Consider the following 72,089-nt stretch of genomic DNA (forward strand, 5'->3'; position numbering starts at 1 on the left):
GTGGTTCACGAAGAAAGCTTCCATAGTTGGTGATTCGATCATTCCAATCCTGGCAACCTACTTGAAATGGAAAACAAAAGGCTTAGGGTATAACATCATTTCCCATTGTATTTGTTGGAGCTTTTGCAAGCAAAATTCTGTTGCCCGCATTTCTGTTTTATTTTGAGCCGTGATTTATGTGACTTGTTAATTACTATGAGAGAAAAATAATATCCACTTTTACGTTTACAACACGTTACTTTATTTCTTTCATTGCGACAACCCTAATTGCGTAACGTTTCCAATCTACTCATTGGTTCTTTAAGAATGGTCCAAAAAGTTAAAGATATATTGTTATCCCTTACTATCTTAATTTATTGGCATTTTTTTTTACCTCAACAAGAAAGACAGAATCAGTCATGTTCAGGCTTCACATTTAAATTTTGAGTTTGGTGTTTCACATTGATTAAGTAAACAAATTATAAGTAAAATATTTGTTATATATTTATCTCAAGTTCAATTTTGTTATTTTTTCGTAACTGGCGACGGTGGGCTTTTGTAACGGCCGAAAGATGATGCAATTTTCTTCAAATGATTTAATTGCCTCCACATCTGGGAACACGTACTACCATCAGTGATATGTGAACCTGGTGAGATACATTTCAGCTGGCAAACTGCTCAAAGCAATGGTATTTTCCTATTTCATCAAAAGATTAAAACTACAAAAGCTGAAAGACAACACTGCGACTATATTCCAAGTGGGCTTTGGTACATCGTTATATAAACAATAGCCTCCATTTGGCGCGAGAATATGCTCAGATATTTGTCCGCGGACATTATCTGTTCCGAGAAGCGAACAGTTTTCCGAGAGCGAAGCTCGAGGAAAACTGTGAGCTTCGAGGAGCAGATAATGTCCAAGGACAAATATCTGTGCATATTTGTAAAGCCAAATGGAGGCTATTGTGGTTATTATCCTTCAAATATTTTTCGCAACATGTAGCAACGAGCTTGAGTATTTCAACATTTCGTTTAAGAACAGTTTACCGTCAAAACCGTTTAGAGCGTATGTTGTTTTCTGATACTGCTTTATCGACCAGCAGGTTTATCTTTCCTTCTGTCACAAAAGCAAACCGTTCCCCCATCTTGACATTAATTTTAATTGCAAACTTGATGCGCCTTGAAGTTTTTGAAATTGGGGAATATCACTTAGGGAATTTCATCGGATATTCCCCAGTTTTAGCTGGGGTATATTCGGTCACGTGAGGCGTTTAGACCAATCGCGTGCGAGCGAAAATATTTGATGGATTATAAACCATGATATTCTTTGCAGGTGAAAGTGTAAGCGCTTGGTTAGCCTCAAACTCAAGGTACCGGAAACAAAAACTATTTTGTTGTTGCTTTAGCTATTTCCATAGCAATCTTTTACCCACATTGTTTTACTGAAGAAATCCTTTGGTAATAAAACCCCAGTCCGGCCCCCACAAACTCTCCTGGCGACTAACCGCTGACCAAAGAGCCTCAGGACTCTGGGTACGAGATTGGTTCCATAGTAGTTTCTTACTTGAAAACTGGCCTTAATGCAAATATACCTATAGCACAAGCAAATTATTTTCAATCAAAATTCCAGTATTAGATTTTCTTGGCTCTCGGCTCTCTTGGAAGTGGAAGCATTATAGTTAAAGTAACTGATTAACACAACGTTTTCATACTCTTAAACACAACTAAACTCGAATTTAAGATAAGTAAAATAAGAGATCGCCTTCTAAATAACCGAAAACATTTCTCTAAGTATTTCAGACCAGAATAATTTTCCGATAACTAAATAATTAAATTGGAAAATGTTATTGTACTGATCAGTCCCAAGATAAGAAAAAAAAAACAATTATACTTATAGTCTTGATTAGTTGAAAAAATCATCATATATTAAAAAAAAAAAAAACCCGTAAACTGTACGGTTTGTTGAAAACAGAACACTCTCAGTTCTTCTCTAGTCACTACCACAGAAGCGGAGTCTACAGTCAGGTGTGCCAGTAAGGTAATACACGTAGAAAGAACCGCAGTTCCTCACTTGGATGTTAGTTGACCACTGGCAGCAATTACTAGACCAATGAAAACACACCGTTCTGCTAACTTGACCATCAGCAACATTAGGGTGCCCTCCTGTTAACCATCCTGTTGCGTCCGTGTTACACCTATTAATGGGCGGGCATGAAGAAGCCATTCGTTTCCCTGCAGCTCTCTCAAACCGATACCATCCATGCGTTATTCCACTGTCACAATAATCGCGATAATTGGGGTAAGCTATCTTTCTGTCACCATTGTTCAGACTGTAATAGTTTTGGCATTCTGAAGAGAAACAGTAATAAAAGTAACACGGTGATAATCATCGTAAATCAGACTAAAGCAGGTTTCAATTTGCCGTCTTATCCCAGATCCTTATTACCAGTGGATAATGTTTCTAAGCATTAAAAATATAATCATAATTTAAAATAATTTCAGCAACTCCATTCCAGCTCGTAATGCATTGCGCTACTAGGAAATACAGGGACGTAGCGACACAGCAGCAAAATGAGTGCGCATGCTCGTCAAGCGTGAGTAATCTTACGGCGAAATGGCTGCATTTTTAAAATTCTGTAAATCATGCAATCTGATTGGTTCCGGCAGCGGGCGGAATTTTTCGATCTTGTCCACGAACCCGGGAGAATTTTCACCCAAATAGCTGCTATAAATATAGGCCAACATTTGCTGAAAACGGCCCCAGCTCACGAATTGTCTTCTCAAGTTAAACATTGAACATAAATGTCACAGGAAGGGATGGCATCCCCTTTTCCTCTCTTATCCGCCCGAGTATTAAAATTAAGGCGCACTATTGACAGCAATTTAGTGTTCAATTGGCGTGATGAGTTGCCATGGTAGTGTAAGAAGTCTGAACAGAAATTGTGGAGAAATAAGAAGAGCGTGTGAGAGGGGGATAATATCCTTACAATTCCACGTAACCAACGTCCGGTCTATCAACTCCTCACGCTCCAGTATATCCGTAGGTTTGTTTATACGTTGGCCAACTCTTAAGCATTTCTCATTTAAGCGACGCTAGCACGGGCGCAAGTACAAGCGCAAGCATAAGAGCTTTATGTCTAGTGAAAACGAACGCAACGCAAGCACAGGTACAAGCACAAGAAAATAAACGTTCCTTGTTTTGGTGCTTGCGCTTGCGCTTATGCTTGCGTCGAGGCCGTTTTCAAGGTAAAACGAGTTTTCTTATGCTTACGCTTGTGCTTGCGTCGCTAGTGAAAACCAGGATTTAGAAAAAAAAGAACTTACGCGACTTTATCTTTAAATTGAATTTGGCATAGGACATCCAATTTCAACAGGTAATGTCATCGTCAGTTAAGAGGACATCGAAGACATTGAACTTACCGAGAGCAATCCTCACGTGCACATGCATTTGTGGGCTGCGTACGATAATGATGACAACAAATATAATAAGAACAAGTTTGCTCTGATTTCCTCTCATTTTATTAAAACAAGGAAATCTCTGATGATCCGCTGTTTTCAAAATTCAAACCAGTGGCGATGCAATGTAATCCAAATATTAATAAATAAGTGGATACGATGTTTTCAAATTACAGTCGAACCTGTATATAACGGCCACCCTCGGGACTTGAGTAACTGGCCGCTTAATACAGGTGGCCGCTTAAGAGTCATTGTCAGAGAAAACCGGGCGGTGCCAAAAGATTGGGGTCAGCCGATTTCCTTTATTTTTTCAGCATTAAGAACCAAGCTGATAAGATTAACTTTGGTGACATTAACAAGATTTCCCGGCTTTTCACTATCGAGATTGACCACCCCCCTTGTTTTCGGCCAAGGGAAGCCCTAAAAGCCACCAAAAACAATGGCAATTTCTCGGGTCTAAAACAATTTTTTCTTAAGGAATTAGTGCACAGATTTTTTTCTGAAGCTAAAGTACCTTAAAATAAACGTTTTGGATGCATAAAATCAAGTTTTTAGTGCAACGGTAATTTTGCCCAAGGGTTTTAATCCGGGTATGTTGCGTGACTGTAACAGGACAGCGAATTTCGGCGATTTTCTAAGCCCATTTTCTTGAAAGTGCGGCGGTTTATTTGTTAAATAATTCCATTTTACAATAGTCTATACCCTTCTTAGTCAAACGAAAAAAAGTATTGATTGGTACAAGAAACTCTTTTCAGAGGAAGCCTATTTTCGCGAACGTGATTTTGCGGTATTTTGCATAAAACATGTAACCTTGCTTTTTGCTAATGGCCTTTAAATTGTAACTTTAGACGGCTGAAAACTTCATCACCTCTATAAGAAAAAAATAATTTGGAAAGGATACTGCGATGAAAAGAAATCAACCTTACTTTGGAACAGCGGAAACCGTTGCAGTCGTACACGTATGACACAAATTATAAAGCAGACATATCAATTAGAATTAATTATAAAGAAATAAATGGACGATTTTTAAATTGTCTGTGCGACGAATTTTCAGTCACATAAAGTTTCAGGAGAATACTTTTTACTTGGATTTTGCAGAAAATGTTTGTTGGCCAAAATATGAAATTAAGAAAGGAATAAACGACTTACACGTATTCACTATTGGTGGTTTTCACCTCACACATCGTCACGCAAGTAAAAAAATTGAATCCTCAACCATTCAGTAGATAAAGTCAAGAAATTGATATTTTGGAGAAGAGTGATACGTTAACAACGTGTGAAAGCCACGGGGCTGTGCGATCTCTCATAATCGAGTTAGTCGAGAAAATGTACCACGGAAAATTACAGCGTTTCGTATGGGACGCCATGTTGGTGGACACCAACATGGCGGCCGGAAACCAGCAAAAACATCTGGAGTTCACTTTGGCTATTTCAAAGCCTTTCTTCTCCCTGCTGAACTTTCACACATTGACATAGACGTTTCTATTACATGTTAGCTGATCAGACCTAAAAAATCACGAGGCAAATCGATGTTTTCATGTACGTGACATGTTCAGAGCAGCTGAATCCTTCTGTCACGCAGTACGCAAAAATCTAAAATTCAAACTGCTCTATTTTCAAAACGAAGAATGCTATCCTGCTGAAAACAAGCAAGCCGATTGAAATTTATATTTTCTTTTATGCGATGAAGATAAAAACCCAAAATTGCGTTTTGTTATGAATTTCAGTTTTTTTATGACGTCACGTGAAAACCAAGAATATAGCTGCGTAATTTGAGTTCGAGCAACATCTATAAATTTGTATGTCTCGCGCGCCGCTGGGTTATCAAGTTTCATTTACAACTCGCCGAAATTTGCGTACTTTCGTTGTACCAGACTTGCTTTAAAATATGAACTGTTCGTTCGCTTCACAAGAGTCACCTTGTAGTTCTTACGGATCTAGTACAAATGTTCTGCCGCTGGATGCTTGTAAAGAAGACATAACACCACAGTTACTGGGACTTGGTGTGAGTAGCAAGCGAGGATGGCGATCCGAAGGAATAGAAATCACTGAGAAGGAGCTCATCTTGAACAGAGCAGGACACTTCGATTTATCTCAAGACAGAGTAGCAGCCATGACCATCTGTCCTAAACACAGAAGAGACCTGACAGTCGACTGGAGAGGTCGTAAAAGTTCGACATGTTGCTATCCATCGCACGAAGGTCAACGCAAGCAGGTCAAGGACCCACGCCGTGTCAATTACGCAACGTCCAAGGAAATCTTCGCTTTACACAATGCTGCTGTCCCAGTTGGGTCCGGTGAGTGTCTCTTATTACTTTAAAATCCTTTTGTCGATCTTACCTGGTAAATTACGTTTCCCATAAATATCACGAAAGGCTCTAGGCTCTAGGCGTATCGAGTATGACTATTGTATTGAAAGCGCTGGTATCAAGTTGCAAATTTTAAGGGGCCGCTATGGGCCTCTTCATATGATCCCGGTTGACCGGGCTAGCCCGCTTACCGAGATCTCGCCTCATTCCTATTTCTTTTGTTAAAAATTCGATGTGTTCATATGAGAAGGCGGGCCAACCCGGTTACCGAGATCTCGGTTTCAGCGACCGAGATCTCGGGAGTCCGGGACGAAAATTTTCTCATGTGAACACGGTATTCCGGTTACCGGGATGAAGTCTATAACCAAACATTCGCGTCTTAGAACGGATAAATTTGATTATTACAGCTCATTTCTGAGATGTTCTAGTTCAAAATAATTCCTTTTCGTAGTAGAGATAAAGATATAATAGTTTTGAGGTTTGTAGAACCGATAAAAATAAAAAATTCTTGCCGGGCTTGTTCGGTAAATGTCACGCTCGATTGACCGCGTCACCACTTTTCATCTCGGTAACCGGGATGAAATTTCCCATATGAACGGACTGCAAAATTCATCCCGCTTACCGAGCCATCCCGGTAACCGGGATCATATGAAGAGGCCCATAGCCCGGTTGACCGGGCTGACTCGGTTTCCGAGATCTCGCCTCACCTCTAAATCCTTTGTAAAAGTTTTCAATGTGTTCATATGAGAGGGCGGGCTGGCTCGGTTTCCGAGATCTCGGTAAGCGGGCTGGAAATTTTGTCATATGAACACATCATCCCGGTTACCGGGATGAATGGCGGGATGAGTTCTGGCGGTCCGGATGGCATCGTCTTGCATTGCCTGCTGTATTTTCCACATCATAAGCATCCCATTTAACTGCAGTGATACAGCTTTAAGAGTTACCGATGCCAAGATAGGCCCGAAAGTTAAAATGTTTGTGTTTCGCTATGTTGCTTTGTTTCCCAAATTTGGCTCCAGAACTCGTACCCAGGATCTTTGACCTTTTATCATCTCGGACGGGCTGAAATTTCTCATATGAACCTAAGGCAACATTCATCCCGGCAACCGAGCCAGCCGGTCAACCGGGCTCATATGAAGAGGCCCTATATCAACAGAAGCGCGGGGGGTGGGATAAGTTTCTTTGGATGTGCCATAAATCAAACAAGGGTTAGCCATCCTTGGAGACCCAGGGGCAGTCAGTCGGGTCGGGAGAAAAGGCGCGAAGAAAGTCGGTTTTCAAGCACAGACTGACTGCCCCTTCAGGGCGGAAAAACGTAATGAGCATGCGCGAACTTTTTTGCCCAGATCCCCTGGCCGGGTTTGAAAAAATGGCGGGATTTCAAATAATTTATTGCCTAAAAATAGAATATTTCCACTCATAACCTGGAAAGAACGGGCTATTTGTCTTCAAACGTTGCAAGCTGTGGTTATGACCTTGTCTCGGCCTTTTCTCGAAGAATACCTCAGTCATAGTAAAACGGACTTTAACGACATTGATTTCCTTGCGTTGTACTGGAATTGTGCATGCGTAGGTCCGATTTTTTTCGAGATGCATTCACAAAATGTGCTCATATAAGGAAGTTCCTGGATATATAAGGTCCAGAGCTCCACTGTGGACACAAAAACAACATATCTTTGAACAGTGATTTGCCCAAAAAAATTAACGCTTGCCCACAATGTGTTTGAAGTCACTGAGCTTTGTCGCACTCGAGCTGATATTTTAAAACCCTCGCTCGATCGAACACTTGTAGTTTCGCAGATCACTAAAATTAATATAAACAAAATCGTCAATGTAGAAGTTATTGTGTTGCCTTTATGTGGGCAGAAAAAGGTCAATATTTATCTAGTAAAATCTTCCCAAAAATCGGTTTCAAAGCAACTATAGTTTTTTAAACTTGCTCATTTCACGCAGATATATAAATTTCGCTTTGTATTGTCAAGTTGAACACGCATAACACCTGTCAAAAACCTACGCGTAAGTAGGATTTTCTTCAAACAAAGTTAAAGTTACATTATTTCAAAAACTTCTTGCTGACAATGAAGAAATGAATTTTCTGTACGAAAACAACGTACCTAAAGACCTTAAAACCAAAAGATCAGTTGCAACTTGGAAGCCAAGCCATGATTCACCATTTACCTATTTTAACCTTAACTGGTCCGTGCAAAGGTCTTCGTTTAAGCAAATTAAACTCAGCCGATCATTAGAAAATACAGAAAATTGCATATAAGGGTTTGTTTTGGTCGCCTCAGTCAAATCCAGCTGTAGCCGTTGTTTACGGGAAAAGAGTCAATTGTTTTGAAGTCACTGCCGGCAGTTGTCGTTCTCTACTTCACAGCGAGTGGAAAGGACAATTTGCGTACAGAAAGTTATTCTTATAAAGAACAGAAACTTTTACAGTGCACTGGAAAACAAAACAATGTAATGAAAATGAAAAAAACTCCGACTACTATTACTTGAGCAACAGAAAAATGATCCTGAGTAAGCTTGCTGGCCTTCTATTTCCGAGAAAGTTTAGTAAGCGCACAAGTTTGTTCACTCTGATGCGTTATAACAGCAATATGGTTCTTTGACTGACGACAAAGATAAAGCTGGTTCTGCAAAGGTAATAAATCTGGGTGTGTAAAAAAAGTAACCGTAACTACTAATAACAGAATACAAGCGGATTTTAATTCAACCCGGAGAAATCAACTCATAAATTAATCGGATGCACAATTAGAAAAAATACTCGCCTCTTTAAAAATGTTCAAAACCTTTTATTCCACTTCAGACTGACGGAATGATCTATTTTTCCTTTAACATTGATTGTTCTGAATCCAAAGTAATTTTCAAAAAGCAAGCATGTCAAATAAAAATGCTTTCCAGGGAGCAAACGTTCGAACCTCGTGCATTTCACTCAGAACTCCAGCAACAAACAAACACAGTCAACACGATCAGTCAACACACAGAAAAGCCCGCCTTGAGCCTGCGGTAAGGGATGCGCAGAAGCTTGCGCAGAACGTTTTTCCGCCCTGAAGACTGTCCCTCGGTCTCCGAGGATGGGGTGAGCAAGCAAGATACTTTTATTCAGAACGGAGGCTAGCCTGCGAAGCGCAGACGTATTTCCGGTCGTCGCTTCTCTCCCTCCGAAAAATAAGGGAGGGAGAGAAGCGACCACCGGAAATACGTCTGCGCTTCGCAGGCTAAACGGAACCCTTTTTTGCCACAAAACGTCTTTTCAAGTGTTGTCGTGACAGAAGCTACAGCGTGACACGCCTACTTGAACAGGAACTATAAACTACAACTGTAAACGTTTTTCAGATTATTTTAGAACAGGAAAAATTTTTCAAATAAAAATAATCATTCATCTCGCGCTATTTTCTTAAAATGTTTTAAGTGCTCGTACTTTTCCACTTTCACTGATGACAAGATTGAAACTCAATGTCTAAATTTTAGCTGTCCCTCAAACTATGTATAAATTTCGATTTTTGGGGTTTGAATTAAGAGTGACATTTTTAATCTTTATCTATTTCATTTGTATTAGCTATTTGTGTAAAGTGTCGCACAGAGCATTACAGACTACGCCATGAAGAAGACTCTGAAAGAGGAAGGGGCGATCAGCAGGTTGTGTATTTGCTTTCTTTAGTCACGCAATTTAAGCTAGGCATCTGAAACACTTAACAACAGGTTTAAATATTTAGAAACCAATCCAAGACTGTAAAAGAAAACAAAAGAAGAACAACAGAAAAATCGTGAAAGAAACGTGGATGGGAAACTCGGGGGAGGGAAGGGAATTTGGGACAAAAATATCATTTGCTGGGAAGCTAGGAACTGAGAACGGAAAAGCGATATATAGCATTGCCAACGTTAATGTCTCTTTTTTCAGTTTGAAAATAGATGAAGTTAGATGGACTAGCTATCCCCACCCTAACGTTTTTTAGCGACCTGCAAGCTTGATGCAGTCCGACCAGTACCACTCTACGACGGCCACTTTCTGAGGGGGGGTTGTAGAGAGTGTCCATTATGGGGGATGGGGGAAGGGTGTAAATGTGACAAAGATTTTTATTTTGGAGAAAGGGAAGAACATTTTTACTTTCATAAATGCTTGCTCTAACATATTATTACGTAACAAATCTATCAATTAAAAAAATTATTAAAACAAAAATTATAACAAAATAAAGCGACTAAGGTATAGTGAGTACATCGCTTCCGCTTTCAGTTGCAACTTCTATTTGTGTAGATATCATGACTAGTAAACTACAATAAAAGAGACGCGGCAAATCGACGTTTGCTGTTTGCCGTGATTCTAAATCTCTCTAATGTAAGGACGAGGGGTAGGCTCTAGTACCGGGAATGCAATAGAGAGAAGAAGTCGTTACGTCACGTCATGTTGCCATGGTCGCAACATTTTTGGATGACAACAAATCAAAAATTCGGTTTCAGGTTTAATTTTTAGTCTGTTTGCAACTTTTAGTGGTTTTTACTCGTTAAGGAGTCCTGTAACTCCCTTTTCTGTGGCTCCATTCTCGGTAACAACGTAACAGAAAAATTATGGAAATGTAGTTAATATCCCTTTTATTGCACTGACAGTCTCAAGTGGCTGGTGATGAAGATGTATTTGAACTGCCGCAGCAGAATGAAGATCAGGGGGTTCTGGTAACGTCCAATGCAGAACAAGAGATGGTTTCATCATCATCACAATCATCCCAACAAAGTATCCCAGAAGAAGAAATCAGTATCTGGTCTGACGAAGTAGAGGAACAGCAACAGAGAAGGCAGCTACTGAACAATACCATTAGCAGTTTATCTGGAGGAAGAATTTCACCTATTCTGTCAACTTTGAATACGTCTTGGGATGATATATCGACAACACAGCAAAATTACTATCTGCGGAAGGCCAAAGAAAGCATCTGCACAGCACTTTCGGTCCTTAGCCCTGGACAGGAAGAGGAATTATGGACCACTCTTCGACAGGAAAGATTAGTAAATAAGGATTCTGCTGGTGCCACTAGACGTAGAAGTTTTGATCCGAAATCTGGGCTAATCGACGTTCTGATCAAGTCATATAACCATGCCGAGTCGTGGCAAACGAAACGACAGATACTCTCTCTCTTTGCCAATGATTTTAGCAGGTCCCAGTTGATGAGCATGATACCAACACTTTCAAAATGGCGAATAGATGAAGCTCGACAGCATGCTACCAAAGTTGGTGAAGGTCTGCCTGTTCCGCAAGAGCCGATTTTCCGTTCCCGAATCTCACCCGTTCAAATTGATCATTTTATCGATTACATCGCAAGACCTGAGATGCTGCAGGACGTAGCATTTGGCACAAAAGTGCTTAAGCTCGATACGGGAGGAAGCATTATCATTCCGGCAGTTATAAGGACTATGATACCGTCAAGAATAATTGAGCAATACTCAGTTTACTGCAAAGAGCAGAATTTTGAACCAGCAGGACAGCGTTCACTCTACAGAATAGTAGAGGTGTGTGGTGCCTCAACGCAAAAATCTTTGCAGGGACTCGACAACACTACAGCAGAAGGGACGGAGGCCATAGACAATGTCACTGACGTGCTTAAGACGCTTGGAGACTATGGATCGGAGGCTACCTGGGTAAAGGATGCAGAACAAAAAATCAAGGAGACAAAGAGATACCTCAAGACTGAATTTAAGTCCCATGTTGGCAGAGAGGAAACTTGTGCTGATCACTGCACTGCACATGCCCTAGGTGATACAAGTGACTCCAACCTGCAAAGCATATGTCAGCACGAACATGAAACTGACTGCGAGCAATGCGAATCATTAGAGACAGTTTTGAAGGAAATTGAATCCGAGATCAACCGTGTTGAGATGCCGGAGGAGCACAGATGGCGGTTAAGCCACGACTACAAACTCTGTTTGGCATCTATCCAGGAGTGGAAGGCGCATTTGCTCCGCACAGTAAATCAAGAAGAAGGAAAGCAATTTGCTCTTGTACATGTTGATTCAGCTTCATGTTTAATCGTTATGGATTGGGCCATGAAATACCTCCCACAACGTTATCGGGAACGAATGAGTGATTTCTTCGGAAAACGAGGACGAAGCTGGCATGTGAGTGCTGTTATCACTAAGCATACTGAAAACTTCCAAGTGGAATGTTTTGTCCATCTGTTCGATAACTGCACGCAGAACAGCTTTGCTGTAGCCTCTATAATAGAGCATCTTTTAAATACCATCAAGAAAGAATCACCGCAGATTGAAAATGTTTTCCTGAGATCCGATAACGCAGGTTGCTACCATAGTGGACCTCTTTTGCTCAGTCTTCCGTTTATTGGTCAACGAACCAGCATGACAATTCTGCGTTACGACTTTTCAGAGCCACAGTCCGGAAAAGACATCTGTGACCGAAAGACCGCTCCTATGAAGGCACACCTACGACGATGGGTCAATGAAAAACACAATGTCATCACTGCGGAAGACATGAAGACAGCACTAGAGTCGCATGGAGGAGTAAAAGGAGTCAGGGCGGCAGTTGTCAAAGTGGACAGTAATAAAGAAATCACCGCCAACAAGATACCAGGTATCAGCCTTCTTAACAACTTTTCGTTTGAGGAAAACGGAATACGCGCTTGGCGTGCATTCAACGTTGGACCCGGCAGATTCTTATCATACAGTCAGCTTGAAGTTGTACCACAGGAAGAAACTGGATTGAAAGTCCTAAAGGAGTGGGGTCCACGTAGCAACAATCTTGGCTCAGTTAGCCATGCTTCCAGTCCACGAGGAGAAATATTCTCATGTAGTGAAAGTACATGCGTGCTAACGTTCAAGACTCGAGAAGAAGCGGAAGCTCACATGGACGCAGGGAAGCATGTACGTGCGTCAGATCTAGATTGTGAGTCTGTGTACGATGCGGCACGAAAGAAGTGGGCTGACCGAGTCGGAGAGATGCATGTGGCTAGCGGAGATAGACAGCGAATTGCATTTGAAGAAGCCGGGCCTTCCAGTGCTAGAGAACGCCGTAATAAAGGGTGGGCGCTTAAATCAACTAAGCGGACCAACAGGATGGAAGAGAAAGTAAAAGCCTTTCTTGTTCAGAAATTTAACCAAGGAGTAGCGGGAGGGCAAAAGGCTGATCCAATTCACGTGGCTAGAGAGATGAAGAATATTAGAGATAGCAGTGGAACGTTACAATTTAAACCAGACGAATGGAGAACCGCTCAACAAATTAGTAGCTTTTTCGCAAGGATGTCAGCGTTGCAGCGCCAAAGACAAGCTGATGAAATAGAGAGCCAGGAGGAGGAACAAGAAGTAACAGACGAAGACCTCATAGCCCTTGAATCAGAAGACTACATTCAAGCCATACGCCAGGAGGTTTACAGAGACATTGAACAAAATATCAGTCACCCTATTAAAGTAGAAGCAGTAAACGTTTGTGAACTTTCGCGTGCTGGAAAGCTCAGTTCGCTGAAGTTAGCACAGTTGAGAGAAGTATGCAGAGCATTAAGTCTGCGAACAAATGGTAGCAACTCAAGAAAACGTACTTTTACAGAACCACTTGATGCCTACGCTAAGTTGTGCTCATGTCGGAAATAACTGAATTTTGCACTACGTATTCTTTCGCATTTTATAAAATACATTGTTGGGCTTTGTCAGTAGTGATCTATGTAACAAATATCCTGCGAGCAGAGGCTACATTTTCGTTGTGGGAGCTGTCGTGCTAAAAGTAGCCTCTGCCGACAACCGTTCAATTTTCTATCGTACATGCGCGAAATTCGTCACGCCATTCGCAAGCAAAATTAATTGTCACGTCTGTCGTCAAATGGCGCGAGTTTCGTGGGAATAAAAATAATTGCGACAACTCTGATCTGCCAAGCAAGACTCACGCAATGCTCGAAACCTGTCAAGAAAAGGAAAAAACCCGTTTTTTAAAATTTATTCGTCCAGATTTCTGGACGGATTTGAACGGTTGTCGGTAGAGGCTACTTTTCGCACGACAGGTCACACAGACAATGTAGCATCTCCTCGCAGGGTATGTAACAAACTTTGCATACAAAGCGAAAACTTTGAGAATTTCTGTTGGATGATGTGATACAAAAGTCGTGATGATTTTATCACTAGATAGGACAGCACATACATCGTCCTGTTGGCTAACTCGCATAGGCCAGACAGTAATCATCGAAGCACCAAGTAATTGAGACCTTTGCGTGCATGATGACAGTCTTGTATAACCCTTACGTCGTATCAAGAAAAGCTGATCAAATTTAAAGACAATGCTCTTTGTTTAGCGTCGCAAATACGGCCATAAAAGGAGATTTTGAAACAATAGCTTTAGCGCCAAACAAAGGCTTATTAATTCAGGAGGGAAATTCAAACTCGTTGTTATTACAATAGCGAAATTCACGAGGGAAATTCAAAAATAGTCGGTTGGAAATTTACATATTTGGCGAAAGCGTCGCGTCGCGAGTGAAAGCGTGATGGTTTTAAACTAACACCTCTTTTTTAAGAGCCACGATCCTTTTCAATCAAACGGTCTAATCGGGCGATTTTTCAAATCCAAAGCGCGAGTTTTCATAAACGAAGCCTTTTCTTTCCTTTCCTTTTTTTTTACGAGTAACAAGTTAGTTTTGAAATTCACAACTCTTGACCTGAAGTGAAACCATCGATAAAAGCTTCACTGTTTTGCGGCGTTGTGCTGCCCGCTATTATCAACTGATCCAAAATTGTATAAAATATTGTAGCATTTCCAGGTTTCTTGCTTGGGGTCAATAACAATAATAGTAAACCTTCCGCAACTTTCCAAACCCCTCTCCCCTAGTGTCGCTAATTTGACACGCCGACAATTTTGTGACGATTTGAAATTCATCTTCGCCGAGTCTCGGAACAATTCCCAAAGCGCAATAAACAACAAAAGGCTTTTGACTCACTACAATGGACCATTTCTTGATACGTTAAAGCAATAGTATTTTATAGTTATTTTCCCTTTATTCAAACCTAAGTGAAATATAAAATACTCATTTAACATGGATTAGTATCTTTATAATGCAGTGTTGCAGCCATTTAAACTTCAGCGAGCAGTTAGCCGTAAGAGCGATCTTTGACATTTTCCAACAAAATTCGCGTGAAAAGAGTTTCTTGTGCCGATCAATAAACTTTTGTTTTTGATTTAGGAGGGTAAAGACTGTTTAAATCTGTAATTAAATAAAAAATAAACCGCCGCACTTCCAAGAAAATGGGTTTAGAAAATCGCCGAAATTCGCTGTCCTGTTACAGTCACGCAACATACCCGGAATAAAACCCTTGGGCAAAATTACCGTTACACTAAAAACTTGATTGTATGCATCCAAAACGTTTATTTTAAGGTACTTTAGCTTCAGAAAAAAATCTGTGCACTAATTCCTTAAGGAAAAATTGTTTTAGACCCGAGAAATTGCCATTGTTTTTGGTGGTTTTTAGGGCTTCCCTTGGCCAAAAACAAGGGGGGTGGTCAATCTCGATAGTGAAAAGCCGGGAAATCTTGTTAATGTCACCAAAGTTAATCTTATCAGCTTGGTTCTTAATGCTGAAAAAATAAAGGAAATCGGCTGACCCCAATCTTTTGGCACCGCCCGGTTTTCTCTGACAATGGCTCTTAATACAGGATCACTAAAAATACTCACTGGGCGTGGTCTAATGTCAATTTTAATGGCGTATCATACAAAAACACTTCATGCAAGGAAACAATAGAACAATCAACACTCTTTCAAGTAATTAATACTTTAAACAAAGTTCAGTGCCAACTTGTACCTTAACGGTATAATATACGTAACATTGTGTAAAAGTACTATATAATAAATTGTCCTCTACTCTCCTACGGTATACAGTGCTCTTTTTCTATGACTTACAGCTCACAACAAAATTTCTCATTCCCTCATTTCGTAGTTGTTACGCTCAATGTTCAATATCACATGGCTGAAGAACAAGTTAATTAAAGAAGAATTTCTTGCTTAAGAGTGAAGCATATTCAAAACAAACTTTTTTTAGCGTCCGTAATATGTTACTGTACTTCAGCACATTGCGGACATCTGAAAAGCGTTAACCACATTAAACGGCCGATTATCAGCTTACAGTAGCTTTGTACATGTTATCTCTTTATAGTGATGCTGGATCGCATTTTAAACACAATAAAATACCGCAAAAAATAACATATGGCTTAGTTTCCATTCACGAGTGGCCGCTTAATACAGGTAAAAATAACAAAGAAAGACAAACATAGGACTGCTACAGGGTGGCTGCGGCCGCTTAATAGAGGTGGCCGCCTAATACAGGTATCAAATACAGCGTTTGTATAAGCAAACAATTCAGGACTTTGAAAACTGGCCGCTAAATAGAGGGTGGCCGCTTAATACAGGGCCTTTATATACAGGTTCGACTGTACTGCGACAAAATGATAACAAAAACAAAAACAAAAAAAGCTTTGATCGAACAAAAAAAAGTTTAAGCAGGAGTCATAATTTTGACAATGATTTTTTTAAATAGATTTGCACTTTCAATAGCTAGGTAAGACTATCCATGGAATTGAAATGCATTTAATCGTATTCAGCCTGGATGGTCGGGGAGTTGGGGCGCCCTCTCTGACTTTAACATTCATAACATTTTTGATATTTAAGGAAACCGCCACTGATGGAGTAAATTAACGTTAAACTGTTGAAAATACAATCTTATTTCAAATTTCGTTGGAAAACATGGAAAGAATAGTTCTGTGTCGGACAAAACAAAATATGATTATCGCCTATTTTTCATTTTAAATTTCCCGCGCGCCGCCATCTTGGATTTCATGATGTAATACGGTTTCTCAATTGTTTCAAACAAAGGAACTTCTGTTTTCTTACAATAACAACAACCGTATGACGTCATGAAATGCAAAATGGCGGCGCCCGGGAAATTTAAAATCGAAAGAAGGCGATAATCATATCTAATTTTTAGTACACTTGAATGTCACTTCTACTTTTTAAACTAAAACTTAGAACTTAGACACTCTCTCCGACAATTTACCGTCAATTTGTTGTCGTAGTGGAGGTTCCCTTTAAAGCAAACATCAACCAACGTTTTGACGTTTCCCTAAACTTATCTGATTATAAGGGAACAAATTCCGTATGACTTTTATATGTTCACGTGACATGATTTCTCTATGGCAACAAGATTTTGAGAACCATATTTATCGATTTTTTTTTCTCTTGTCAAAAAATAGTGTTTCTTTGTTACTTTTTAATTTGATACGATTATCATAGTGTTTGATGAACCAGTTTTGGAAGGTAGTCGTGAATAATCACGGACTTAATTCCCACGTCGCATGACATCACCTCATTCTGCGGACGCCAAAGGAAACAGTTGGATGTACTTATATCCTACAGGTTATATTGCAGCAAGTTAAATAGAGTTAAGCAATGTACACGTATGACGCACACTGGTTACAATATTGATAAGAATATGGGCCTAGTAACTCGGGCACATAAGCGCTCTCTCTCTTCACATCTGTAGAACTTCAAAAATATTATTGTAAACACTGAACATAAACAAAGCAGAAAAGTAATTAGATTTTTAGTGACAAACAACAACAACAACAACTAATACTTCTGGGGTACTATCGCTATATTTCATGTTCTTTTCGCAGAATAGCATCCGTTAGTGTCAATTATGTAGACCTTTGTTGAAAATTAGAGGATGTATCCAAAATACAATTAGCAAATTGATGTAAGTACTTGAATTTTGTTAGAAAAGGGCTCTCACCCGTTTTTGTAGGAAATAATGTAAATGGAACACAGCAAAGTGTTTGTATTAACTGCAAATTTAGATTATTACAAACCATATTTTTGTTTCGCTAAATTCCAGCCAAATAGGACGGCGGAAATACAACGCGCTAGTCTTCGAGGGATAACAGACCTCCCTCCAGCTTCAATATTCAATCAACACATCTGTTTTTCTTCAGAAGGATACCCGTTGAGATTAATTTTTTTCTTTGCATTTAAAATTAGAACCCAAAAATCCAAAAGTTCCGGGAATTCATTGGAAGTATAAAAGAGTCCAAGAAGGGAATTCAGACTGCAAGAACACAGAGGAGATTGCCGAACTTGGCTAAATTCTTAAAATACCAACCTAGAACCGAAAGGCATCGAGATATAACCTATCAAATAAAAATGGTTGATGCATGGCGTAATCCGATTACAGTTTATAAAAACCGAAGAAATATACTACACGAAGAGTATGCATCCAATCCCTAATGATTCAAATGAAAACGGTGTGAGGCCAATAGTTGGTGTATCAAGATATTTTGACTTAGCTCGGAGCACTCCGGCCACAGATATGATGTATACAAATTAGTAAAATAAAATACCCCTTGTTCTAAAGAACTATAGAATGTGACGGAGATGAGCACTAATTTTTTGTCAGATCACTTTTCGATGACTGCCATCTATGCACCGACATCATAATCTGATCTTGTGTTATACAAGTGACGGATGTTATATCACGAAAAAGTGTCTGGTTTAGCAAATCTTATCTTTCGAAAACAAGCGCTTTTATCTTGCCCATTCGCCTCCAAATGCTGTGCTGGCCGTTTCCGTTTAAAGGCTTACGCAATTTGAATATCCATTCCTACATTGTGAGAGGAACGTAGAACGAGTAAGATAGACGTTAGCTTGTTCCAAATACCTACAAGTTTGACAGACTCAAAATGAATTCTTGACTGACTTTATGTGACTAACAAAGTTCGCCAAATTTCTTTATCCTTTTTTCTTGATTACTTTGTGCTATTTGGTATGGTGGAATATAGCGGGCAGTGGGTTGTTTTTCGTTCTGAGAAACACAAACGGAAGATGAAAGTAAACGTATCAGTCTGAAAAGACCTTCCAATGCATACCAAAGAATTACAAATCATCGATCATTCACTTTTCCTAGAAAGATCTGAACGAAATAGCATTTAAGCAAGTGGATAGCAGGTGTACTTGTACTGAACGGGAATAAAGCATTAAAAAGACCGGAGAAGAATAACTTTACTTCTTATGCGCCCCATCAAGTAGGTTGCTTTGCAGTGTTCCTGTATGTAAAGACCTCTTAATAGCAGATTTCAATTATATACAGCAAAAGGTTTAACGGGAGAGTCGTGCTGGTACGACGAATGAACGATGCTAGGTCAGAGCCGTGGCCTTACGTCTTTAATTTAAATATAAAAATGCGAAGAACAGATGTCTATTTTTTTCTTTTGAGAAACCTAGATAGCCTCCCTCTTCAAAGACACACACACCGAACAATCGCACACTTGCAAAACCGTGTTATGAGTTAACGTTTATTAAAGGTTTAAAATGTCTAATTGAGATATTTTATAGCACACTTTGCCTAACGGGAGTCCACTGTGTTATACGATGTGGATAACATCTCTCTCTCTTTTCTTTTTTGTTTGTTTATTTGTTCGATTGTTTGATTGTTTTTCAGTGCTTACAGTACTGGATAGCGTAACACCATTTTAACCACCAATGTCCTCCGTTTTGAGCCACAATATTGAAAAGACGCAATAACCAAAGTAAGTTTAATTTGAATTGTTTAAAACTTTGGTGTTAATATTCGTAGCAATATTGTAACGCTGATTTGAATGTTTCATTACAGAAACAATTCATTGTATTTTCAATAGTCAAACGATCACGCAGTAGACTCAACTTGCGTTGGCCCTTATGATTGAGAGCTGAGGGTTGAGCCTAATGCTTTGGGAATATTTTGTACACTGCCTGCACTTCTTTTAGCGTTTTGCTACCTGAACAACTAATTATTTTGAGACACTATCAATCTGCCGGCATGGAGTAAAAAGTTTGTCCATATTAACAATGGCAATCAAATTATACGACTTTTCAAGCTTTACTTCTTACTGTTTTTTTTTTTTCTTAATCATTATGAATATTACAATTATAATTATTATATTAACCTGTATAATCCTTTCTTTGTAATCTGTCTACAAAAACTAGAGATTAGAATCAGCACGTTCTGATTACCTTTATCAGTAATATACAGTCACAGAACATTTGCACGTTTTAGCCGCACTTTTTATGTTTAATAATTAACAAATATTCACCGAAGTGGAGGCCACCAACACTTAGGTGCATGAATAGTTTTTTTTTTTATTATAAACTAAAACAGTGCGATAATATAGCACAAAAATGATGATTTTTAAATCATTTATTCCTGTCAACGATTACAACTTCCCATTGCTTTCATCGACAAATTCGCGCTTAAAAGGATAACGCTTTACCGGCAAAAAACCGCCAAACGGAATTTCGCGACCCTTTTCTTTGTACATTTCCTCCGTTTTTTACGGTTGTAGTCAGGGAAGCCATTTTTTTCGTAATTTACGTAAGCTTCGTGAGTTGCATGGACGTGAATAGCACTTGCTATACCGAGTTTCAGTAGCCAATCAAAGCGCGTCAACAAAGCTATCCACTGCTTATGAATAGAGTAAGATACAATGTCTCTATTATAACAGGAGTAATCTAATGCATAATGACAACGAGCAAAGAGACATCTCCTTTCCACGTTGTTCTTGCAGTTTGTGTGTGTATGTAAGTGTGTATATGCGCATGAGGGGAGTAAACTCAGATTTAGAGCGAAGAGAATCGATCGGAAGTGTTCCAACTAAGTACTGCCGCAAATAAATAAACATCAAATAAAGGAAAGATCCTCGCAGTTACTACGGAACTTAAGCAGTTGTAAATAGAAAGCCTGAAAAAATTCAGGCTTGAACGGGATTCGAACCCATGACCTCTGCGATGCAGAGGTCATGGGTTCGAATCCCGTTCAAGCCTGAATTTTGTTCAGGCTTTCTTTTCGCAACTGCTTAAATTGCGATTTATTGTACGAAACATTTGAATCAGAATTTGGAATTTTTACCAAGTTTCTATCTGCTTTCACCCCATACCCCCTCCACCTCCCCCCCCCCCCAAAAAAAAAAAAATAAATTAAAAACAACAACAGCAACAACAACAACAACAATAAAAAAAAAACAGAAAAAAAAGAATAAGAGCAAAACCAGGAGAACAAACCAAAAAGAAAAGACGAAGAATCGACCCATAATTGTATAAACGCTTTCCAGTAAGCTGAAAATGCGATGATCCCTAGTTGCGGAAGCATGATTTCGTACACTTTCTGGGCCCAGTTGTTCAAAGCCTGGATAAGTGAAAAATTGTAATTGTTATTTATTTACCGTTAAAGGAGGATTTTTCACCAGATTAAGGTTTAAGGAAAAGGAATTTGTAATTTATAACCTTATTGGGCCACAATTTTGTGGCAAACCCTCTTTTAGCGGTAAATAAATAGCAATTAAAATTTACACTAACCTAGGATAATCTTAATCGGGCTTTGAACAACTGGGCCCTGGATTCTTTGAAGCATAAAGTCCCGTCACTATAAACCTGGCATTTCTTATTTTATAATGTTTCGTTCTCCTTTACTTCATGCTCACAGCGTATATTATGGTCTGGCGTTAATTTTCGTCATCAACTTATCGATCTGAAATCAAAAAGGAATAATTACCTGACACAAGATTGCAAGTCCTTCCATCTCCAGTGTAAGGATGATCACAAGAACAACTGTACGATCCTACAGTGTTTGCACAAGTAGCTCGTGAACTGTGACAGCTGTGCAAGCCACTGGCACACTCGTCGATATCTGTACGAAAAATATCACTTATGAACGGTGTCGTGTCTGGACGACTGTGATTAATTGTATGCGGCAAAGCAATAAATACAATTGCAGTCGCTGAACAGTTGATGGTGACTAAGTAATTCAAGTACAACCTACTGAAATATGTGTCTGCATCAGTTTACAGCCGGAAACTTAATAGTTTTCATGCTCGCCTGCTTAAGAGCTACTGACTGTAAATATCAAAAATCCCACGACAGAGAGGAAATTTCAGATTTCATTTTTTTTCACCTAAATGTTCCCTTTGGTGATCTATTTTCAAAAATCACAATTAAAAGTTCCACCGCTCTTTCGTTTTCCTAAAAAATAGAAAAGTTGAATTTACGGAAAATCGAGGATCTTTAGCAGGCTCGCACACAGCAACGAGAAGTACTCTTGTTTTTCTTCTTCATACTACATCATGATTTCAACATATGACGGAAGTTATTATTTTCGGTTCCCAAGCAAGAACATTAGCCCTCGCAACGATAGCGCATAGCCTTTAATTTTAAACATGGTCGGTTATCTCGAAATCTTGTCCGACACTTTATGACGAAATTTTAGAGACTTAAAGTACTAAATCCATACAATTTGCAGGCGACATTAGAAAAAAATCTGTATGAATCAATTTTTACGTGGCTGTTTTTTATTCCCGCATTTGTCACTAATAGTCCGGCAGATTGGTGCAAAAATATGACGGAATTGTGGGATTTATGGTAAAAGCACCAAATTTGGCACATAGATAGAGAATTACCTACTAAACAATATTAGCTATGGACCTACCTGGAAAGTATCCCATAATTGCAGTTTTAACGGGTTTAAGGTATTTCACTGAAATTCTAGCATGGAGACGAGGCTGAGATTTGATTTCTCGTGTAACAACCACAGTCTTGCATCATAAGAGCGACAGCCCTCCAAAAGTGGAGATTTATTCAATTTATTTGCTTTTCTTTTTGATCGTGGAGTCGTTTCAGTTGATCATGTGACAGGTCACGTGATTGCGTATCATGGCATAACTAATACGATTTTGAGACGGCGATACTGCGCTGATATTAATGGATGGTTTAGGGTGAAAATATATTTCAGAATAGACAAGGAAACAAGACCAATACCATGACAATATTTTCTTCCAGCGTCGTCTATATAGGGCTGTAACGCTGCCCTAAAAATTGCGATTCAAGCAATTAACATAACGAAAAATAGGCTGTTGATAAAAATATAAATCGTACCAGCTGCTCACGAGTTTTTAAACGTGAACATCTACAGCCTGTTTTCTTTTTATTCTAATTTCCTTTTAAATTCTTTTCTTTTCAAGTTAGAAGGCTAGCAAAACAAATTTAGACGGTTATCGTGTGGGTTTTTCTAAAAGCAGAGTGATATGAAAGAAAAAAGATCCATATTTCACCTTTTCCACCGAATTGTTACGATTCATATATCTCTAACTGTGTAATCGAAACTGGAATTAAGTTCATCTAGCACAAATTTTAAACTTTTGTTCTTTGCATGAGTAAACCAACAAGGTAGCGTAATTGGCCAGGTTACTATTCCCATACACGTGTAGTCAGTTGAACACATCGCTCAGTTAGTTTTTGAAATATTATCGCCAATCGTCTCATTACTTGGTTGGAGTACCATATGAAATTAAAGTAAGAACTTTTTTTAAGATTTGAATTCACGAAGTTAATTTCAAGCGAATTATTGCCATGTTTAGTCAAAACAAAGACTAAGATTATAAATGTATAAAAATCGCGCCAGCGTGGAAAAATCTTCGGCTATCCCTGCCATGCTCTTTCTTCTTAGGCAACTTTCCAGCAATTTTACATCTCGCTAAGTTTTAAACAAAGTACTCTGTTTCCTTTCTGGACATGAAAACTCCCCTTTGATAGGAAAAAGTTAGAAGCGAAACCTCCTCTACTCATTTTTCGAAGCAAGCAATTTATTGGTGGCTAGCTTTCCAGCTTTGTAATTTCATTTATCAAATTGACATTTCATCGTTCACTTTGCTGATTTGGCAAACAAGGTATCTTTTTCACTAGCCAATTTTATCCTTCGCATCAGAGCGGACACCAGGATCCCAGGAGATTGAACAGCCTTCTTCAGCGTTGAAGAGAACAGAGAGGAACTTTTCCTTTACCTGGCCGAGCAGCTTTCCACCATTGAGAAGTAGTATCCGACTAAACATGAGACAGTAGTCTTTAACAATGACAGAACTGACGCCGCAGATCTATCACCCTGCGCACACGAAGAAGCCGACACAAGGCTCCTACTACATGCTGCTGACGCTGCAAGACGTGGATACACTAAAGTAATGGTGCGCACTGTTGATACGGATATTGTAGTCATCGCAGTTGCAAAATATCCAATACATTTCTTTATCCGAGCTTTGGATTGAGTTTGGTAAACACCTGAAATATTTGCCAGCACATGACATATCCCGTAGTATTGGCAAAGAAACGTCACAAGCTCTCCTCGCTTTTCACCCCTTTACAGACTGTAATCAAACGTCTTTTTTTGCCCACTATGGCAAAAAGACAGCATGAGGAGCGTGGGGTGCATTCGATGATGTGACGGCAGCTTTTCAAGCTCTTAGCAATGCTCCAACGGTGAATGTTGTGGATGAAGTGATGCCTATTCTTGAGCGATACGTCATCATCATGTATGATTGTACCAGCACTTGCATGAAAGTAAATGATGCGCGGAGGGACCTATTCACACGTGCACCTAAAGGGAGAGACATTGAAGCCATTACGTCAACCTGTAAAGAGGTCCACATACCAGGCTGGCCACTGCTGGGGCAATTCCTTGGTGCCGTCTCCTATGTTTCCGTGTCCAAGTGAATGGGGCTGGGTGAAAGTCGCTAATGATATTTGGGCGCCCTTGTTGATGACAATTCCCCAGGCATCTCAAAGCTACTGAAAGGTGGTTTCAAGAATGAAAGACGTTGTGCAGGGCGATGAAAAAGCGTTAAGGCCGAACTGCCATGCACATCACTGTGCAATTGCGCTGGAATATGCGACCGAAAATGAACAACAGAATGCCGGATGCAAGTGTACAAATCTGCGTATTGCTTGCATTATTAACAACATTCCTATGAATTTGTGTTAAGCAATTTTAAGTTCGTTTGACCTTTTTAGGGCTTAATTTTTAAAACTTTTACTGTTTTGTAGTTTATATGTATGGACTTGGCCAAATAATTGAGCCAGGGTAGGATTATTATGTCCAAAGTTAGGAATTATAAGCCTATTTATCCACGTGGTTGGTCACGTAATCACACGAGAAGGCCAATAATGTCTCAGAATGCAAATTGGTAATTCATTTCTTCGTTAAACTTGTTAATATCTTACGAAACATAGTCTCACTTTGTGGCTGGAAATAAATAATTTACCCAAGTTTTGTCCATGTTAAAGGCCAAACCCATTATAGTTACAATTATGGGATGGATCCCGAATGGGTCAATAGTATTTTCGTAGTTTCTATGTATGAACTTGACCAAATAACTAACATGTAAATTGAGAGAAGCAGGATAAGATTACAATGTCCAGTGCTTGGTTTTAAAACGCGTATTTGGTCACGTGGTTGGCCATGTGATCACACAAGAAGGCCAATAATGTCACAGAATGCATTTTGTAATTAACTTTTTTGGTCTAACTTGTTAATTTCTTCCCATACATTGTCTCACTTTGCTGAAAATAAATAAATAATTCACCCAGCCTCGTTTCCATGTTAGAAGTGTAGTGGGCCACCTTTAATCCGTTATAATTACAATTATGGGATAGATCCCAGGTGGGTCCATAGCTAATATTGTTTAGTAGGTAATTGTCCATCTTTGTGCAAAATTCGGTGCTCTTACCATAAATCCCACAATTCTTGCACCAGTCTGCCGGACTACAATACCGCTGGCAAAACAAAACTTGACATTTTCTCTTTAATTTTCGTTGAAAGGTCTTTCCTCATAGCAAAACATTTTAAATGTATATTGAGCTAGATGGGTGTCTCTAATGTTTAAGATATCAACGTTTAAAAACAGTTAAAGTAAAGCACAGATCAGTGAAAAAGTTCCTACTTTGCAGAAATCGAGGTATCTTTAAAATGCGCCAACATTTTTTTTTCTGTTGAATAACAAGCGGTTAGAATAAGAATTCTTTTCGGTGTTCGCGCAAGTTTAAGGCTCAAGAACCGTTTTAGATAAGAAGGATGAATCTTGGTCAAGGTCCAGCCCTTATTCGCTTTCTCCGAACAAGATTTTTATTTAACTGTTTTTGTCCGGATCTATTTCACTGCTATTCACGTTCTTTGACTATTTATGGTCACCTGAAGTCGGTTCAAAACGTAAAATGTACATAAGTATATACTCCTACCTCTCAAGTCTTCCGTTGTAATTTTAAGTTTTGCACAACGTAATCATAAATATTCAAAGGCCGTGAATAGCAATGGAATAGACCCAGACAAACAAAAAGAGAAGGATTTCATGATAACTGACAATGTTTAAAATGAGAGGCTATGTGCTATCGTCATAGGTTGTCCTTGGAAATCGATGAACAAATTTAACTTATCATATGTTGAGACAATGATGTAGTATGAAGGAGATCGAAGTTTATCTTCTATGCGAGATTGTAATTTCAAAACTTCCACCGTAAGTCCGGGAAAACTGCTGCCAGCCTCTTTAAATTTTAGTTTGTATTCCTAAATGTCATGTTCGCACTCGCTAAGATAGGTTCATTGCTTCTTTTGAGTAAGCTACAAATTAAAAAAAAAAAAAAGATACTTACCGGTACATATTTGTCCATCGCCCGAATATCCAGAATTACATACGCATGTGTAGGATCCGTCGGTATTTCTGCACGAAGCATTCACACCGCAGCTGTAAGGGCTGGTGACACATTCGTCTACATCTACGAAAGGGTAATGACAGCAAACGTTGCATATGGAAATTGTGGTAAGCTGCATTTTCTAAGTTCTTTTTTTTTATGTCAGAAAGCTTCTTAGTGTCCCTGGTTTTCTCTCCTTTCTAGCCTTTTTGGTCGTTCCCAAATTAAAACACCCGCACTCATTTGGCGAAACAAACCACAAAAACAAAACAAAGAACACTGCTGGAAGCTCTGATGATCCAACTGTTACTTTTAAACAATATGAACTGATGTAACGCTTGTCTACAATTACTGTATTGCAATAATGTGCTATATGTTATGTCTGATGTAACTTTCACGCTTTTACTGCACAATTTTTCTTTAATTACATGAATATTCTTGTGCTCACGGTCATGAGTTAGTGACCATTATCCTCAGTCTCGTATTTGGTATTTTACCGTCGTCGTTTTCATCGCCTCGGTCAAAACATTACCAGCATTACCACTTCCACGCAGATGAGAACAGAATTATATTTTACACTGGATTACTTGAGTAATAAGTATTAACTTCTTACCATTGCAAATCTTGCCATTTCCCGTATATCCAGATTTACAGCCACAGGTGTATGAGCCCACGGTGTTTTGACAAGCAGCATTGGGGTCACAGTCAAATGAGTTTGTAGTACATTCGTCTAGGTCTGAAAAGATGCAACAAAAAGACAACGACATTAAGCCCATCCAGACGGGGAATATTCTCCCGATTTGACTGTCGACGTTTAGAAATTTTACTAATATTTGTGCAAACGACAGGAAACTTCATGTTTTTTTTTTCCCAAACTTACGAGGAAAAGAAATTGGCATGGTAGGCCAGGCCTCAATTATTTTCTTGTTGTCATGGTAACCAATTTTGATCACTGACTTAGTGAATTTAATGTTGCCAAGACTTTATGTTACCTAATGTTACCAAGACTTAGTGAATTTAATGTTACCAATGTCAAACAATGTCAATGTTACCAGTGTCAAACAATTAAATAACAGGCCTGTTTCAGAGAAATCGAAAAAGATCGTCAAATCGTTAAAGATGGAGTTTCTAACAGTAAATTCATGTTCTTGTATTATGATTGTGGTTTTGAGTTATTTCTATTCGTCTTTGATCAATTTTGTCCGTTTTTGAGGTTTTTCTAACACTAACAAATCTAATATGGTAAACAGTTTGAAAACTTGACACAATTGCTGCGTCATATGACATGGTAACGTCCATTGCGTACATCAAAAGTGTCATCTGCACGTACTATCTATCCTGCATATAAATAAAAAGCCTCTATCACACTTTGTTGTAGTTTTGATACTTGCAAAGTTATTTTGGGTGACAAAAATCTCTCGATTGAGGGTTTTTTAAATTCGACAGTAATTACGACATTTTTTTTAACTTACCTATGGGCTGACTCGCTAGCCTTTTGATTGCTGATTTGTTGTTTATTTATTTATTTATTTATTTATTTATTTATTTATTTATTTATATATTTAGGACATATCAGTGTAGGTATTTGGGATAATTATTTTTTGTTGTATTACCATTCGTTCATAGATAACAAGGCTTCACCAGTATCGCCTAAAGGAGTGACGCTTACTAAAGAGACGATATTTAGAGAAAATTTACGCTAAATCAGTTCATAATGGCTGGGGTAGAATTCGCAACTACACTCTTCTCCAACAATATCAACAAGTCATTTTCTGGCACGGTTATATATGAGGTGGACATATCTACTGCACTCTACCTGTAAAGCAAGTAAAGATGTTGCAATTATCGCATGACACATCGTTCCAAGTGTAACCATGCTTGGCACCCAAAGTATGCACACAGTCTTCATTCCTCCAGTTGTTTGGTTGTCTCGGCGCCCAGAACCTAAAGTTGCTCACTTCTTTATTGGTCCAAACAAACGATCCATCAACACTTCTATCATTGAGACCAATCCAACCTCGTTCGCCGTTATTGCGATGCTGGATGTAGACATTTTCCTCTTGATTGTGAACGGTCACTAGATCTGAGTGCATTGTTGAACAGTTTGATTCAGCGGTCAGCCATGAGGCGCATGCACGGCTTGTGAAGTAGCAGTAACCACCAAAGTAACTCCATCCTGGTTGGCATATGTCTGTATGAACAGAGTACATAAAAAAATATATATTCAGTGGTGATTTCTCCGTAGGAAACTTTTCTGTTACCAGGCAACCAATTCTGTTATGATTCAGCCGTGTTAGTTTTTAATTACCTTGGCTAGTCATAAATAATTGAAATTGGGTGATGTTAAAGTTTTAGACAAACAACCAAACTCGTCCTCCTCGGTTAATTCATAGCTTATGACGTACTCTGCAAGAAAATGGTTGTATTATGGGTTATGGCACTGCTGGGATGCGGTTCCGGGGAGTGCAAATGCAGGGACTATAACGGCATCCGAAGTGATGGTAAAAATATGCGTCATCTTGAATGGTGCTCCAAACTCAACTTTATTAAAAAAAAAAACCCTCTGCAAATTACAAATCCCCTGCATCTTCAACGTGCAGAATGTCATCTGCTTAAATACTTTGCTGCTTCTTGATAGGCCTCCGGCAGAGATTAAAAACACAGATGGCATTGTTGGTTAAAAGTTGGCCTTTATTACAATATATATCGTGATGATGGAAACAAATAGTTCCTAAATTTAACCAAAATAGTCCTAAGAAACGTCTACGGAAAGCCTTGAAAAAGACAGAGAACACGCTAACAGAACTCCCCCCCCCCCCCCCCTCCCACTACTCTGTCCTGTCCTAAAACAAGAGTAATTAAATATACCTTTTATTGGGTTAGCCCAATTTGGTTGAAAATCCAATCTTTAGGTTTTACTTCTTTAATAATCTGTATATTTGTACATTGCTCATTTCCATTGATCTATTCATTGAACAATTATTTGTCTTCTTTCATGAAATAATTGATTACTTGCACGTAAAAGTTTTTTGTACTCTTACCTGACAAGACAGTGTATGATATGGAGAGCGGGTCATACTTTGACACATACAATTCCTTTACACATACTCGAGCTCCGGTGGTGTTGATGTACTGTAAAATAAGACAAACACATATGAAATGTTCAATGCTTTTATTGTTTGTTCCCTAGACTTCGCCTTTGTTATCACAACCTTCTACCTGCGTAATTTTTGCGAGTAAACCTTAGAGATTTATGATCGTTCGTAATTGAGTGAGTTACAGAAAATTATCTAAAATATAATTGGTGCCACGGATGCAGTTTAAACAAACCAAAAAACAAATAACGTTATTTAGAGAGGTAGATCCGAGCTCTTTGAATGGTATATTATTTAGATAGTTGACTCACAGACTGCAATACTGTTTTTAGCACAGTTGAGTTTATGACCTCGATCAAATCTTTGTCCACTATGCCACGTGAGCATTCTTACACTATTAAAAAAATGATGATTAAAATTTAAAGCTATGGTCCTTCTACTTGATTGTCTACTGGTGTCCGGACGCGGCAACATAGACCGCTGCAAAAGCTTGAAATGTTAATTATCATCAAAGCCTAGAAAACTCGTGTTACGTTGTAACATGTTTTCATGAATCATAAACCTCCATGGTAAATTCTCTCCAGTTTTTAATGGATTTCTTACAGCTAGTGATATCTCTAACAGGTGAGGTGAACAAATCTAGTACAGATTGAAGCGGCTGACCTACCTCCACCCAAGCTGTTATGGAATTGTGCATAGGATCTTGATTTCCACCACTTGAGGAATGGTTTGATGAAACGAAAACACTCGGAGCATTTTGATATACTTTAGTGAAGTTTATGTCCTATGAAAAAGTCGTAGTGGTTAGAACAGGATTTCATTTACTAATCAATTAATATAATCCACTTTGAAGTTGGCGATCCTGCGGATGTCAAGGATATATACGTCCAAAAAGAAAACATAGTCTTTTCTCTCCAGCAAAACGTTGCAGTTTAAACTAAAAACGAAGTGCACTGACCTTGCAGAAGGCATTATTGAAATCAGCAGGAGGAGGCTGAGAGTTTGCAAAATAAACTGAACTGTGTTCCGAGAAGAGAGGCTTGTGAAGAGAGGAAAACGCCAACCAGCTCTAGAGAAAAAAAGTTAACAAAAATCTTATGAAAAGTAGGTAACACTATTATGTCACTGGGCGCGTGACTTTACTATATACAAAAGCAGTTAGAGTGAAGGCTGACCTAATGTTACACTTAAGAGAAGTAGACAATAGCCGATTAAGTTTTCTAAATGGTGTTTGTACAAATGAGAGAATTCAAGAAAGCTTAATATTTTTACGCCGATATAATATTTTCCATTTAGAATGAGTACATAGAGTATAATTAACTGATAATTCAGTTTTTTACATGTTTTCGATGCGCTTCACCTTATTAAAGTTTAAATATTGTGTTCTTGAAAAGGGTTTTTCAGGCAATCTTATAAAAACTCAACAAAGAAGATCTTTGACTGAAACTAATTTCTTCCTTACCCTCTGTGCAGTAGGTAAGGATGCCGTATGTGGCACCCATGAACTGGGTTAAATCAAAACATAAACGCAGGGCAAAACAGCAGGAAATTGTATGCACTTACAACGTAAATATCTTCATGAGAGCCTGCGTAATTTTGCAGTTCCCTCAAACATATTTTCAGGGAAGATTGGGAGAGGTCCTCCAACCAAACACTGGCAGCATCCCTTTTTAGTCCAGCATGGTGGTGTGCCGCGGTAATAAAAACGGAAGGTTTCTTTGAAAACTTACCCTGTAAAGTAAAGTAAATAAAAAATAAAAGGTAGAATTTTTATTATGCGACTTAGTTATACCGATGCTACCTTAACGCAAAATACCTTTATAGTTTACAGTGCATCGTATGAATATAACTCTCACAAGTAGTGTAAATACTCGAACCAGGCTATTTAATGTCGCATGCTAAAGTCTCAGTTTAATTTAAGAAATAATTTAAGAAATCTATCGTGTGACTCTGGCATTAAACTATCTAGACCGGCTTGGAGGTGGGGATTCTACTAACGGCGAATTTGATATCAAATAATTTTTTTTATTAGTGTTTGAGCAAACGCCCTTGCTCTTCTGGAATTAGTCAGAAATTTATCTGGAAAACATCTGATCTGGTCGCAGTTAGTGTTCATTGACTTTGATAATACCATGGCAACGAATTCAGACGTTTTTTTTTTGTTTTGTTTTGTACTTTTTTTCAGGGGGGGGGGGGGGGGATAAACATTTCAGTTTTAAGAAGAAGTAAAATTCTTTTTCTGACGTACCGTATTTTGTTTTTGGATTGTTAGCTCTTAATAGTGTTCCTGTGTTAGTTTCGACTAACTTTTTATGTCAATTTCGGCGTCTTTTGAAAGTATTGGCTAATGCATTCAGAAATGCAAGATGGCATGTCCAAGACGGTTGCCATTGGAAATCATGACAAAATTAACACGTCATATGACGTCGTCAATTAACGTTGTGGAACTGAAAAAAAAACGTCTTTGGGCGTACTATCTATCATGCAAGTGTCACTGCCGTAGCTTTAATAAGGCGGGCGCAGAATTCGCCTAGGCCCTCCCTCCGCCCCCTGAAAACAAAGGAAAGCCAGGTCTAGATATAGTTAAATGTGCACTTCTGACCTGAGGAAAAAAGCTTGCGAACAGCAACCCCCCACCCCTCCCCCACCATGACAAGGAAAAAAAAAATGAAACGAAACAAACAAATATCACTTACCGAGGGAAAATTCACAGTCTCACAAGTCGTTCCAGTCCACCACTGTGATATGCGCACCTCTCCACTGACACCACCAACTGGAGCTCCCTGATAACCCATCCAGTCAACGGTCACGTTAGCACTAGATTTGCGTTCGTTAAAACCGGCTGCCATCACACAGGCGGTAAATTGATAATAATTTACGTGTTCAACCCAAGAAACTGCGGCATCATGGACAAAGGACTTGTCACTGGTGTCAATGTGATTGACAGTAATCTGTACTTCAATGGGTTTGTCAGGGTAAAAAACGTACGGTTGGAAACGGATTACCTCACAATGGGAGTACCCCAGTGATGGAATGTGTGGCATGTGACGACGACCGCGTTGAAATGGAAATCCTGTTATCATGATACAAAATGTAAATCAGCTTAAGTGACTGTAGATAAAAATTGTTGTTATGGTTAAAAAATATATCAGTAAAAATGACTAGAAATGATATTTGAAAAGAATTGGCAGACATATAAGGGCGTTATTTCGGGTTTTCCATGTAAACACAAATGGGACATTTGAAATGCTTTATTGGAGGACCTAATCTTTTTTTTTTTTTTTTCTACTTTAATTTTCGAGAAAAAAAAGTAATTTACTAAGAATTGTAACAATTCGTCAAACTCAAGTAAATTAAGGCATGGGTCTGGCAGTTTTGTCGATCAAAAAGTCAAGGGGTGGTCTATTTTCTAAGGCTTTCCTCCTAGTATCGTAAGACTTAAGCAGACCTATAGGTTTAAAATCTTGTCATTTTGGTATGTAAGACGTACGCAAATAGCAAGGGGTGACAGGCCTACACGACTTCTAACAATGGAAACATTTTTGATGTGTAACCTCTTTATATTTTTGCTCTGACAAGCATGTCATTTAGAGATTTTCCTTTTTTAAAGGAAATTAGTGGTGGCTCTTTGAAGATTTCTCGTAGGAAAGGCTGGGTTTGTATTAAGTGCCATTTTTCCATTAAAACATGTTTGAGGCTGGGCACGTTGTATATCGTCAGTTTATCAGTGTCCCACAGAGAAAAAAAAATATCGTCAATGTAACGTTTCCAAACTGTAGGTTTTACGGCGCTGTAGCAAGCAATGTGAGTCTGCAAGCAAGACCGCGGTTTCGAATCTTACGCTTAGGCTTTCCTCTTAGTATCGTAAGACTTAAGCAGACCTATAGGTTTAAAATCTTGTCATTTTGGTATGTAAGACGTACGCAAATACGTGACTCAGTAAGGCCAGAAAATGCTGGAAAACTTTACACCAAAAATTGTAACAGGTTATACGGATAGTGATTTACCTTTATTGGTACCAGACAGGTAAGAAGGGCGAAAATAAAAATTTTGTGCTTGGAAATTATCGATTTTTTTTGTTAGCTGTGAAAATAAACAATGTTTTATACTAGTGCCCAGTCTCCCATAAAAATCGTTGTTGTTTTCGTGCCTTTAATTTTAGGTATCTCAAAGTTGCCAAGCGTGTACATAATATACGCAATATTCTTAACAGTATAAAACTTGTGGTAGCCTTCAGGAAGTAATAAAAAGCTTACCATTTTGCTTTAAAGAATTTTAAGCTAAAAATAACTCCGGTAAGTCACGTGACAAGATATGACCTCTCTAACCCTTTCATTTTCTATAACGTATTGTTATCAAGTAGATCGTAAAGCCAGTTTGTGTTATTTAAAATGGTAACAAAGTTACACCACCCCCTCAATTTTTCGGGAAAGGAATGTAGGCCTATGCCTTAATTCACCTGAGAACTCGTGCTTTGTACGCGTGTCTACAATGAGCTCTTTAGATTTCGCCTTTTCGCACGTTTTTCCCGCCATCACGTCCTTCTTTACGTCAAAATTCTGATCCCAGCCAAATCGTTAAATTTTGTTTCTGAATTTATAGAAAATTGGCAATATGAATATTTTACATGGTCATCATCCATTGCTATTGCAATATGAAATGCTTGTCAATACATGAAGTCATGTCAAATTCTAACCTCGTATTTTCTATTATCCCTCGCAATGCCCGTATCTCAACTCCTCAAGAAGCATAGAATAGCGTACCCCCACCGATTAATTGTGATGCTTCCCGCTCCTGCTCGCATATCGAATGCCACTCCTAAAATAAGCCAGATCCTGCACACCACCTAACCTGATTTAGTTATCTTCGACTATAAAATAAAATGACCTCAAGTTCTTAAAGGGAACCTCTACTCCAAAAAAAAAAAATGGACGGTAAATTGTTGGAAATAATGTCTAAATTTTAAATTTTAGTTTAAAAAGTTGAAATAACATTCAAGTGTGCTTAAAATTAGATATGACTTGAACTAAAATTTACAATTTAGACAGTATTTCCAACCATTTACCATTCGTTTTCGGAGTAGAGGTTCCCTTTAAGTTTCTTAGCCATTTGAGTTTTAAACGACTTGGAACTAATTCACGATAGCTTTTAGAGGAACTCCAGCGTTGTGAATGTGTCTAAGTGTAACATCTTTCCTTTCCAAATGGAAACACGTTTTCGTAATATTAGTGTCTCGATGCGCATCTTTTAAAAGAGTATTATGCCGTAGTCATATGTTAAGTAAACGTTGCTTATTATTGGTTTACATAATGTCTTTTTACCGTCAGTCTCCAGAGACGTATCTAGAATTCAACCTATATGTAACTAAGCATACCTTCACAGCTGCCAGGATGTTGTACTGTAAAATTCAGTTGCAGCAAGCACATTTCCTGTTCAAATAGGCACTTGTTGTCATAAGTCGTACCATTTGAGGAACAGATTGGTTCTTGAAATGAGGGACAGTTCTCAACACTGACACACCGAGCATCGGAAGGCCCAAAAGCCTTACAAAGACAGTGGTAATCGCACGTGACGTCTAAACATGGATCCAAGTCTAGAAATATGTGCAAAGGAAGGAATGTTAAGAGAAAGTAGAACATCCGGTTGGAAGCAGTAAGAGAGCGTGTAGATTTGAAATTGGGTTCAGCGGGAGGATGAATATAAGAAATCGCCTGTATCTGGCTTGGTATTATGGCAGATATCAAAACCTAAAATGTCAAAGGCCAAATACATTCTTTTTGACCCCACATAACATGGAGATGTGTACAAGTGTATTAGTATTAGCGTCATATCTGCTATGAATGTACCTGAAATGGTAGACAAATGGGATTGGGGCAAATATTTCAATATATGCCATTCCCAATGTATCATGATCTGACCTAGAAACCATGCTATCCACTGTCAATGACATAGTACTTTCCCACCACTTCTCCAAAAGACAACATAACCGATTTGGGTACACGGGCTCAACACTGTAAGTGTGGGTTGAAGAACGGATAGATTTTCATTCGTGCGTTAAAATTTGTATCGTTCGCATAAAAAGATAACGTCAATGAGAATTTGTCCTAGCCTAAGACTTTGACCTTTTCTTATACCTAAAGAAGAATTCATATAACAATTGTTGGAAATATACATAAATTGTTGCTTGGTCTTCATTTACAACTGATTTTGCGTACCTCCAATAACCACGTAATCTACTTGGATGGCGTCTTTGTTGTTTACATCACTGTTATAGTGTTTCACACAAATTTCTGTTTCCATTGTGGATGTGTGCTAAAATTGAACAGAATTGTTTCATTTGTGGGGTTTGAAATAGCAGTGATGTAAATTTTAATAAAAGCTTTTATGTGCTATTCAAGCAAAAACCACCACATTCTCTGACTTTTCCCACACAATAAACGGAAATTTGACAAAATTTAAATATCCCTGGTATTTTATTTATCCATAGCAATCATAACTTAAGGCTATATAGGCCGATGGGGCAGGTATCCCACCCGCGCTGACTTTGCACGTTCATCACTGTCCATTGCGGATTCAAAGAATACATTTTTTTTGGTACTATATGTCTTCCAAGTCTCTTGGTGATGTGGTCAATCGAGATGGAGCTAGAAGACTTCGGTCTTGGCAGACTATATCAATGCTAGAGTTGCATCATTTATCTTTTTTGCCACTTTAAAGTTCACATTTTTTTATATTTTAGTTGAGTTTCTTTGCAAATCCAGACCCTAGACTGCTTGAGTAAGTTAAGTGTCTAGTAAGGGTGGAACTCTTCTCATAGTACACTCAAAATCAGGTATAAAACAACAACAACAACAACAACAACAACAACCAGTATTGTGATAAAATTTGAAGTAAGTAGAAAATAGATTAATGAACTTGTTTGTATTCTCATAAGGTAATGTAAAATTGTGCCTCCGTACTTTCTCTTAACCAATTGCTTATTGGATCAACGATAATCATAACAAAAGTTAAAAAAAGGACCTCAATCCAGCTGGCAATTGCGTCACATCCAGATCCAGCAGACAGACGCGAATTGTTATACTTGCGTTTAGGCGTCACCACTACCACAGGAGGAACAAAGAATGGAGCTGTAAAGTTGATTTTCTATGAGAAAAAATAAACAAATATGCATAAACGTATAGGATGATGATGACAGTTATTAATTTTCCTTATTTACTTCTCCTTACCTGACAGAAAGCATAGTTATCTCTGCGAGATGGTGAGGTAATGTTTGCAAACAACAGACTGTTCGTCAGGGTAAAATTGTCCAGATTGAGGTTAGTAAATGCCAACCAGTTCTGCAAGAAAGCAAAATAAATGATTGCTCAAGTTAGCCTTTTCTTTAATCGAATATAACCCTCTCATTTAAGTTTTTAAAATCTTTTGGGTATTTGACCAAACTGTCTGACAGGCTACTATACCAGTTTGGACATGCTACATTGGTGTTTCTTTTCACCTCTGTTGTTGTTTGTACTTTCCTATTCCCCTTTTACCTTTCTCCTCTTAGCCCACGCCTTTTTTTTTATCTGGATCAATGCATTAAGTCCAAAACTGTTTCTCAATTTACGTTTACAAAATGGCACAATGGACTGAAATGGCCTGCGACTTAAGCCATTGATCTTAGAGTGCCCCTAACCCTTCAATTTGTTTTCTTTTGGTAGATTTTTATATCTATCAAGAACTCATTTTCGAAAAAAAAATTGAGAAATAGTGAATCCTTTTTTTTTACGAGCACTAGAAGTGAAGGCAATATTGTCAATATTCTCACATATCGTTCGCATTAGTCCCCCACTCGGCCAAATGTGTCCAAATATTGAGCTTGACGTAAGAAAAAGACATCGCGCAAAAATATCCGAAGATTCGCGATAATGCTTCAATTGTAAACAGAGAGAATGGTTGCAAAATGTGTGGTTTTTGATGCAGCAACTCTCGAAATGTAGAGAAAGGAATCAGCCTACTTTCAACGCTTCGTGCTTTGGAATGGTGTCCTTTTCTTACGTCACAGCTAAGAAAGTGTCCAATATCGAACGCTTCTCATTGTCTCGTTTCTAATGAGCCCACGAGACAAAAATTTGTTCAGCGGGGCTTAGAGCGCACAAAAATTTAAAAATTTCAGTTACTTTTAGCGCTCGTAAAAAAAAAAGGATTCAATATTTCTAAGAAAAAGAAAAAAACATTTCGAGAATGAGTTCTTCACAGATACGGAAATTTACCAAAAGAAAACAAATTGAAGGGTTAGGGACACTTTAAGTGCCGCTTTGCTGGATTCACTATCTCATTTGGATTTTTCAGGTTTTCCAACACATCATCAAAACATTCAAAAATTGACCTAAGAACGTTTATTTCTTTTAGAATAACCCTAACAACGCGCCATTATGATTCAGAACTATATCGCAAGCATTTGTTAAGTCTTGGTAACCGAGCGTCCTACTCAAATCTCAGGCGCAGGCGCTAGGAGCGCGAGTGTTAACTCATAAGGGTTAACGCTGGCGTGCTTAGTGCCGGCATCTGGGATTGGAGTACGACGCGCGGTAACCAAGACTTAACGAACGCTTGCAGTATAGCTCTGAATAAAACGTAGGGTTAACGTTTTTAGGCTATTCTACTTGATATAAATATGGCGCAACGATCAGAAAGGACAAAAGACTACTTCATTGTGAGTAATTCAACTTTATATGAGATAAAATATAATTTTTATTTAGTCGAAACCCTCTTTCCTATAGCCCATGATAAAACTAACAAAATGTAAAATGGGAAAAGTACCATAAAGACAATGTTTTATAACCAAAGAAGAAAGACATTTTAGAGGAAGAAGCAACATCGTTGTCAAAATCGTTTTTCGATTTATTTCTAAGAGATTCATTTCACAATAAAGGTTTCAAAATCAAAGTGTCCTTATATTAATTTTGGAAAAGTCACAAGGTGTGCTTATTGTTACGTTCACTCCAATAGGCACGAATGTTCGAAGTCAAGTCCGGACACTTTCTATTTCCGTCCAACTCACCCTTGAAAAGGGCGAGTTTATTTCTTTATAACATAAAGAATTAAGTTACAGAAGACAAAAGCAATATCTTAAAAAATAATAATAATAATAATAATACGAAGTAATTACTCACAATTTTTATGTTTTGGTGTAAGCCATCAAAAAGCTTGGTTTCACGGACACAAAGAGTGAAACTGTCCACACTGGGATGTTGAATCCACAGCGCCATGGCATCCTGGGGTCTTTTGGCTAACTTGTGAGAAGGGGTTACAAGTACAGTTGGTGGAGTCATAAAACGCTAAAAAAATCAAATATAAAACAAGACGAAATTAAAAATAATTGAACGGTACTTGTTATCACCATTCAAAAGTTCACTCACTCACACACTCACTCACCCACTCAATAACATTAGAAATGAGCTGCATTCTCTCGTTACAACACAGGATGTTTTTTTTTTTTTTTAACATAAATGATGAGGATAAGATACGGTATTTACTTACCCTAGAAAATGAAACCACTTAAAAAAAAGTAGGTAAATACACATATTTAATGTTTCAGAAGAGCCAAAAAACATCCTAAATTCAAAATATAATGAAATATAATAATTTTATACCAAAATGAGGACAATAGAGCCAAACGTATCTTTGACAGACAGACAAACATATTTAGGGATAGAAATGACTTGATCTGGTCATTATACCTCACGCATTCGCATTGGTAAAAAAAAAATAGTTTTCAAAGTTCTATCTTCAAATTCAACTTTCAAGTTTATTTGGTGTTGGATAAATTTACATGTATAATTTCTCGGCGCCGAAGGTAGCAAAGCTAATCTAGGCGGGCCAGTATGACGAAAAAGAAAGAATAAATTTTACTGCTAAGTAAGAAGGAAGACTTAGCTATAATATCAAAGATACAAGAATAAGGGAAGGTTTTTGAGAGGTTACTAATAACAACAATAATAAAACGGTCGTTCTCTAATTCCGATACGACCACAATTACAATTAAGAATAAACTTTTTGATGCTCTTTTCAAACTTATACTATTATATGAATGCGAAATTGGGGAACCTGAATTATTATCATATAAGACTTATTTTGAAAAAAAGCACAGTTGAAAAAGTCCATATCAAGTTCTGCAAAGAAACAATAAATACACCATGGTACACACAAAGCCTGCCTGTCGGACAGAACTTGGGCGGAACCCATTAACTATAGACATAAATACTTCAATTTTTAGTTACTGGCAAAGCCCACTACATGAAACAAACAATCCTCTCTTAAATAAAGCTTTTTTGTTACGCAAGATTTTTTTGATGTATTAAATAGTGATAGTTAATACGAATGCCCTCCACAAGCAATAAATTAAATGGACAACATATCAAGAATGCTCGTTCCTCCCTTAAGACGCAACTAAGAAAAAAAAATATTTAAAATTCAAATTAATGTTCCAGAAGAAAAAAAAAAGTTCTTAGAATCAGTATGTAAATAATGAGTTGTTTCACTGTTTTTATTTCAATTATTCTAAATTGTAATCTCCTTGTTTCAGTTAATCCGCTATTCTAGTTAACATCGAACCTTTTATGGTAACTAGACAAATATCTCCCTTTGGAAAGTAAGGCGCAATAAAGATACCCTATCACGATCACTATCGCTCACTCACTCACCAACTTACTCACTCACTCACTTACTCACTCACTGACTCACTCACTCACTCACTCACTCACTCACTCACTCACTGACTCACTCACTCACTCACTCACTCACTCACTCACTCACTCACTCACTCACTCACTCACTCACTCACTCACTCACTCACTCACTCACTCGCTCATTCACTCACTCACTCACTCACTCACTCACTCACTCACTCACTCACTCACTCACTCACTCACTCACTCGCTCATTCACTCACTCACTCACTCACTCACTCACTCACTCACTCACTCACTCACTCACTCACCCACTCACCCACTCACCCACTCACGCACCCACCTCCCCACTCACTCACTCACTCACTCACTCACTCACTCACTCACTCACTCACTCACTCACTCACTCACTCACTCACTCACTCACTCACTCACTCAAAATCGTCACGTGTCATTGATTTTGTGCCAGCATTGTCTGAAAAGTAGATTAGTAGCTCATGAGCTTTTGCACCTCTGTCTGGGTGCTTATGGTTTAGAACCGTGAGAAAAAAAAGCTATGATTTTGAACTTCTAACATGAACCTCAATAAACGAACTGCAATGGATAATTAAGTTTATACCAAGCCCAAGCTTCTGTAATTTCTAAAGTCTAGGTTAAACAAAATATCGATAATAGAGAGGACAAATCAATTTTGAAAAAAAAAAAAAAAAAAAAAAGGTCTCGACTGCTTACTTTGAAATTGGCGTCCCGTAAGCGATGAATGATTTTGGCAAATAAGGTTGAAAATACTGTCCGTCTAACTTTTCGCAAGGAAGGGAAATTGTCTGACTTGACCGACGGTTTCTTTTTCTATTGAAAACTGGCTTAAGTTGATAACAGAATCAAAAGGCCGTTACTTTTAAGATCCTATTTTAAACCTAGAACTCTGATTACAAATGAAGCCAGTAGGTAGAGGTGTTTTTACTTCTTTTTTGCTAATTGAAATTTCATTAAATAAATAAATACTAATGTAAATACTTATTATGTTAACCTGTGGGAAGTCGATCCTTTTGCATTCTGTCCCAGTAGTCCAGGAATCCAAGTTAGCAGTTCCTATTTGAGCCCCAGAAGGAACGGATTGGACAGCGATCCAATTCACCTCTGCTGTTCCATTAGAACCTTCACCGTATTCAGAAACACAGGTGGTGAATTGATTTTGATCTTCTGATTCAACCCAAATAGCTGCACCGCTACCACGAGTTGGGCTTCTTTCCACCGAATGACCAAATGAGGCAAACACTTTCACTTTCTTTCCGCCATTGAAAGGTTGAGAAAACGATATTTTCTTGCAAGCGAACAGTCCTGGACTGGATGTCGTCATGTTGACTTTTCCGGCCTTAAAACTGGCGGCTATTAAAGGAGAGAATATACAAAGACTTGCTAAGACTGAATACCTTTTTGTGATTAGTAAATTAATCCTCAAATGTATTTTGCTTGATTGTATAGTCCATCCTTGAGCACCCAACAAAGAATTGCAGTTCACATTAATTCAAAATGACAAGGAAGCTATGCAAGTGACCATTAATTGTAAAAATTGCAATATTTGCTTTTAAAAAAAGGTTTAAAGACCTTAAACTACCTCCCCAAATTATCTATTATCTGGTTACTTCCACAGCGATCTACTTCCGCCCCACCCCCAAGTCTGTCTGTTAATCTTTGCGCTACAATTAAGAGAACAAATGACGACATATACTAAAAAAAGTCCAAATTAAAGCAAATGGGGGTTTTGCAGTTACCTTCTCTTCCTCCAATTAACAGCACAACTGTAAATAACACAAAGCCAAGGTGCAGGGGGAGATAGCACTCGTCAGACATCTTGCCTCAGCTGAAGGAAAACCTTCATGCAGTGAATGTTAAATGCAACACGTTTTCGTGATAATCATATTCGTCTGCTCACGAATGAATTATTCTGGCTCGACTTGAAGTGTTTTTCTAATGGAAATCCTTTTTGAGAGGTTAAGATGTAACCCTTACACGTCAGATTGAAAAGGCTCCTTTCAGTTTAATATTTGTTAAATGCCTGTTTAATCCTCGGACGTTCACATTGGATAAGGTTATTCAATTTTGTTTAATTATTTAATTTAATTAATTTCAGAAAATTCTCAGCTGCAGTTAACTTATCGACATTCCAGCAATTAAAACGATTATCCTTTGCCCAAAAAATGTTGTTGTACAATTTATTTACATAATAGTTTAGTTATCATTATTTGCAGTGGAAATAAATAATCTAAAAGAAACTATAGTTAAAAGAAAAAAATAAAGAAATGGAATTAGACAAATTATTTGCGGTGATAATGACTTTCGGCTAGTGGAAGTAGGCAGATGAAATTCAAAATAGAGATGCCTTTTTAAACCTACATGGCCCAGCAGTGAACAACTCCTTAGCATAACTTAAAATTGAGGGAACATCTGGACATTCACCCCGGGTGTTTATATCGATGAAAACCATTTTTATTTTATTGTTATTTTTATTCATTTATTTTGCCACACCACAAATACAATGTAAACAAAAAACAAAAAGACCTAAGGAAACTATGAAGCTTATATTAATCAGGTCTTCTCAGTTATTATTTTACAAGATGAAATCAAAAAAGAAGATAAGAACACGACGACGGATACAATTACAATTTCATGCAATTACAATTTCAAACGGAAGGATATATTACGAAAAGAAAAGCTGCAAGAAAATGAAAACTACTAATAGTTATTAAATAAAAACGCCTTAAGTGCTTTCTTAAAGGAGATAGAGGAGGACGAGTTGACGATTGCGGTACACAAGGAGTTGTAAAATTTAGGTCCCTGGTAAAAAACGGAAAATTGCTTGATGTTAGTTCGACAAAGAGCCAAACGATAAAAATGAGAGTTTCCTGTATGATACGAATGAATTTCTTTCTTTAAGGTAAATTTACTGTCAAATTTTAAAGGAAGGGTACGGTTTTGGTAAGAGTACATGACTAAACCTAATTGAAATAGGTGTATGTCATGAAATTTTAAATTACCAATTTTCTAAAGATTGGATCAGTATGTGCATAGAAATGGGTTTTTGCTATAGTTCTCACCACTCGTTTCTGAAAAATTTTAAGACGAACAAGGTTAGATTTGTAAGTGGAGGCCCAAATTAAGTTGCAGTAAAAAAAGTATGGGTAGACTAGTGAAAAATATAATGTTCGTAGAGATTTTGTCGACAAGTATAATTTAGATTTGCGAATTATTCCAATAGACTTTGTTGAATACAACCATCGAGTGAAACTTCTAATGGATCATGCCAGATGAGACTGACTGCTATATTTGTTTCATAATATTGCAAGGTATGTTAGAGCACTTATCGATAAGTATAAAAACTGAAAAATGAAGTTAGAATACTTGTTAATCGGGCGTTTTTCTCCAATATCTGAAATTATAAAATAATGTACACAAATGAAATGTCGTCCTTCGGAACTGATTGAGCTCCAATAAAGGCGCACAGCATCAATCAACGTCCCCTTGCTGACCTTCAAAGCCTTCGCCATCCTTCATGTCTGCAAGTCATGCAAGCTGATCAAAAACTTGCGCAGGTATTGTACTTCGGGGATTGATACTGTTGTGTCGAATAATATTACGATAACAGGGCTTGATATTTTTGCCTGCGTAACAAACAACTTGATTTCGTTTCATTGGGGCCTGGCATTGTAGCTCGGGGATTTATATTCTTGTCTCGAATAATTAACTATTAGTCCATTTGCGCTTGTTGGATATGAGATGGTTATAGCCAAAGAGGCGCGAAGCGTTTGGATATTGGTGTTTAGGTTTATTGAATTTTTTTTCAAGTAAATATATTTTTTTAAAAAATGACCAGATGATGAGCCAGCTTCCCACCAAAGCGACAACGTAATGATCACATGACACGCGCAGCTCTTTGCAAATGGAGTTGAATGAAAAATCGAAAGCGAAGCAGATCGGACCATAGCTACTATGATCGGACACAGCCGGACATCTCAAATTCAAGAAACGTACAAGTGTACGAGTTACAACCTTTCTGAGACAAGCATTCAAGTGCTTTTGAAGTTCAAGCTAATCGAGAAGCGTAATAATTGTGCACGTTTGAGCTAATGTTTTGCTGTGTGGTGCCGAGCGAAGGAAAGGATCAAAGACCTGACAGATTTTTTTTATGCTAAACTGAATTCCTCGCAGACGTTTTAAAACACTTAAGGCAAGTCCGAGGGTACTAGGTACAACCTCACTGAGACAAGCATTCAGTGCAAGTTTTTAGGCTTCAAGCTTATCGAGAAACGTAAGAGCTGTGCACATTTGTGCAAGTGTTTTTCTGAGTGGTGCCGAGTGATCGACGGAAACGAACATTATAGCCGCCGCTCGTACGGATCTCATAGATGAACTTTTGTGACTGAAGTCCTCGTAAATGCGTAGAACATGAAGGCAGGCATTAAGCTCGTCTTGGGAAATTCCTTCAATTGGTTTTTACCTCTTACCGCCAGGATTTGCAAGCCATCGTAAAAATTTGAAGATAACCGGTTGTTTTTGTTGCTGTTGTGGTTGTTATGTGATCAAAATCATATAATCGTGCGATTTTTATGGTTTTAAAGGAAACTTCAGAGATACGTTAAATATTGTCATACCGAACTTTGTGGCTGTTATTGTTGTTATATTGAGATAGCATTTTCTGGTATTTGTTTCTTTTCTTTTCTTTTTTTTTTTTTTTTGTCTCCATTTTTTCCGAAGAAACTTTCCCAACCCCTGGGGCAATCTTTTTTCCAAATAAGGTCAAACTACAGTATATGAGCTCAGCTCAGTTTTTTGTACCCAGCCTTCCCTCGGTTATAGCGGAAATCCGCGCACCGGAACCCCATTGATGAGAGATTTTTGTCCGGTCCGTCCGGCGTACGTACGTACGTCCGCTCCTCTGTGTAAGCCATTGCGAGATGTCACACTCAACCTGTGCGGCATCCCGCGTTTTTTCGGTGGGAAGTTGGATGGCCTTCTTCTTTTAGAAAAAAAAGAAGAGAATTTTGAAGAACACTGATTTCTTGTATTCACTGAATATGTTTTCAAACTACATATGTGGAGAAAGCAGGCGACTAATAAGCAAATTTGAACCCCGAGAGCGACGAACAAACAGGCGAAATGTCAGTTGAAAACAAACATGTGGTGAGCTGGGTGAGTAAGCAACTCGCAAGTCGCATAGAAGTTAAATACATTTTTGCAGGCAACTGTTGGTAATTTTCCATATTTCACATACTTCAAATTATAGAAAAATACTTAAATCGTTGCCATACGACTAATATTCGTGGATAAATTAATTTTGAACATTTACAGAGCTATTCACAGAGTTATGTTTTGTGTTGAACTTGTGTAATTCATTCACAGAGCACATTTGTAAACACGCAGTAAACGTTTAAATATTTCGGACCACAACCAAACAATTTTTTCCTGTATTCTCTTGTTAACGTTTACTTAGAGACTAGAATTATTTCTGTAAGAGAAATATTCACAGAGTTATAAATTGTTTTGAACATTTTGTGCGGGACTTCTGTAATTCATTCGCAATTCGCAGCGCATAAGTTTTGTCAACACGCTCTAATTTTAAGCGCTCACTGAAATGTCTTTGGCCACAACCAAACATTATTTTTCCTGTATTCTCCGTTTGTTAACGTTTACTTAGAGACTTGAATTATTTCTGTAAGAGAAATATTCACAGAGTTATAAATTGTTTTGAACATTTTGTGCTCGACTTGTGTAATTCATTCGCAATACGCAGCGCATAAGTTTTGTAAAAACGCTCTAATTTTAAATTAAAGCGCTTTCTAAAATATTTCGGGCCACAACATTATTTTTCCTGTATTCTCCGTTTGTCAACGTTTACTTAGTGACTTGAATTATTTCTGTAAGAGAAATATTCACGGAGTTATGAATTGTTTTGAGCTTTTGTGCTGGATTTGTGTGATTCATTCGCTATTCGCAGCGCTTAAGTTTTGTAAACACGCTTTAATTTTAAGCGTACACTGAAATATTTCGGGCCACAACCAAACATTATTTTTCCTGTATTCTTTTCTTAAATTTTAGTTAGAGACAATAATTATTTCTTCCGGGGAAATATTCTCAGAGTCATTAATTGTTTTGAACATTTTGCACTCGTCATTCGCAGTGCATATTTCGAACCATAACCAAACATTATTTTTCCTTTATTTTTCTTGTAACTTTATCATGAGACTATCAATATTTTTGTACGAGAAATATTTACAAAGTAATAAATTTTGAAACAAATATTTTATTTTTATCCGAGCGGCCAAATTGCACGCGTGGAAACATGACATGGTACCCAAATTTTCTTTATTGCACACATTTCAAGCTTTACAAAAAAAGCATTAACAGCTTCCACAGGAGAAATATTTGAGAGAGAGGGTAATTTTTTTCATTCACAAGTTTTTTTTGCTCTGGAACGTCATTGGAATTCAGGAATGTGACCTCGCACTCTTATGGTTCAAAACATTTTCCGCTGATGCGTAAAAAGTTTGCTTTCTATGCGCTTAAACTCATTAATAATTCAAAAGCCGAAGACAAAGAAAATCATGCACCGTGACGTGTTTGGATATCTGATGAAAAACTCCTCGTTTTTGCATCCTTAATTTCTCCTTCAAAATCAGTTTGTTTGAGAAGTTATATCAAACACTCGTCACAGTGTTTCATCACAATATCAAAAACCTCAAAGTTCGTCAAAAATACTCCGCTACGCGTCGTATTTTCAGCTCTCATCTCGGTGTTTGATATGTGATGAAACACTGCGTCTCGTGTTTGATATATTACATCTCAAGACAGGTTGAAGAATTTGTAATGTTATTACGTTCATACAATAAGCAGAGTAGCATGTATTTAAATGCTATTAAAAAGAAATTGTGGAGCTCTGCTTTCAGGCTTGGCTAAATATATATATATTATCTGCTTCTCTCGATGTTGAGTTTTTACTCGTGGATGTGCTTTAGCATCCACGAGTGATAGTGGCGTTCCGTATGCAAATGAACCACTCACTCCGGTGTCACCGGAAGTGAAATAACAACCAATCCCACGTCACTCGATAGTATACGGAAGCTCGATCTATTACCCAATCACCAGACGGAAAGTATTTCGAGCGACTCACAACAGTACACAGCTTAGAAAATTGTGACACACCGACCTGATTTCTGTGGGTCGTCATTGCTGAGCGAAAATCTGAAGTCGCATCTGCCGTAGGACACATCGTACACTTGTCGTTAATGCGTTTAAAGATAATGTACCACCATTTTTGGAAGACCCAGATTTAATAAAAAAAGTTGTTCTTTGATTAGCTTTTATTTAACAATTAGATTATGAGCTCAAAATTTTTATTGCGCTTTTTTCTGTATAAAACGGAACAAAACAACGGAAATAGATATTGGGTCTGTTTGTTTAAGTTTAAATATAAAACAACATGCATATGCTAGAAAACTGAAGTTGGCTTTCGTTATTCCGTTTTATTGTACATAGAAGGAAGAAGGTAATTAATTTTCTGCTACAATTTGTACACAAATAAAAGAAGAAAAAATTCCATTGCTTTCTTTTCCGTACTTGTACAAGACAAAAGAAAACTTGTCTATCAAACGAAACACGGACCCAACACATTTTTTTAAAAGATTGTATTATTCTGATTTTAATATTAACACAAGTTACAGAAATGAAATAATCTGAATACGCAAGAAAGAAGGTCTTTTTTATTTCATTTTATTATTATTATTATTTTTTTTTTTTGCTTTTTTGACTGATAAAGAAGAATAAGAAATTGACATCTCTTATATATCTGTAACAATTTTCTATGTACTCTTTTTTTCGGCTTTTGCAACTACGAACTGAAAACAAATACATAATTGGAATCTACTATGTGCAATTAATTTTCTGCCTGTTTTATATGCTTCTACTTCTTTTAATAAGCTAAGATAAATGGATACAGAAAACACGTGATGTATCTGTAAAATAAAGATATGAACAAGCTGGATGGGGAATATGGATGAAAGATGACGAAGACTTTGTGATTCAAAACGGCTGATTTGACAACGAAAATAAAAGGATCGTTTTTGGCGGACTTATCAAAACTAACATTTGTAAAAAGTTTTTGAATTCTGGTTCTCAAATGAAATTATCAAATTAAGTGAAAATCGTTACCGTATTGAGTAACACGGAAAACCACAGAAAAGTTACCATAAATTACGTTAAAGAGCTAAAGACAGTTTAGAAACAGATTGAGGACGGAAATACAAATGGCAAACCCTAGGTGGCAGATTGGCGTGATGTCGGCTTTCCTGCCCAACATCATCCCCTACAACCTATAAGTAGATTAAAAATGTTTCGTTACTTTCTAAATCAGTTAAAAAAAAAATACTGTCTGTTGGCTTTAGTACTGCTCATTTTAAAACAAATCTGTTCTAGCAATATACGTATATTATTCTATTTTTCTGAAGCCTTTTTCCTTGCTAGTTAATTGGGAGTTATTAAACTTGCGGTATATTAATTTTTGCCATAAAAACTGTATCACTTAGCAAAATGGCTCAAATGACTGAATTGGTCAAATTAAGCCCAAGACAAAAACACTACTTAATTCAATGGAAATTTTCTGCACGACCTACTGTAGGTACAAATTATTGACCTGAAAAAACTTCTATAGGTAACTTTACATTAGTTATTAACTTTCGTTGCCGTTATAATTACTTACCCAATCAATGGGCCTTGAAGCAGGCAGTCTTGTTGGTTTCCAGACGAAAGTGAGAAATTTCCTCAGACTAAGCCTTTTTCAAGGTAAAATTTATTTGAAAACGTCATACACCATCCAGATGTTATTTTTCTTTTTTTGACACAAAATTTAATAAAGCAACGTTATTTGTTTTCGTTTCCAAATAAAACATTACAATTAATAGATGTCTCACTTGTGTAATTGGTGCATTTTTCGCAATTATAGCAATGAAAGAGAATTTAATTATATTTCAACAGTTTCAGCTGTAAACACCTGTAAACACAGGGGCAAGTAATTACAACATTTTGAAATATTTTTTAAAATCATATGTACTGCGGTGACGTTGGTTTGGACAGGTTGAACAAATAGCACGTACGATTAATTGATTAATTTTTATATTTATAGATTCCTTATCAATCTTAAGAGAACACAGTTAAAAATTTATGTGGAAATTGCACTATATGTGATATTATTATTATTATTATTATTATTATTATTATTATTATCATTATTATTATTATTATTATTATTATTATTATCATCATTATTATTATTATTAGCAGTAGTAGTGTCTGATTGTATTTTCTACGCCGCAACGGTGACAAGAATTCTCGACCTGATAACTTTTGTCAACTATCTTTTAGATAATAGCAAAGCAATTCAGATTGGCTCACTGCTTTGAGTCAATCAGTAGTCTGCGTGACAAGCGATTGAGCGTCTCTTTACGTTGAAAATTGCCGGGACAGGACCTGCGGTCGAAAAGAAGAGAACGCTCGCTGAGAGCAAAAAAAAAAAAAAAAAACCGAAAATGTGCAGAAGAGACAATGTGAGGCACGATTGTCGCTTCTTAGTACTTCGGGATAGCTGTTTCGAAAACAGCTAGCGCGATACCGCGCACGTGTGCATGAGTAACAATTTGCATGTATCGTGGTTTAAAGTCATGTAATTTACATACACTTGATCTGTTCAGCTTCAATGTCGTAACGACGATATTCCTAGCTGTATTTCAAGCACCACCGGGTAAATATCGTTTACTTAACTGTCGTAAGATACTCAAAACTACTCTTTTCCCATTTTGTAATCGTTTATCGTTTTCTAATTATTGTAGGTTTCGAAGTCACTCTTGTTGTAAATGAAGAAATCGACAGTCTTCCGTAACGGTTCAATAGTAGACAACCACAGCTAGCGAATCTATAGCTAAAGATTATTTGAGAAAGAAGCGCGAGAAGAAGCAGTAAAAAAGGGCTGATTAATTGAAGGAGAAGTTTCTCGGGGATTTGGTGTCATTTCAAATGATCCATAAACATTTCTCTTTCAGCAGAAAAATAAAAATAAAAACAAAATACCACCTCGGTGTCGATGAGTGTCCCTGACCATACATGGACTAGATTTCGCATTTTCGTTGCAACAAATTTGCTAGAAATTATCGTGAATTGTTTTTTTCAAGCATTCAATTGATTTCTTACCCTCAATGTCTTAGAATTATTGTGTAAGTACGTAAGTGTATTGTTTTGACACTTTATTATACTTTCTGAGAGACGTTTATAAACTTTCCTGTTAAAAATAACTTATCAATTTGTCAACTTCTAAACAATTTTTAAAATCTTCCTTGTAAAACTGACATTTTTATTGTCGAGCAACACATACAATCAGTTAGGGTGCCATAAATATTTTATTATTAAAATAGCAATTTTAGTTTTTCTTCTCGTCGTGAGCCTGGGTTCAAAATGAAGTTACAATAAACACCACGAATGTTTTTACGAACGTTCGAAGCAACATGTGGATCAGAGGCACTGTAAACTAAAAGATAGAAAAAGTTTTTTTTTACGCAACTGCACGGAATTGAATCGAAAATTGCCTTTCAATGAGCATGTTTAGTTTAACTACAATTTGGTTTGAACAGTTAGTAAATTTTAATTACCAGTCAAGTCACGTAGCTTGGTGGTAACCTGTTTTTGAGTCAGGACATCACGGAGTCAAACTGGTGTGAGATTCTTAGTTATCATGACGAGTTTTGACAAAGAAAGAATCGACATGCCTTATCAGATTTTCTTGTATGAAGAGCAAACTTTTCCGGCTGCACATGGGCCTTTTTCAGCTACAAAACAGACGTTCGCGTGGGAAAAATGCGAGCAATAATTTTTAGCGCACAGAAACGTAGAAACTCTTGTGACGAGGGCTGATTGACTGTCGAAAGCAGTGAGCTTATCTAAAGTGCTTTGCTTTTGTTTAAAGATGGAAAAAGAATTTTCAGGCCAAGAATTTAATTGCCGTCGTTACGTCGTTTCACAAGAAAGCGACCAGTTTAATAGACATCATCACATTATTATTAATATACAACACATTTAGGGCATTTTCTATCTAAATTTTCAACTACGCTTAATAAGAAAGAATCGACATGCCTTATCAGATTTTCTTGTATGAAGAGCAAACTTTTCCGGCTGCACATGGGCCTTTTTCAGCTACAAAACAGACGTTCGCGTGGGAAAAATGCGAACAATAATTTTTAGCGCACAGAAACGTAGAAACTCTTGTGACGAGGGCTGATTGACTGTCGAAAGCAGTGAGCTTATCTAAAGTGCTTTGCTTTTGTTTAAAGATGGAAAAAGAATTTTCAGGCCAAGAATTTAATTGCCGTCGTTACGTCGTTTCACAAGAAAGCGACCAGTTTAATAGACATCATCACATTATTATTAATATACAACACATTTAGGGCATTTTCTATCTAAATTTTCAACTACGCTTAATAAGAAAGAATCGACATGCCTTATCAGATTTTCTTGTATGAAGAGCAAACTTTTCCGGCTGCACATGGGCCTTTTTCAGCTACAAAACAGACGTTCGCGTGGGAAAAATGCGAACAATGATTTTTAGCGCACAGAAACGTAGAAACTCTTGTGACGAAGATTGATTGACTGTCGAACGCAGTGAGCTAATCTAAAGTGCTTTGCTTTTGTTTAAAGATTGAAAAAGAATTTTCAGGCCAAGAATTTAATTGCCGTCGTTACGTCGTTTCACAAGAAAGCGACCAGTTTAATAGACATCATCACATTATTATTAATATACAACACATTTAGGGCATTTTCTATCTAAATTTTCAACTACGCTTAATAAAAATTAATAATGAGTCAATAAATAAAAAAATCAATTAATCGTACGTGCTATTTGCTTAGCCTGGTGTAACCCCTCATCAGTGCAATAAACGTGATTACAATATTTAAAACTGCAATAATTGCTTGCCTCTGTGTATACAAGTGTTAACTGCTAAATCTGAAAAGACTGCTTTTGTTTAAAGATTGAAAATAAATTTAATAAAACAAAATAATCAATTAATCGTACGTGCTATTTGCTTAGCCTGGTTAAACCCACGTCAATGCAATAAACGTGATTAAAATATTTGAAAATGCAGTAATTGCTTGCCTTTGTGTAAACAAGTGTTAACAGCTGAATCTGCTCGGAAATAAATAAAATCTTTAATTCCCTTTCAATCTTATAATTGCGAAAAAATGATGCACTTGTTACACAAGTGAGCAGTAATATTTAGTAGTAAAACTTTATTTTAGCACGGTATTCCCATTCAGGTGTAAATCGATGAGTATTGTCAACCCTCTTCAGCCAAAGTAAAGTATAATCAGAAAATGGCTTCATTAGAATAGGCGACTGGTAACGCCTTTACTTTGGTTTCGTTTACCGGTTGTGAGCTGTTTAACTTTTGTAATTTTGCAAGATGTTTTTTTTTCTTTTTCAAATTACTCTTCTGTTCCATGATAACAAGGTGATTGCAATAACCATTGTCTGTTTGTAACAACCAATTCTGTCCAGCAGCGTTCATCATGGTGCACGGCAAGAGAAAGCCTGCGAGCAAGCTCTCTATTAGATCAGCTGCGATATGAAACAGCGCAAGCGATGAGCGATGCGAACCGTGAGGGGATTGGGGCGGGGACGGGAGAAGGCTCCGCCTCAATCCTCTCGTGATTTTCTTTCTCGCTTCAGACCTTAATTGGAAAGGTTGCTTCCGGGCTAGGGAAGAGAAAAGCAAAATCTGATAGCACGATGCCAAGAAGTACTCAAGTGGTTAATATTCGTTTAATTTGTCATGTCGCATCCTCCTAAGCATCCGACAGATAGGAGAGGTCGTTTAAAACCAAGTCTCCCTGACTTTGATTTTGTTTTCGTCCAGGTTGCAGTTTCGTCTCGCTCATCACTGAAGCCACTCTGATTGTTGCACTTCGCCACGTACTGGATTACCTCTTAGTTCGCGCCGGTTCCCTGCAGAAACAATTACTGAATGTATATTAAATTTAATTTTCTAAAATAAAACACAGAGTCCTATATTCACGTTATAACGTTAATTGAACAACAACAACATGACCTCTATTGTTTCCATTCATGTATATTAATTTATGCCAGTAGAGAAGTAGAGAATAACTCCCCCCCCCCCCCCCCCCCCCATCCTCGTTGTTTATAAATACGTAGAAGCTTCTAAAGCGTAATAAGTGGTCAACTGAAAAGCCGACAGTTAATCAGACCCTTGAGGACAGTAGTGACGAGCAATCGCTGGAAGCTCTTCGCTTTTTTTTAGAAAAGTACACAAAATAGTTATTTCCAGGAGGTAAGATTTTTTTATTGAACGAAAGTATGCGTGAGTCTTGACAAAAAACTAAGAAGTTAGCGTGTCGGGTAGTAAGGATTCTGTTCCGATTTAATTTAGAAGTTCAGCTTTTTTCTCTTCGTGCGATTTAGTATATTTTGGAAAGAAAAAAAAAACCTTCGTTAAAGCACAAATCCTAAACATAGTTGAAAGTGTGTGACATGTAAAACCATTTGGTTTTGAGCAACACGTTGCTGCAAATTTCTTTCTTTAAATCTCCTCCCGTCGTTGACTCGGGAATTTTTTGTAAACATATCAAACTCAGTGTTAACAGAAGCTTATATCAAGTTCCGGTGATTACGCCCCCACCAATGTCTGACTCAAAAACACCTAAGATTTAAAACATTTCTCAAGATTACTCAAAAACATTTAAACGGCGATCAGTTTTACCAACGAATTAAACAAAATGAATATCAAGGCTGTATTGTATAAGACGTTTTGAAACACCAAAATCTTAAGATTTAAGGGGTCAAAATCCAAGTTTACAAATCAAGTTTGCGAAATATTTAAAGACGATCAAAGGTCATTTCACGCCAGTGTGAAAACAATAGGTCGGTACTCTTCTACGCATGCTCGGATCTCGTTTTTACTGCCAAATGTGAATAGATCAAAATATTACCTTTATTTTGATATATAATTCGGCTTGTTTTCGACTATTTTGGATGGGTCAAATCGCCGTTAAAGTTGGAGGACTTCTGTTGCTCCTATTATTTGCGTTATGTGGTTCCGTGAATGCTGTAGGAGATGGATCGGACGGTCAAAATAATGGATTTGCTGACCATCCGCCACCTTTCTTCGCATGCAGTATCAACAAGTAAGTTATTCATAAGAACCAAGAGAGGATGAAGGTAAGAGAGGTAATCCCCCATATAGGCCCTATTCCCATCGTAATCCCTCTAAAGTTATTTTTAGATCTCCCGCGAGATCCAGTGTCCCAAGAGGGTTAGGTGTTAGCCAATCATATATCCTGAATTTTACCCACGTTGACAGCTGAGCCGATTCCCACGCAATGCTACGCGTCTTTCGCGAATTGATCTAAAAACAAAATGGCGGAACATGCATACAGAAAGCGGGGCCTGCATATGTTTTGTGGACGAATGCGAGTTTAAAGTGGCTGTATTTGGACAACGCAGATTGGAAAAGAATCGCTCCGGCATGATTTGTTTTAGAGCCCAGCTGTGCGGAAATTATGCAAGAATATTTAGCTGGCGAAAATTGAAAGCCGTGATTGAACAGACAAATGCAAACATCTCAACCTAGGCACGAATTTCGATATTTTTATCGCAGTGAGTACAAAATCCCTTCAGTCATTGAAATCTACGTTCTATTTACTTTCTAATTACGTATGTAGTTAAGAGATTCGTTGGAGGCAACGCGAAAACAAATCTTTTTCTCATGCAAGAGTATTACATTTAGCTGTCGAAACATTGAAACCCGCGATTGAACAGACGAGTATAAACATCACAACCTCCGGCAAGAATTTTGATATTTTTATCTCAGTGAGTTCAAAATCTCTTTGGTCATTGAAATGTACATTCCATTAGCTTTCTAATTACGCATGTAGTTAAGAGATTCGTTGGAAGAAACGCGAGAAACAAATCTTTTTTCATGCAAGAGTGTTACATTTTAATAGCTGTCGAAACATTGAAAGCCGCGATTGAACAGACGAGCATAAACATCACAACCTCCGGCAAGAATTTTGATATTTTTATCGCAGTGAGTACAAAATCCCTTCAGTCATTGAAATCTACGTTCTATTTACTTTTAAATCACGTATGTAGTTAAGAGATTTGTTGCAAGAAACGCGAGAAATAAATCTTTTATTTCACGCGAGAGTGTTACATTTAGCTGTCAAAACCGCGATTGAACAGACGAGTATAAACATCACAACCTCGGCACGAACATTCTGATATCTTTATCTCACTTTGTTCAAATCCCTTTGGTCATTGAAGTCTACCTTCCATTAGCTTTCTAATCACGCATGCAGCCAAGAGATTCTTTAAAAGAAAGGCGAGAAACAAATCTTAGCTTATTTATGCAAGAGTGTTACATTATATTTGAATTGAAGCCGCGATTGAACAGACGAGTATAAACATCACAACCGCGGCACGAAAATTTTGATATTTTTGTCACAGTGAGTTTTAAATCTCTTCCGACATTCAAATTAACATTCTATTAGCTTTCAAATCACGTGTATTACTAAGAGATTTGTTGGAAGTAACGCGAGAAACAATTTCTTTTATGGAAGTGTATGATGGCGATTAGCCGTTGTAAAATTGAAAACGGTGAAAGACACGTAACGCGCGAGGTAACATTATCCGCGAGAAATCGATACCTTCTAAAAATAACTTCAGAGGGATTATGATGGGGATAGGGCCTATAAGGGGGATTACCTCTCTTACCTTTATCCTCTCTTGTAAGAACGTAAATAAATTAAATGTCTCGATTTTTTTCAGACACCAAATAATGAATTAAATTTTCATTGCTAGAAGTCTCGCATATATCTTATCCTGTTTGTTTTTATCCAACTTTCAGCTATCTCCTCTACACAATTGCCAAAGAGAATGAAGAGGGAAGTGGCGAGTCTGCCTTCGCTACAATCATGGAGAGAATCTTTGAAGAAACGGGCATTCGCGGTGTTGTTGTGAACAACCGAATTATTAATGCCATACGAAAAAAGATTGGGTCTCTATGTGCCGAGCTCAAAGGAGTCAAGAAGAAAAGTGGAGGTTTTGGTGTCAAAAGCCTTATAAACAAATGGCGTGACCAAACTTATAAGGTGAAGATATTTTATTACGAACTTGACAAATACGCTATTAAAAAGGAAAACCAGGACTTACGAGGCAATAAACGAACATAGGAAGAATCTTTGGAAAATGAAACAACTAAGCGACAGAAACTCGAGAAAAAACTCGGCGACACAGAGCGGAGCTGCAATTATCTGAAAAAAAAGGTTTCAAAGTATTGTTAGAAAAGTGGCAAAGATGAATAAGAAAGGAACAAGATGCCTGCTATACTGGCATTACGCGTGATGCTGGGGCTGATTCATTTATTCCAACTGTATGCTTCGCCGATTGATAAAACTATCCTTGCTAATGGAATAGTTTGAGTCACGACGATCGCGTTACGTTGTTTCCCTTGTGTTACGCTACTCAGGGTCTAAAGGGAAATTGCGGGAATTCCATTGCGATAACGTAAGCTTCTCAATGACCTCTTTTCAGTCTCGCGTCGTGGTCTAAGACTGTCAAACAAAGCACGATTCCTTCGCCAGGAATTTACCAATTTCCACCGTTTTAAATGTTGGGTGCTTCTTAGAAGTTATTCTTTCGATTTGCCGCTTCAAAATGGTGAAATTTCCGTTTGAAAACGGCACACTTGAGTCCAGAACATGTTAACAATATGGCGCCAAATTTAATCTGTTTTTAATAAATGGATCAAATGATGCGTTGACGTCACACAGGTAGGGGTGAGTGGGTCCCCTCCCTCGCGATGTAAGCGACAAGAATGGATTTTGATTGGCCTGCTTCTGTTGAAGACAATCAGAACAATACACCCCGAGTAGGAGAGGGGTGAGTTTAATGAATAAATTAATGTACCGATTTGTAGCTACGAGGAAGAAAAAAAAAAAGAAATCGACCCGTTTTTAGACACGGTATGCCCCCTCAGGGCATCCCGCGTAATTAGAGGACCTGACAAAAAGTAATTCGCTGAGTATTCAAAGCAGCACCAAAACAGGATTAAAAATAAAATGAGAGAAGAATGTCAGGCCACTCTTACTTTCCTTGGATTGTACAATTTTACGGCCACCAAAGTTGAAGTGTTTAACACTGACACAGAACAGTATCACACTTTTAACTTAATCGATGAGGAACAAATGCAACAATCAGACACTGAGGCAAATGAGATAACTGACACCCGGGCTGATGACATCAACTACTGGATATACATCAAGGACAAATTTAATATTTCCAATGATGCATGGCATGAAATGGCATTGAGATGTAAAACAATACCAAATACTTACAAGCAAGAGAGGATACTCTCTTGTTACAAGACAACTCATAAGATAAATGAATTAAACCAGCAATGGAAAATAAGAAATACCCCTGGTCAAGCAGAAGGGGTGCAAATCAGCTTCAAAGAAAGCCTCGAGGAACAAATTGTCAACTTACAAAGAAAGGGAGATTTGGAAGGAGATACCATTGGGGTAAAGATAAGTGGAGATGGCACAAGCATTGGAAAAAGACTTAAGAGCGGCAATCCAGAAATTTCGCCTGGAGGTGTGCAAAATGAAAAAAATCGAAAATTCCCAAACTTTGCCAGGACATAGGTCTAGATGAAGTATTACTAGAAAAAATACTTTGAGTTCGATTAGATTCTTATTTTTGGTGAACGGCGACAAAGTCGGTTTGGCCGCTCCCACATCGGTTTTCACGGCGTCCACACCATACGTTACTTGAAAGTCGCCTAAAAATAAACATGACAGTAAATCCGAACATTAAACATCTTAATCAAAAGAATGCATATTTAGGAACAGTCTGAAGTGTTAGTTGTTCAATTCCATCGCGAACTAAATATTTTTTGAAATTTTAATATTTTTTCATAGTTCGCCGATTTTGGCGGAGCAAAAACATGGCATAATTGGAAGGTTAAAATCACTTCTTGGTACATGGCGTGGTTTCATATCAAGTACATCAAGCGAAAGAGCAAGGTTTCATCTTCAAATAACTGCAATAAAATTTTTGGGCTACGTTAAATATAAAAATTTAGAGCGCCAAACAAAAGTGACCCAACCGTCAAATTACGCAGTTCCCTGTCACGCATTGAGAACCGTAAATGAATAATATGCTCGGTAAAAGCAATAATGGGTCAATTTTCGCCAAAAATCACTACTGTTGCGAAGATAATACTACTTTTGAGCAACATTTCCCTTATTTACGGCCTAGGCTGTTTGAAATTTCAACTTTAAGCGGCTACTTCGAAAGATTGAATTCAAATTCTTCTTGTTCCGAACGTCCGATAACCGATATAGTTATAAATTACCTGGTCTTGAAACAAACCGTAAAACAGGATATTAGCCATATTTACACTTCTATTGGAAGACTACTATTTGCAGATATGTACATACCAAACTGTGAGCACTTAGCATGAAGATAGGTATCTACTTTTTGCCTCACAAGTTGCAGACGGCCACCGGCCGACGTGTTCGAAGCAAAGGAAAAGATTGCGTGACATGTACCCAGGCGTTCACGCGGCCACGCGTCCAAATTACAAAGAAAAGGCATTTCAGTCGTTACGCTTTCTCTAGAAGTTTGTGGAGCTTGTTTGGAATCTTCAAATAATACTTTACAAGCCTTTGCACGTGTGTGGGCAACGAGGCATGGATCATAAACAGTAATCTGTTCGGACTGCTCAGTACTTACATTTGATAACGCTTAGCCTTACTGAATCACTTTCTGCTGATTCCAGTTGTGATGAAAAACCTTTTGTTTCTTGTTCAACGTCCTCATGGAAAGTCCACATGGCCCTCCAACAAACGCGGAGTAACCACGTACAGGTAAAGGTTGCCATACAGTGATTGTAACGGCGCGCGCACACAGATAATGCGATTCAGTGTGTAGGTGGGGGAGGGGGGATACAGTTATAGTTAAAGTGTTAAAAGTGGTGACTCGCAGTGTTTCTGAACACAAGGCCAGGATAACAAACAAATTAACCGATAAATAAATAAATAAATAAATAAATAAATAGATAAATAAATAAATAAATAAATAAATAGAGTAGTGTTTAAGAAGAAATGCGGACTTCCTTTTGTTATTTGTCAAGTTTCATACCGGAAACAAATAGGATGTCAACAGATGCAAAGGGAAAAAGGGATAATCCTTGTTTTTCTGTTCTTTCATCTTTTTTTTTTAATGAACTTTCCATATCAATGTTTTAAAGTTGGCGTAACCCCCGACAATCCTGTCCGTGCAAACTATTTCCCTACCCCACCCCCACATTCCTTTGTCTGTCTGTTGTGTAACGCATTCCAGTGCATCCGATGACGCTCCAGCTCACGACTGGAAGCCGTTTCTCTTCAGTTCCCAGGTATTTATATTTTACACATATATTTTTTTCTCCCACCAGAAAAAAATTACCTTTATGCTGTCTATTGTGATTTAGGAATGATAGAAAATCATTATCCTTTACGGCTTACATGTAACCGTTCGCAAACTTTATAACCACGGTGAATAGCGATTTGAATTTGGCTCGCAACAAAAATTAACCGCTTGAACTTCAAAAAGTTCACACAAACTAAGAAGTTAAAGTGAAAAATAATGTTCAAAATTGGCATTATCTTCGCAACAGTAATGTTTTTTTTGCGAAACGTTGGCCCACTATTTTTTAAGAGCACTTTGTTGATTTTACCCTTTTGAATGCGTGACAACGAACTGCGTAATTTGACCGTTAGGTCACTTTTGTTTGGCGCTCTAAAATTTTATATTTAACATAGCCCAAAAATTTTATTGCAGTTATTTGAAGATGAAACCTTGCTCTTTCGCTTGATGTACTTGATATGAAACCACGCCATGTACCAAAAAGCGATTTTACCCTCCCAATGTTGCCATGTTTTTGCTCCGCCAAAATCGTCGAAATATGGAAAAAAATTAAAATTTCAAAAAATAATTAGTTCGCGATGGAATTGAACAACTAACACTTCAGACTGTTCCTAAATATGCATTCTTTTGATTAAGATGTTTAATGTTCGGATTTACTGTCATGTTTATTTTTAGGCGACTTTCAAGTAACGTATGGTGTGGACGCCGTGAAAACCGATGTGGGAGCGGCCAAACCGACTTTGTCGCCGTTCGCCAAAAATAAGAATCTAATCGAACTCAAAGTATTTTTTCTAGTAATACTTCATCTAGACCTATGTCCTGGCAAAGTTTGGGAATTTTCGATTTTTTTCATTTTGCACACCTCCAGGCGAAATTTCTGGATTACCGCTCTTAAACTAGTAAATGTAACATATAAAATTTTAAATGAGAAAGAGGCTGCAATGAGTGAGAAGGGCAATTATGTTCTTGCTATACTCAAGACAAGTGAAAACTATGACAATCTAAAGGAGAGTCTGTCTGATTTAACATAAGAAATGTCAAAATTAAATAAGGTAACAATTGATGATAAAACCTATAATATTGAATACTTTTTAAGTGGGGATTGGAAGTTCCTGGCATGTGTGTGTGGGTTGGGGGCTGCTAACCAAGACTATGCCTGTATCTGGTGCAATTTCCCTCGAAACCAGAGACATGTCTTCCAAAGGGTATGGTCACTTTCTAGCAGTGCTCAGGGTGCTAGATCACTGGAGAAAATTTCAAGCTTTGCCAAATCAAAAAAGTTTAATTGCAAAGCAACTCCATCGTTTAATTTCATACCAATTGATCATGTCATTATTGATGCCTTACATTTAATTCTTAGAATATCAGATAATTTAACAGAACTGTTAATCATGATCAGGGAATTAAGAAGAAAGGATGCTTGTGAGAAGATAACATTTCCCAATGGTTTTTCTGGAGAGAAATTTAAACATATGGCAGCATATGAAACGTTTCTCAAAACCCTTGGCATTTCTTTCGAGTGGAAAAGGAACAAAGGCACAAAAAAACTGGACTAAAGAGATCAAACGGGTCCTGAAAAACTAAAGGTCATGCAAAAAATTCAGCTCTCTTCTCTTTTGCCTGGTGACAACAATTATTATTCAGACAAGCTTTAGTTGCTATGGGTTGGGTTCATGGACATTATTGGTGATTTAAAACTTGATTTTCCTACAGATCAGTCAATTGATCACCTTAAGGAAAAAATTGAGGGGTGGTTTAAGACTTTTTTTGTCCCTATACCAAGCCAAAGCTGTCACACCATATATGCATACATCTCCTCCAACAAATGTAAATGCTAAATAAAAATTGTCCTCTTTTTCAGATTTGATGTACTTTCCCCCTATTGCCTTGAATTCTTGAATGGGATTCCTTCTAGCCAACCAGAAACGCACAGTTCCTTCAATAATAAATGCAATGTCACCATTTTCGTTAAAAATACGTTCATCCCATTTCAGCGCAAGCAAATGGTGTAATGCCTGATTAGAAGCAATACGGTACACGACCTTGCCACGCTCTGTCTTTGCTTTTCCCGTCAATGCCAGTCCTCCATTAAGTACATCTTGGTCAATTCGTATTTCAACACGAGTGGATGGATCATCCTTCCTGCCCGAATATAGTTTCCTTTTTATTTCACGATATAGCTCCCCATGAATCAATTCCATGCGATCGTCAAGCGAAGAAGAAGACGGAATTAAAAGAAGTTCCATCCAATAGAAAAGATTCTTGTCTTCAGGTTCATATGCCCGCCACTCGTCGTAGCATTCACTGTAGCCAACGTAATGGATCTTAATTCGCTTCCCAACTTTGTCCACGTCTGTTACAACCACAGGATATAGTTTACGGTCGGTTGTTTTAACTCTTGTCTTTTTTCGGCAAAGCTCTGATGAAAAGACTTCTTCCGCTTATCGTTTTGGTGCTATGATCTCCCTCTTAACTCTCCCTGCCGCCATCGCCGCCATGTTATTTGTTTACATCTAATCTCTTGCGCGTGCGCAATACCGAAAATTTTTGGCCGCGTTAGACTTGACTCAAATTTAAGCAAATGTATACGTTCGTGGGAGACAAGTTTGATTCGAGTTTTTGGGCGCCACTCTCTGGCTGGCTGGGAGAAATTTGTAAATACTATTTTACGTAAATCGGAAGCTGATCACTTGGACCTTGCACACGTCCCGCCATGCCAAATATTTGTTTTTTACATTAAATTTTTGTTGACAGTTTGAATTCTGGTCTCTCTGACTCGAGAGGGGACTGGGCACACTGCGCACAATTCTATTCACTATCAGTATTGCGTGACGTCATCTCATCATCCTTCAAAACTATCCAATGACATGAAGGCGAGGTTAGGGTAACCCTCTTTAATTTGGTCTTCATTACTATGCAACAGTATTTGACTCCGCTCATCAGAATTGTTACTTGTCCATCATTTATGCTAAATTATTGGTTGCTATACTAATTCACTTTGATGAGTACCTGTCAAACCTTCGGCGGTAACATCAAAGGTACGTTGCTATGGTAACTCACTTTGATGAGTACCTTTCAAAGTGGGTCTAAGTGAGGTGACACAACTACTTCTATTACTCGTGTTGTTGCTAATGCTGAAATCCATGCATTAATCCTGTCGTCAATACTCTGCAGGTCAAACTCCACAGGCATTGTCTGGAAGGAATCCTCTTCACCATTTAGTACACAATATCTCATCACACTCTGACTTCGAATGCTCGAATACCCATCTGTTGTAATTAGCAAACATTGACTCAGTCATTTTCCCCTGTATCTTGATGTACAAAGACCCATGGCCAAGTTCCTTATGTCTTCGAGCTTCCTTGAGATTAATGACAATCACATCTGGTCTAACACCTCCATGCACAAATTGACTTGACGACGATGTTCCCCATATTTTCTCTCTAATCTGCTCTTAGCTACTTCATAAGCTTCCGCTGAATGACCCAGGTTCTCGAATTCTTGCAATACTTTCCCAGACAGGTACTTTTCAAACTTCACATTTTATACTCTGAGGTGGCCGGGATCTTGTTAACACAAGCCATAAATGGAGCTTTCCAGCTCCCATAACACTACTTGTCTCAACTGAAAAGCAGAATTGATACTCTCGTTAATAGTTTCCACATATCCTTTACAAGCTCAGGACTGGACGATTCGTCGTCTTTCTTCTCCGTGGGTACGATAACCCAAGCTCCTCATCATTGCAAAATTTATCTTTATCATCTCGCATGTTTTGCTAGGGATAACTCTGCCTTAGCCTCTCGAATTCAGTTTCTCTCTCCATTTGACGGCTGGCGTACTCGTCATTGAGTTGCTTTCGAGCGCGGTTTATTAATTTTCCTCCAGGTCGGTCACTTGTTGGAGCACTTCCTTTCTTATAGATGCAAAACCCATACTGTCCCAGAAAATTCTGATGCTTAACTCGAAAATTCATCCATGATGGTAATTACTCTTCTAAACATTCTTGAGCGTTTACAAATGCTTCTTCGATATCCTTAATTTCTCGACTTGTTTTCTCCAGATCACTACAATTCTGCCAACGATGACAAATCCGCAATAACAAGTCCTTGTGCCTTGTACAGCAATTTTCGGAAATTTCAATTCTCACGGCGAATATTCGCTGCGAGCACATCTTCTAATAAAATCAGCAACTGATTTTTTTCTCTTTGTAAACAGCGATTTTTACTTAGCTTTTGCGACATTCTGCTCCGGGATCTTGCCTGCATTTTCTTCAAGAGCATCGTGGGCTCCAGCGCTGTCTTTGACATCAGCTCTATCACGAACTTTCTTCCGCTTCTTTTTAATTTTTAGATTAGATTAGTCCAGACTACAACGAGAAATACATGCCAACAAAGCAACCTCGTGATCCGAGAACGACCCAAAGCGTATAAACAGCCCCACACAAAGTCATGTACACTGCACTTTACAGTTCATCTTTTGATTGTACATTTGTCTCTACAGTCGAATTACTAGCATTTGTGGCAGATAACGCTTTTGTGTTCAGCTAATTTTGAAGGACGTTGTTTTAGTCAATTTATCTCGGTAAATTTCCTTTCTCGGTAAAGTTTTTACTTTCGTCTCCTTCCGTGTTGTTTTAACGGCCGCCATTTCGGCCGCTTGCGGTCGAGAGTTTTCCACCAAAATACGGAACAATACAATTCTCGAGCGCTTTCCATTTGTGTGAAAAAAAAAATAACAGTTGTTCCATTTGGTAATCAAACGAAAAGGTTCTATTCACTGGCAATTTTGGGAAATAAACGGCGTATCTCACCATGGAGCATAGTACATGAAGGAAATGTTTTAGTGAAATTCCGGTCATTTTGGTAAAAAACAAGGAAGGAGGAATATGCCTAATGGTATACCTTTTTTTCGGAAAAATGTCCATTGGGAAGGACTGTTCCATTTGTTGTCCCACCAGAACGACGGGTTTTTTCCCTTCAAAACCATTAGGAAAGCGCAATCTCGAACGAGGTTGAAGGAAAGCTCTCTAAATCTCTTAAGTTCATCTTCTTGCTATTCAGTTCAGAGCGGTAGTTTTTAGGGCCACGGCATCGGAGAATTCCAGTTCTGTTGTCAGCCTCGATCGTTGAGAGGACGAACTTTGATCGTTATATATATTACAAAGGAAATGATAGAGCAACAGCGTGAAACAGGAATGAACTGGTCAAGCATAGCAACATGCCTTGGAATCTCTGTCCAAACACTGTAGAGACGAAGGATGGATTTTGGAGAAGAAAATAATTTCACAAAAATTACGGATGGAGAATTAGTCAGAGAGGTACAGCAGACTCTTAACTTGACACCCGCACGGTGGGGAACCTACGTTAGAGGTAGTCTCAAAGGTAGGGGCATAAACGTTTAAAGGTTTAGAATCAGGGAAACTTTTAAGAGGATAGACAGTATAGGTAGAGCTGTGCGACGTCGGTATGCGATCTGTTGGACAGCCTTTTATGTCACTTGTCCTAATCATTTATGGCATATCGATTCAAACCATAAACTAATCTCTTGGAAATTTGTCGTCCATAGATGCATCAATAGATACAGTAGAACTACAGTATATCTAAAATGCTGCACAAAAAAAAAAGGCAAGCACAGTACTTCAATATTTTGAGTAAGGAGCACAAGACTTTGGACTCCCCTCTAGGGTGCTTGGCGATCAAGGTATGGAGAATGTTGATGTGGCAAGGTACATGATCGTTAGCCGGGGATCAGATCGAAGTTTTATCTCCGGTAGGAGCGTTCATAATCAGCGAATCGAAAGGCTTTTGGCGAAGGTTAACAGAGTTAGCTCATCACTGTACAAAGTATTTTTTTGATTTCCTTGAGAAGGGTTGAACTTTAGACTCACTTGATGAACTACTCCTGCTTGCTTTGTAGTATTTGTTTGTTCCTCGGATCAATGCCTCTCTTCATTAGTTCACAAGCCAGTGGAATAACCATGGAATTAGAACAGTAGGCCATCAAACACCCTTGGCAATGTGGTGCACTGGATTACTCACTTCTCCCGAAGAATCAATTGTCTCGAATTGGCAGACATATGGAATAGATTATGAAGGTCCACTGACTGATATTGATACAGACAACAACGTTGTTGTGCCAGAGTCACCCACTCAGCCACAGATCACCAACTGCAAGAATTGCACCGAGGAATTGATCCTTTTTCTGATGATGACAACAATAAAATTGATCACTTTCTAAACACCGTCACAATAATTGAAAGTTTCATCGAGGAGACTAATATGGATATATAGGCTTGCGGTCGATTGGACACAAATAGTTTCGAAACAAGTCAGAGTAGATTTGACACTAATCTTAATTTGAATTTAATCGTGAATGTCGTTTCGTTAAAGAGGCATATACTGAGTGTACAAGATCTACGAAAACACAAACCCTAGTTGCAAATACATTGTACCCAAACCTCCTGCGCAGTTAGAACGCAATCGAGTGGCTTGCCTTGTTCAGCTACCGGCGATTTGTTTCTTATCCACAAACTATTACCTGTACTTAAATTGCTATTTCTACATGAAATCATTGTGGCTATAATACTAATGACCACCCAGACTGTAGTGAACGAAGCCAACTCAAGATTTCTTGATGTCAATAACATGATGGCAAGCAAAATGTTATTTGAAATTGTACTATTTAAATTGGTACATTGTCAATGATTTCACACCCTCATCAAAATGCATTCTAACTCTTAACAAAACTAGCCTGCCAGTGGAATAAAATTTTAAGGTAAATAGTAAAGTTTAAATGGACGTAACTTTGAACTGTTGTTATGTTAACATGAACGAACTTATACGTTTGAACACAAGAAAAATAAGCACTCCCAAGTCTCTTACTGGGAATTAACTCTAACTCTTTAAAAGTATTGAATGCTATATGTGCACTCAAACCTAAAATGGCAGTCATTAGGGAAAAGGACTTAAACTAAAGGAATTAAACAATATTGAACGACCGAGCACCCCTTTCGTTTATGAGAAAGCTGAATTCGTCGGCTAGCTCTGAATATGATTGGTATGTGGAAGGAAGCTTGAGTATGGGCCCACAAGTTCTAATTACTGGTCTACGTCCAGCCCCATCAAGCAAACTGAATCTAATTAAGATTGATTCACATTATTCCCTATCAAAAATGAAAAAAAAAAATTGAGAAACAGCCTATCAATCCAAGGACCTAATATACCTCTTCAGATGAACCAGAGCCAATCTCTCTGGTTCATTTTGGGGATTTGCATCACGAAACTTGAAAATTTTCTTGGGTGTTGGCTTCTTTTCGAGATACGTTTTCTTCAAACCCTCGAGGTTTTAAATGCTTGGTATGCTTTCAAGACTGAAAGTATTGCTACAAAACAATCGAATAACGTACCTGAGCTTTTGCAGAAGCTCTTGGTGTGCCAACTCGTGAATAAAAAAATCCCCTTCAGTTACGTTGGTATAACAATTAAAATTGCTCAGGAAATCTAAAAGGTCCTCATCATTAGGATCAAAGTTATCACCAAGTGCAGTTTGAACAGTTTCCCTTTTCTCTGCTGATACATAGAGTATAAATGATTCCAACAGGAAACTGTTTGAAATGCTTTCCTTTCCAAACAACATTGATGCTATAGCAGCACGTGACAAAAAAGTTGGAAAATAATTGTACCTTTTTACACCGAACACAATTACCTGTGCAATTGCTTCCCACTGTGATTTCTGAAGTTCATGTCTTATGCATGGTACTTTTTCCTGTGTTCCAACAGTTAAGGAATGGTACACCAGTTGCCAAAAGATAGTTAGTATCTCCCTTATAACACCCTCTCCTATGCCGTCCTCGATATTCCCATCATTCCCAATAACAGTTACATTTAAATTTACATTTATCAAGGTGGGGTCACTGAACAATTCTATTAGGTCATCCTTTAAAAGAGCTCGATGCAGGTATACATGTTTTGAAAACTCAGCATCTAAAACAGAGGGAAGAACAAAATGATCATCTGCAACACAAAGAAAGAAAGTCATGAGATAGAGCTAGAAACGACAAGATCTATCTAATGATCAATGGCATGTACAAGCTTTTAAATACCAGGTTTAGAATGTTCAACCTCCTAAACATTCTTTGTTAGCCATGTGTAAAATTTTGGTTCTTTTTTATTTTTCAGATCAGTGGTAGAAAATATGACAACTATTTGTACATAGATTTTATATGTTCTCTTACATGTATCTAATTATTAGTGTCTACAACAGCTTTTACAATCGAGTTATTGTTTAACCAATCTACCAGTACATTTGTGGACGTCACTTTCATCAAAACTTTGATAGAAGAGACTACTTTTGTTGAATTATATTTAACACAGCACAGGGTTAAAAGAGAATAAATATCGATTAATGTGAAGCTGTCCTAATTTTTTTTCTTTATTCAACAGATCCTGGAAACAGATACCTGCATCTCCTATATGCACACTTGGCCCTGGACTTTCTTCATCACTAACTTGTGGTTGCTGTAGCAACTGACTACACTGTGAAACACCATGCAGGGTCAATGTCAATGGGTACACCCTGTGCAGGAGTCAAGGTTACACTTGAGGTGGTAGGATGAGCTTGTGTAGCCCAGGGCCTGTCTCACTGTCAAGGGTTGCAATCTGTTCTGGACTCGCAGTCACAGCTGAGGTTGTAGGGTGGGCTTGTGCCACAGTCGCGTTTGTTATGGCGACGTGAAATAGATTGTGTCCGACATTTGCTACAATTGTTACCCTTGAAGTTGCAGCATTGCCTTGGGTAACATTTGGACATGTTTCAGTGGCATGAGCTACAACCAGTACAGGAGCTGTTATTACAAATTTAAATCTTGGGTCATCTTTAGTACCCACATCCTTAAAAACAATCAACAGAATTACTAAGAAAAATAAAACTTAGAAGCAGCAGATATGTTAAGAAGTCATATTATTCTACATGTGGGCATCATAAGTAGTGTAAATAGGAGTTACGGAATTCCAGGGTTGCAATCGAGTTTCAATTGCCAGAGTACATTCCTGGCAAAAACAGAGTCCTCGAATGCGCTCAATGCCTTTACACCTTCCAAGAGATTACAGAATTCGTTCGTTTCCGTATTCACGACAACCGTCTCATGTATGTTGTACTTGTGAGAGACGAGGCCCCTTCAAGGATGTATCCGGTGCTTGCAATTTCAGTTTAAGTGATGTTCAAGTCCAAGACTGTTAATCTCTGTTACATTGTTAATTTGGAGACTGCGTATCACACTGTTGTGTTATTTTCTTTATCCAGTTTTCTTTGTTCCTTCTTCTTTTTCTTCTTCAATAGGGACCTTTTACTCCTCCTGATGCCTCTCGTGACCAGAAGGGAAATCTAAGCCAATCCCTATAACCTGTCGTAGGTTCCTGGTCCGGCTGGGCTGGTGGGTTTTACCCCCTTCCACGTCTCGTTGCCGTTTACAATCCGTTTGCTATTTCTTTCGTCTCCGGCATCAACCTTAGATTCCCTTTCTGGTCAAACTTTAATCAATCCAAGGTCTCCGTCACAAAGTTACCTTGCGTGACTGCGAGGGAAAACCCGCTAGTTGAGCCGGACCTCTTCTTTCGGCAGACCTGCTACCCCTCCCAGCTATGTCAGTTATTATTAAGGTGGATTCTCCTTTTCTCCTTTCCCTTCTAATTTACATTTTAGTCTAATTCAGAGGAAGTACGTTTTCTGAGGTTTGGAAAAAGTACGTATTTTTTAAAGATGTTTAGAGAGACTTTAACTGTTTATTGTGGTTATCATTTTCTATTTTATTAAAGCGCAGGTCGAGGGCAAAATTTCGCTCCCCATAAAAATTCATTAAAGTCAGTGACTGGTTGTAATGACAGTAAAAATGGTTTACTATTCTCACTGTCTAAATAACCAAGAAACGAGCAACGCTGGCACGTTTGTCATACCTCGGTGTTTTGGAATCAATGCCACCCGTTTCTCGTGGGACTTTATCTGCCTATTTAAGCAATCTATTCCCGCTCTTTGGTCCTTCTCGCCAAGTTACGCCGTTCTGGGATCTCAGAATGTTTTTACCCACCCACCTCCCCTTCGGCGATGCGTCCTACCTTTCCTTTCTCTGTAATACAACCCTCTTTCTTTGCAATATCTTGCCTCCTTTATCTTAATTCAGCAAAGGGAGTGAGTGGTTGTAATGACGGGTGAAAATGGTTAACGATGTAGTCTCCCATTCTTGTCCTAAATTCATTGAGTGAGAAAATTAAACGAAAGGTGCTTTTTAGATTTTCCCACTTTTAACAAGCTTTGCATTTTGTACATCTTTTTCCTGATTTTCAATTTTTTAAGATTTAGGATCACCCTACTTAAGATATAAGAACATGAATTTTTGTATGCGGCAGCAGCAAACATTCCATTAAGTCAGAGCGTTTTTCAATTGAGTGTCGAAAAGCAAAGCAATGATATCGGTCAAACGCAAAATACGTAAACAGTGCAATGAACCAATCAGAATTCGAAGCAAATGCACGTAACCGACGCCAAGCGCGGAGAAACACGCGCGAGTAAGGCACGATTGCTTTTAGTCTTGCTTCTCTTTGGTTGGAAAATTGTTGCGAGTTTTTCTAACCAATCACGGAGCGTGATACTGGGAAAAACCAAAGCAAACGCGAAGTTACTTTCGACACTCAATTAAAAACCGCTCTATTCCAGGTATTGAACTTGTAGGGAGTAAGGTGGGGCAGCGCTAAATTGAAAGATGTATTAAAAAAATGAGGCAAGACTAGACCACTTTTAGACTCTCTTCATGTCTTTCCCTACCTTTGCTGTCCGCAATGGCCGCTTTCACATGATAACTTCTCTAGAGTAATAATCCGTCCGAAAAATTATCCCTCTAAGTGTGAACACGGCACTTGGCAATTTCGCACCCACAGTCCTCAGGCTTTTCGGTCAGCGCTTGGTCACCAGGAGAGAGACTAGGGAACTTTAATTTCATTAACGCAGGATTTCTGTAAGCCGTTATGATGCAGCCAATCAAAAAAAAAAAAAAAGAAAAATCCGAATTTCTCTAGAGTCATTCCCGGCTACCAACCGCTGGCCAAAGGGCCTGAGGACTCTGGGTACGAGATTGGTCACTTTGTTGTTGCAGAGTCTTTGCTCTTAAAGGGATAGTTTATCCTGAGATACATGTAAATAGACATATAAGAATGCTGATAAAATCAGGCGCATTGCCCGTCTAAATTATAAGCTGACTCGTTCAGTTACAGATGAGTAACATGTTGAAGATAGACAATCTACCAGACGAGCAGGACGAAATAGTCCAACATGCGTGTGTTATTTTTCGCACTAAGTTATTAATATGTATAATGTGAATGAATCCTTTACAATCGCAATATAGTTTTTTTTTTCACCTTTTAGCGCAGAAGGATTCAGGAAACCACTAGTGAGTGAATATGAGTTTGCTAATAAAGTAGCTATATTTTTACAGCGGTTACCAATAACACGCGACCTACGGCATTCAAAAGAGTCGGATAAAGTTGCGTTTTGGTGGACGTCAATCAAACAAAAGCCGTTGAAATTATTTTGAATTCTGACAAGATTCCAAGGTAACCCGGCAAGAAACTAAGAATTTTACCTCGCTAAGAGAAGGTAAACTTTATTTAAATTGATTCTCGAGCCAGATCAAGCGCAAATAAAAGGTATTTTGTGTTAAAAATTTCAATTTCTGATTTATTATCAGGTGTAGCGATTTCAAATGTTTCATAAAAAAATACGGCTTTGTCTAAACAATGCCCATTTTTTTAGATAATCTGGCTTGGAAATCAACTTTCATAAAGTTTACCATCCGTCCGCGAAAGGAAGCGGTATTTGGAAAAACTAACTACAGCTCAGTTTGTTTCTCACTAGGGACTACCTATGAGCAGAATATGAACGAAATCGATTTTTTGACTTGTGCCACCACTTGGTCGATATTTGTGGAAAGTCGCTCTTAACTTTTGTAATTTTGCAAGATTTTTTTTTTCTTTTTCAAATTACTCTTCTGTTCCATGATAACAAGGTGATTGCAATAACCATTGTCTGTTTGTAACAACCAATTCTGTCCAGCAGCGTTCATCATGGTGCACGGCAAGAGAAAGCCTGCGAGCAAGCTCTCTATTAGATCAGCTGCGATATGAAACAGCGCAAGCGATGAGCGATGTGAACCGTGAGGGGATTGGGGCGGGGACGGGAGAAGGCTCCGCCTCAATCCTCTCGTGATTTTCTTTCTCGCTTCAGACCTTAATTGGAAAGGTTGCTTCCGGGCTAGGGAAGAGAAAAGCAAACTCTGATAGCACGATGCCAAGAAGTACTCAAGTGGTTAATATTCGTTTAATTTGTCATGTCGCACCCTCCTAAGCATCCGACAGATAGAAGAGGTCGTTTAAAACCAAGTCTCCCTGACTTTGATTTTGTTTTCGTCCAGGTTGCAGTTTCGTCTCGCTCATCACTGAAGCCACTCTGATTGTCGCACTGCGCCACGTACTGGATTACCTCTTAATTTTCTAAAATAAAACACAGAGTCCTAT

The 72,089-nt window shown here is 38.1% G+C and overlaps 2 protein-coding genes across 2 annotated transcripts; one reads left to right on the forward strand and one right to left on the reverse strand.

Moving 5' to 3' along the window:
- Positions 1 to 1,608: 1,608 nt before the first annotated feature.
- Positions 1,609 to 41,931, reverse strand: LOC146485320 (uncharacterized). Its single transcript, XM_085103645.1, has 17 exons — positions 41,786 to 41,931; positions 41,041 to 41,399; positions 38,496 to 38,660; positions 36,567 to 36,677; positions 36,361 to 36,483; positions 35,556 to 35,652; positions 34,715 to 34,933; positions 32,037 to 32,413; positions 30,904 to 31,071; positions 30,299 to 30,409; positions 30,008 to 30,124; positions 29,287 to 29,377; positions 28,062 to 28,436; positions 26,859 to 26,981; positions 26,207 to 26,329; positions 21,291 to 21,425; positions 1,609 to 2,325 (listed from the first exon to the last, which is right to left on the reverse strand). The coding sequence occupies exons 1-17, from the start codon at positions 41,862 to 41,864 to the stop codon at positions 1,967 to 1,969; spliced, it is 3,132 nt and encodes a 1,043-aa protein (XP_084959771.1). The 5' UTR covers positions 41,865 to 41,931; the 3' UTR covers positions 1,609 to 1,966.
- LOC146485321 (uncharacterized) lies at positions 5,269 to 13,331 on the forward strand. Its single transcript, XM_085103549.1, has 3 exons — positions 5,269 to 5,744; positions 9,304 to 9,383; positions 10,350 to 13,331. The coding sequence occupies exons 1-3, from the start codon at positions 5,321 to 5,323 to the stop codon at positions 13,329 to 13,331; spliced, it is 3,486 nt and encodes a 1,161-aa protein (XP_084959675.1). The 5' UTR covers positions 5,269 to 5,320.
- Positions 41,932 to 72,089: the final 30,158 nt, after the last annotated feature.

The sequence above is a fragment of the Pavona decussata genome, unplaced genomic scaffold (assembly GCF_977016875.1).
Source record: "Pavona decussata unplaced genomic scaffold, jaPavDecu1.1 SCAFFOLD_27, whole genome shotgun sequence".
NCBI lineage: Eukaryota > Metazoa > Cnidaria > Anthozoa > Scleractinia > Agariciidae > Pavona > Pavona decussata.

What these genes read in the sequence shown, in the direction of transcription:
- LOC146485320 (XM_085103645.1), bottom strand. Translation starts at nt 41,864, where the DNA reads ATGTCTGACGAGTGCTATCTCCCCCTGCACCTTGGCTTTGTGTTATTT. An exon ending in AGACTGTGAATTTTCCCTCG is followed by an intron (nt 31,072 to 32,036) that starts GTAAGTGATATT and finishes TTTACTTTACAG; the next exon opens with GGTAAGTTTTCAAAGAAACC. An exon ending in CATCTTTACTTGCTTTACAG is followed by an intron (nt 26,982 to 28,061) that starts GTAGAGTGCAGT and finishes GCATCTTTTCAG; the next exon opens with ACCTAGACGAATGTACTACA.
- LOC146485321 (XM_085103549.1), top strand. Translation starts at nt 5,321, where the DNA reads ATGAACTGTTCGTTCGCTTCACAAGAGTCACCTTGTAGTTCTTACGGA. An exon ending in GTCCGGTGAGTGTCTCTTAT is followed by an intron (nt 5,745 to 9,303) that starts TACTTTAAAATC and finishes CATTTGTATTAG; the next exon opens with CTATTTGTGTAAAGTGTCGC. An exon ending in GAGGAAGGGGCGATCAGCAG is followed by an intron (nt 9,384 to 10,349) that starts GTTGTGTATTTG and finishes TTGCACTGACAG; the next exon opens with TCTCAAGTGGCTGGTGATGA.